This window comes from Gigantopelta aegis, chromosome 1 (genome assembly GCF_016097555.1).
Source record: "Gigantopelta aegis isolate Gae_Host chromosome 1, Gae_host_genome, whole genome shotgun sequence".
Classification (NCBI taxonomy): Eukaryota; Metazoa; Mollusca; class Gastropoda; order Neomphalida; family Peltospiridae; genus Gigantopelta; species Gigantopelta aegis.
In genome coordinates, this window is record NC_054699.1 from 28944777 (window position 1) to 29001787 (window position 57011).

At 37.2% G+C, this 57011-nt stretch overlaps 1 protein-coding gene across 2 annotated transcripts; it reads left to right on the plus strand.

The window, feature by feature from the left end:
• The first annotated feature begins 12279 nt into the window (after positions 1 to 12279).
• On the plus strand, positions 12280 to 55938 carry LOC121373392 (protein IWS1 homolog). 2 transcript variants are annotated; one of them, XM_041500032.1, is made up of 18 exons: positions 12280 to 12376; positions 16664 to 16725; positions 18067 to 18862; positions 24250 to 25102; positions 26854 to 26906; positions 28419 to 28443; positions 30034 to 30097; positions 30996 to 31050; positions 34239 to 34356; positions 36977 to 37124; positions 38533 to 38615; positions 41609 to 41660; positions 42792 to 42869; positions 45231 to 45354; positions 47172 to 47280; positions 50535 to 50594; positions 52568 to 52679; positions 54614 to 55938. In XM_041500032.1, exons 1-18 carry the CDS (start codon positions 12358 to 12360, stop codon positions 54737 to 54739), a joined length of 2937 nt encoding a protein of 978 aa, XP_041355966.1. In that variant the 5' UTR covers positions 12280 to 12357; the 3' UTR covers positions 54740 to 55938. The 2 variants fall into 2 exon arrangements, with proteins under 2 accessions (XP_041355966.1, XP_041355975.1); XM_041500041.1 differs by having other exon boundaries at positions 18067 to 18304.
• The last annotated feature ends 1073 nt before the right edge of the window (positions 55939 to 57011 follow it).

Genomic DNA, 57011 nt, shown 5'->3' on the forward strand with positions numbered 1-57011 from the left:
AAACCTTAGCCTGTAGCCATGGACTGGCGGCTTTTCACATGCTTGGGTTATAGACGTTTTACGAAAACCATGGGTTTTGCATGGGTTATCTGAGGACTTCGTGGAGTGCATTTGAAAGTGGGGGTCACTGTCAGTACAATTGCCCGGGGTGGTAGTAAAATTTTTAGTCCGCCAAAGGGCCGAAATTGTTAAGAATTTCGGGGACATGTCCCCCACCGACCCCAACCCCCACATAATTATGTTTAATGTTCAGGTGTCCAAATGCGACATTTCCAACCTTCCTAATACAAGAACCATGGAAAGGAGTGGTCCCCGCGGCTCCACTATGTTGTGGGCCCTGGTTTTCTTCGCTTGGAAGGTATATAAACCATCGTATCCACTACATGCATGTTACATGTTTTATTTAACGACGCACTCAACACATTTTATTTACGGTTATATGGCGTCAGACATATAGTAAAGGACCACACAGATTTTGAGAGGAAACCCGCTGTCGCCACTACATGGGCTACTCTTCCGATTGGCAGCAAGAGGTCTTTTATTTGCGCTTCCCACAGGCAGGATAGCACAAACCATGGCCTTTGTTGAACCAGTTATGGATCACTGGTCGGTGCAAGTGGTTTACACCTACCCATTGAGCCTTGCAGAGCACTCACTCGGGGTTTGGAGTCGGTATCTGGATTAAAAATCCCATGCCTCGACTGGGATCCGAACCCAGTACCTACCAGCCTGTAGACCGATGGCCTGCCACGACGCCACCGAGGCCGGTCCCCCACTTTCAAATGCACTCCACGAACTCTTCAGATAACCCATGCAAAACCCGTGGTTTTCGTAACACGTCTATAACCCAAGCATGTGAAAAGCCGCCAGTCCACGGCTACAGGCTAAGGTTTTTGGCGTGTTATGTAGCTCCGGGTTAACCTAAGGTTATACGATAACCCCCTCCCCCTTTAGACAAGATGCCCTTTTGCCTGTTTTTTTATTTTATTTTTTAGCACTACTGTATAATTAGATCCACTCCTTCACAATGTTCGCCCCTGCCTGTGCTGTAACCTCACCGTGGTGCAGGGGTGTAACATTCTCTTTGAGAATGGCCAATACAGCACAAATTGAAGTTTGGAGTAAAATTCGGTGTCCGTAAAATTCTGTGATATTTGTATTTGTATTTTTGCACAGTTCTTTACACTGTTTTTTGTTTAAACCTTGAATTTTTATATTGGTGTTGGTCATCACTTTATTTATTTGTTTGCATTACCATAGTTTGACACCCAATAGCCGATGTATTTTTTGTGCTGGGGTGTCGTTAAACATTCATTCATTCATTCACAATGTTCGTGGCGAATGAACAACAAAGCGCCTGAGATATATAGAGGATAATAAACGAGATACCTGTTATTATCAAAATTATGTCCCGAATCAAATCATTTTTAGTTGTCGCGAGCTTTAGCGAGTGACAAATGAAAAGTATTTCACTCGGGACATACATTGATAATACCTGGTACTGAGTTTGCTATTCTATTTATTACCCCGGCTATGTTTTCTCTAAACGCCTTTATTTTAGGCGCACATGCACGTACATGTAGGCTATGGAAACAATGTAAACCACTTTACACAGTTCTGGGTATTGCTATAACTTTGCATTTTAATCACGTTAATAGATAATTTTCAAAAACAAAAGTTATCGTCATTCTGCTAAAAATATAAATAATGAGTTGCGATAAAATGACATTTTGTTATAAATTTAATATTAAAACAGTCGTGAACGTAAACTCATTAAAGTACATGACGTCATTTTGTGTGTCTGCCAAATCGCGATGATGTTATATTTAGTACCGACAAAGTCATTAGTTTGTAAGCGTCAAATCATCGAGTAATATTGTACATCACAACACTGCATAATATTTATCATTGAGAAAATACGTAAGATATTTTCTCTGTTATAAGTGGTCTCTGGGGGTAATAAATATAGTTATTTATTAAATTAGTAAAAATAAACATTTTCTTCATGGTGTATGAACTGCACGAAAACAGGAAGTACTAGTAATGAAAGTTGATCGGTTACCACCGGTATCAAAGCAATAAACGTCTATCATAGACTGCAGTCTTATAATGACATACTTTCGTGTTTGTCTCGTCTTAATAAAGGCAGAACAAGGCGGTACAGGCCCACAGTTTTGAAATTTTGACCATACGTTATCTCGGTGCCATCAAGCGTACGCGTCCCATCTTTTGTTTTTTAATATTATGTTAGAATGAAAGGGAAATGCCAATAACAAAACGTGTATTCATATTTGCATTATTACCAACAGCTATGTAGGGTTCTGTAAGCATTTTTGCATTATTATGAACAGCTATGTAGGGTTCTGTAAGCATTTGACATGGATTATAAGTAATATTGTGAGTAAAATGATGGAAATACATGGTGAAACGTTTTCAGGGCAGCTCAATTTCTAGATTCGTGCAGTATTTGCTTTTGTTAATTAATAATGTTACCAGTTTCTGTGACGAGTTTGGTTATTATTTTGTTTATACATGTATAGTTCCCCCCCCCCCCCCCCCCCCCCCCCCCCCCCCCCCCCCCCGATTAAAAGCATATTTGGACGTTTTTTCCTCCCTCTTCTATCAATCTAACTCCACTCCTTAAAATTAGTCCCTTCATATATTCACTCCGAATTAGATCTTCTTGTATTTACTTTTCTTCCAGCCATTCTGTAAAATGTTTTGTTTCTGAATTTTTATCTACTAGTTCGGTTAAAATAACCAATACGGTTTTCTAATTCTTTTCTGTTCTCTTCCTTTCGTTTTTTATGCTTTGAACTAAACTGAATTGTCATTCCTCTAATTTCTAACAAAAGCATTTTAAAAAACATATTATCATTTATAACATCAGAATTATATATTCGGGGTCTGCATTTAGGAGATGGTTTCTGTCGTATGGAAGAGCAGCGTACTTCTCAATTACACTGGAGATCAGACACTTTACATTTTTATGTACTGTTCATTGTATAACAATGTGACCGGCCTCGGTGGCGTCGTGGTTAGGCCATCGGTCAACAGGCTGGTAGGTACTGGGTTCGGATCCCTGGGTAGGTGTAAACCACTTGCACCGACCAGTGATCCATAACTGGTTCAACAAAGGCCATGGTTTGTGCTATCCTGCCTGTGGGAAGCGCAAATAAAAGATCCCTTGCTGCTAATCGGAAAGAGTAGCACATGAAGTGGCGACAGCGGGTTTCCTCCCAAAATCTGTGTGGTCCTTAACCATATGTCTGACGCCATATAACCGTAAATAAAATGTGTTAAGTGCGTCGTTAAATAAAACATTTCTTTCTTGTATAACAATGAGGTATTAAATTTCCAGAATCCTTTTCCTTTTGAAAAATCTGTAAGTTTTATAGACATTTCTACAGCATTATGATCAGTTTTTATATCCACGAATTGTATTTATTTTTTCAATGCAAGATGATAAGTCCTCAGATATTATTTTTAAAAGATCAAGTCTAGCCCTTTTTAGTGGAGATTTCTTTGTCCATGTGTATCGTCTACCGCTAGGGTTATTTACTCTCCATGGCTCACATAAATTGCAATTGTTTATAAGATTTAAGACCTGTTTGCGAGCTCGAAGGTTATTTAAAGGAATATAATTATATGTATCCAATTCTTGATCTAATACGAGATTAAAATCTCCACAAAGGACTATGAATTTATTGTCAAACTCTATATCATTAATGTTTTTTAAATCTAGTGAATCTCTATTAGGGGCATGTATATTTACAATTGTTATTACAAATACATATTACTTAGAATATAAAAGTTAAATACAAGTGCATGACGTGTACATAATTATAGTAGTGTGGTAAGAAAAATACTAATAATAGTATTAGTAATAATAATAATAATGATAATGTAGTAGATGATCATAATAGTCATAATACTACAACGGCCAAGTAAAACAAAAATGATTCCTGTTAGTTCACATGGCTAAACTTATGCATTATGATGTGAGGATCATGAAACCACATGATGACACGTTCAAAACTGCGTGCGTTTCGCATGGTGGCAATTTTCCAAGATGGTTTCCGCCATATTAAAGAAAGCCACATCTCCGCCAATCCTTCACATATTAAAGTGATTTTGGTATCACAACATATAGGGGTGGGTAGGTGGTGAGGAATATAAACAAACATGCTTCCAGACCAATTAGATGCCTACTCAACCACTTTTTCAAGATGATTTCACAAAAATTAAGCACTCATCAATGTATTCTTGATATACTAACATCATAGTATACTAACAATATTATAAACACATTTCCTTGGAACATGTGATTGATTTCATTGCAATTTGCTATTTAGAAAATTAAATAATTCCTCCATATAATTTGAAAACAATGGGTTTACTTGAAATACGTGTTTTAAAGTGATATGATTGGGTTCAAACCCATTGACCATAATAGTACAGAATCTGGTATATGGCCATAGACCACAATTAATTACGCTATATGTTTCTATATAGCGTTAGTGACTATAACATTTTTATTAATATCAGCTGCCCCATAGATTTTGGTATGCATCTTTGCCTGCCTGGGGGAAACATCCTGAAAAGGACAACCCCTGTTGTCCAGCTCCTTCTCCCAGGATATTGGTTTGAACAAACACACCCCACTAAACCTGGCCGGAGTACATTTATTTTACACAAAAAACATTACTTTTGCATTGACCGGAATTACCACAAACAAGTCTTTTATGTCAACAAGTTACACATATTTACAAACTACATGCCTGTCAACTTCAGTCAAATAGTTGCCACTTCAAAGCTGTCTCACATGAAATAATCACAGTCAAACAGCAGACTACATGCGCGGACAAACTTCCGGACAACCAAATGGGAAGATAACTGTGATCTGTGGCCATGTAATAGAAACTAAATTCAGTCATGGTGTTTTCTGAGACTGTTCTCTCAAAACTGTTGGTATATTCCTCACACCTAATTTCGATTTTGATATTTCCTGTAGTTGATGAACCTCATTATATCAATTCTTTAGTCAGTGGAGGTGTGTATTCAGAGTAACTTTGTCCTCTGCCAGTATGATTAAGCCTTACAAAATGTGCCCCGTATAGCATCGTATCAAATCTTCGGGGGTGAGCTATGGGTCAGACATTCCAAACCCGGATAGTCTTGAGAGAGCATAGTCTGGGTAGAGTAGGTGCAACAACTCGAATCCAGTTTCGCAGAATCAGAAAAGGGGTGGTTGACAACTTATCTTGTCGTTTTCGACGAAATGACATACGCAAACGTCTAAGCAAATCAGCGAAATATTTACCCTTAATATGGACATATGAAGCATACAATCGATAAGGATTAGACTCTTGGCATCGTAAAGAATGCTGCACGTGGTCTTGCTAGCACTGGATTGGACAATGAAACATTCCGAGTCTGGAGCTCGACGCGGTAACACTGTTTGTTTCGCTTGTGCACACTGCACGTGCTTTCGACTTACGGATCTTTCACTTCGTTGTTTTTGTGTGCGAATTGAAGTTTTCTACTGGGATGTATGCGGTCATTGGAACTGATAGAACGCTGGAACGCTTCTCGTTTCGACAGTCTGCACCACCAGGTTGGATTCTTTTTTAGCGAGATTCCTTGCCTCCACGTCATTTCTCCGTCTGACTATGTTGACGTGTTTTTTTCGTGACTCGTATGACGGCCATTCTGCAGAACGCCACGGTTGTTCGCGTTTGGTCTCTACATGTCCGAGCCTGTCCTAGCAGCACTGGAAGATTGACAGCCCCACTCTAAGAAGAAATAGGAAGCGGGGTCGGCCCTTACTACTCTTTTCTAGACTTTACTTTGTTTTATTGTGATACCATCTCGTATCCTCCGGAGTCGGGCCCGTCCGCACCACTATACCAACCCATGACGACTGGACTATACCCTAGTCCGATTCTCTCTCTCGTTCAGACGAATCCGGCTTGTCAAGATCTGTATTTCAGCACAGCACAGCACTACACCTTCAACGTCTATTGACTGTCAATCTAGGGGTTTTCTTGACGGGATGCAACCCATCTCGTCCCTACAAGCTGCGCACCCTAACGGCCTTAACGAGTGGACATATAGATCGGACTTTAAACTTTTAGACCTTCGTTCAAACGTTCATGTCAAAATTACTTCTTTTTAAAAATATTATTAAATAGTCCGATCCTCTCTTCTTTCTCTTATTTATTTTTGGACGGTCCTTCTAAAATGTTCCAAATTATATAAATATTCGACCGAGCAGTCAATTCTTTTTATTTTTGGCTTCTACTTTTTTTTTATTATAATTTTTTTTAATTCTATAAACTTCAAAATTCTGTCCATTTTCAACTCTACCCCATCACGAGTCAGGCCACCGATCTTATCCAATTTCTTTTTGACCACTCGATCTAATTTAGCGACCAAATTTAATGAGTAGAATTTTCTTTATTAATTATATTAATTAGAGATGCACATCAAAATTTTAAAGGCCCACTATTTAATTTTTGGATGTAAATTTCAAAATTGTCCGCTTAATTTTTTTCTGTTCCGGGACAAACCCCTAGCTATCCAGAGACAGTCCCGGGACGGACAAGCTCGACACTCTAGTGGTATATGAGCATGTAAACATTATTCGCACTCGCATGTTTCGCAGATATATACATATATATCCTTTTTATGGATGCCTCAATAGCTCAAAAGGTATCGTGGCAAGTCAGAAAAGTTGCGGGCGATTCGGTGCCATAAGTTCGGGTCCCAGCAACAACACGGGACAATTTATGAGGTCAGAAAGGATTTAATTATCCCCTGCGCCAGTGCGTTAATATATATGTATGTAACAGTCAACCTCGACATACATACAATATATAGATATTCATCAATACATACATACATACATACATACATAGAATTTTGAAGCGAAACATGCAAATGGTGCACCAAACTTATATTATAACAGCATATTTTAAGTCGTACAAGCCTGGAAATAATTATGTGGGCCATGCTGGTAAAAATGTGTGCCTGTCATTGCTGAAGACATGACTACAAATATTGAGGTCCATGGATTCATGAAAACATATTGAGGTCCATGGGTTCACATGGCTAAAAATATTGAGGGTCCATGGATTCATAACTAAAATATTGAGGTCCATAGATTCATGACTCAAAATATCACGGTCCATGGATTCATGGCTACAATATTGAGGTCCATGGATTCACAGGACTGAAAATAGGCCTATTGATGGTTCATTGATTCATGACTAAAATATTGAGGTCCTTAGATTCATGACTAAACATATTGAGGTCCATAGATTCATGACTAAAAATATTGAGGTCCTTAGATTCATGACTAAACATATTGAGGTCCATAGATTCATGACTAAAAATATTGAGGTCCATGGATTCATGATTAAAATATTGAGGTCCACGAATTCACATGATTAAACATATTGAGGTCCGTGGATTCACATGACTAAACATACACTTTTTGGTACCTTCCTACGCTCGTGTGTGTGTGTGTGTGTGTGTGTGTGTGTGTGTATACATATATATACACACACACACACACACACACACATATATATATATATATATATATATATATATATATATATATATATAAACATTTAATCTTTCTATTAAATGAAGTTATCTGAGTAACAACGATATGATTATTTTCCAATTAAATTGTTTTATTGATAAATGTATATTCAGAGGCTTGAAATAACAAGTTATTAGGGTTTTTGTGCTGTCAATTATATTGTCAATTGTGACGGTACATCACATTGTTATAAGTGACGTCATCTTGAGGTATGACGTAAGTTAGGTATTTAGTTTTAAATGTAAAACATTTCAAGTGTTGGTCGAGTATTTACAAACAAACGTGACGTCAACAATGTTTTTACGTTTTTAATATGATTATTGATGTCAAAACGATACTACGTACGTTCTTTTTAATTGTTTAACTTCAGAAATGTGCGAACAGAATCGTTGTTTGGCATTTATAAACATATTTATTTTAAATATGAATAAATGTAAAATGTGCATGGATCTATTACTACCTAATGGCGACTATTATATAAGGTCTCACTACACAGATCACTAGCGGGTGAGAGTTCATTCATCACGGTGCACTATAGTTCCTAATTATGACACAAGTTATTGTTCACATATTCACTTCTAAAAAATGGTGAAAAATTAAAACAATATGTATGTTTAATGGAAAACCTTCTGGCTGTATTTTACCCATGTTATTTTGTAATATTGTGCATCGACCTTTTGGGACATGGGTGTACAGCGTAAGAGACAGCCGGAGTGAATCGGTTAATGAATCGCCTGTCGGACCGGTACTACAGCCAGATGCGGTCATATAGCAAAAAACTGAGACGGAAATGTTCTCAATTTAGGAGTGAAAATAAATGCTTATATAATGTATTTTCGCAATGGTGTATGTTGTTAGTGCCAATGAGAACCCGTTCTACTGGCAATCTTCGTTTGAAGTTGGGCAATTTAACATGGGTTTCAATGGCAGATCACATCTGTGTAGTGAGACCTAACTTCTGTTGTTCTGTTACAAGATTTTCTAGAAGTGTTGAGTGGATATATGAATAAAGTAGAGGCATTGATATCTGGACCACAGGTATCCCCAAACAATAACATCAGATATCTTATAGTAATAAGTTATATATATATATATATATATATATATATATATATATATATATATATATATATATGTGTGTGTGTGTGTGTGTGTGTGTGTGTGTATGTGTATATATATATATATATATATATATATATATATATATATATATATATATATATATATATATATATATATATCACATCTTTTTTCGAACAAAGTTTGGTATGAATTCCTTAAAATTAACATGGATTAGAAGAGCAATAAATGGACATGATTCGTTATGGTATCATATCCTTAGATGCCACCTCCCAAACAAAAATATTTTATTTACTAATATAGGAGATGATTACCATAAACTGTGTGGGAATTTTTTTACAAATATGTTCTGGAAACAGGTATTCACTATACTAGCATTATTCAAAAAGAAAGTGGAACTTAACGAAAATGATGTAAGTTCCGAACCACTGTGGTTCAACTCCCTAATTAAAATTGGTAACAAAAGTGTTTATTACCAGAATTGGAATATAATAGGTATAACAAACGTACATGATATGTATGACCCAGATGGCAACTTATTTAAATATGATGGATTTTGTGAATTTTATGGCTTTCATTCACCATTTACTACATTTGAAGGACTAAAGGCTGCAATATTACATACATGGCCATTTTTATCCACCAAACCACTTTCAGCTGACTTTCTATTTTGGCCTAAGTATATAAATACCATAATACAAAACAAACAGGGGTCAAAACATATATATAACACCTATATAAAGTCGTCTTTTTCTCCATCAAAAAATATATCTAAATGGGAAAGAGAATTAAATTTTGAACAAGAATACAATTGGTGGAAAAGTATCAACAGGAATGTGTTCAGTATATCTAAGGATACCAAATTAAGATGGTTCCAATATAGAATAATCCAAAGAATTCTCCCTACAAACAAGTTTCTCTATAATATTAGAGTGATAATGCGTATTCATGATATAGCGGTCTTGACCACATGTTGTAACACGCGGACGTCCACGAGGTGGAAACTCGTTGGTGCTTCCTGTCGTTCGAAATCTTACGCGAAGATTTCGTATCGCTCGACTTGAACTCCCAACATGCCTTGCAACGTCTTCTGTCGACATGCCAGCATCAAGCATGCCAATCGCCCGTTCGCGTAAATTATTGGGTATTCTTAGCATACTAAAAATGCTACACTGTAAAAAACGTTTTTTTTTTTTACAAATTTTGAAGCGTTTTCGTTCACTTGACAACAATGTCAGTAAGACAAGTAAAACAAATTGACCGAATACTACACGGGACATGTCGAACCATGCATGCACGTGCAAATTGAATTTCACGTTGTCGACGATTAACTGTGCAAAAATAATCGATAAAATTCATGAATCCTGATGATACAGCTCAAGGCTAATACTACCTATATAATTTCATTACACAATTAATTCTTTAACACAACAAATACTATATGTACAAATCGGAAGTTTCTTTTTTTTCTTCAGTATATATGCTATTTACGTCTCATTCTTAGCGCAACACTGGGCGGGATATAATCCAGTGGGAAAGCGCTCACCCCTATGGTTATCCCGAGTACTCTGACTATAAGAGAGCTAGACGGACATTTGGACAGTTATACGCTGTAATTAGAGCGTATGACTGTCCAAATGTCCGCCTAGCTCTCTTACAGTCAGAGTACTCGGGCTATCCTATGGCGTGTCCGGGTTAACCTAAGGTTATACGATAACCCCCTCCCCCTTTAGACAAGATGCCCTTTTGCCTGTTTTTTTATTTTACTTTTTTAGCACTACTGTATAATTAGATCCACTCCTTCACAATGTTCGTGGCGAATAACAACAAAGCGCCTGAGATATATAGAGGATAATAAACGAGATACCTGTTATTATCAAAATTATGTCCCGAATCAAATAATTTTTAGTTGTCGAGAGCTTTAGCGAGTGACAAATGAAAAGTATTTCACTCAGGACATACATTGATAATACCTGGTACTGAGTTTGCTATCCTCTATATATCTCAGGCGTACTACTGTCCAAATGTCCGCCTAGCTCTCTTACAGTCAGAGTACTCGGGCTATCCTATGGCGTGTCCCAAAGCAGAAAGTTCTGTGTCAAAGTTCAGTTATTTACGCGGTAAGAACAGCTGCGGCGCTTATGGGTAGTAATATGTGTAACATTATTTGTGGTAATTAATGCTATTATCCTTTGCCAATAATAATAAATAAATAAAACCTTTTATTTAGTATACGATTGTGCCTGGAACCCCCAAAAACAGAACTGCGATTTTTATAAAAAAAAATTTATAAGGGTTGCTAACAAAAACGGGTCACCCGGAATATGCCAATGGCATATTTACAATCAAAAAAAAATTTCCCATTAAAAAAACCTCACTAAGAAAATAATTCTGTCAAAATCGTATCCAATAAGTGTATTTTTTTTTTTTTTTTTTTACTTTGTTGACACTGCATGGGCGTATGGGGACTCTTTGATTTATGGGGGCTGGAGGGGTTGATTTGCCCGAAATTTTACCCAGATAAAAACTGCCCGAATTTTCACCACTGTTTTCCCACTGTTTTGCCCGAATTTGGGTCGTACGCCCATGGTTGACAGTTTATCAATATCATATGATTTATACCAAGCACCATCGAACCCCCCCCCCCCCCCCCCCCCGAAATCGCTTTTTTTACAATTTAATATATCTGACATTATTATATTTACTCAACATAGAAATATATGCCCAATATCTCTGCAATCTATTTTGGAACCCCCACTTTTCAAAATCCTATGTATTGGAACCCCCCTTTTCAAAATCCTATGTACGCCCATGAGCACAAATATAGTCGTAATAGTAATGTTGTCGGGCCTAAACACCCATCAAAACTCTTAAATGGTGCGTGACCCCTTATTTTCTTGCAGCTGAGGTAGACTAAATGTGAAGTCACCGAGTGACACACTGTTTATTGGTTCGTGGGTGTTTTGATATCTTGATACGCTGCTTGTATCAGTTCTATTATCTCGGCCTCGGTGGCGTCGTGGTTAGGCCATCGGTCTACAGGCTGGTAGGTACTGGGTTCGGATCCCAGTCGAGGCATGGGATGTTTAATCCAGATACCGACTCCAAACCCTGAGTGAGTGCTCCGCAAGGCTCAGTGGGTAGGTGTAAACCACTTGCATCGACCAGTGATCCATAACTGGTTCAACAAAGGCCATGGTTTGTGCTATCTTGCCTGTGGGAAGCGCAAATAAAAGATCCCTTGCTGCTAATTGGAAAGAGTAGCCCATGTAGTGGCAACAGCGGGTTTCCTCTCAAAATCTGTGAGGTCCATAACCATATGTCTGACGCCATATAACCGCAAATAAAATGTGTTGAGTGCGTCGTAAAATAAAACATTTCTTTCTTTCTTTCTTTCAGTTCTATTATATTAGCTAAGGTTAATATTATTGGCAATAAGAATTGATTTGGTACAGTGGATAATCCAGAACACCTTTCGGAATTGTCTTTCCTTTGGTCTGTATGGTAGATGGCGCATCTATATCATGCACCGGTTTTTCTTCTTTATCAACGCTCCTTGTTTTCATTTTAACAAGTTAAACGTAAATGTTTACGGACCAGTCAATTGTTAAAAAGAGCCATGTTTTCAGAATATTTTTAAATTGCTATTCTACGTATGTTTAATTATGGATCTTGACGAATCAGGTAAATTATTATTTCATAAATCTAAGATGCTAACGAAATTCTGGCTAAAACAGTCGAGTCTGGTGTGATGTACCGCGCTTTATGGCAGTGATGTATAAATGCGATGTTTTCGAAACTGGAGACTGCCAGACGAAGACTGCTCGCTTTCTCACTCAGATAGAGTTAACTCTATAACAAAAAACACGGAATTTCCGAAAATAGTTCGACCCGTACCCCTCTATACCAAAGGCTCTAAAGACCATAACGCTATACCTAAAACTGCCCTAACCATTGAAAGGTTGGTACAGTCCGTACACTCGTAACACTGTACAGGTCGAACTAATGCCGGATTTCCTACTCTAATACAATAATCCTCTTAATTCTTATGTTTGACGTTAAAGCTGCACGCCCTAGTTCCATCCAGCGAAAATAAATTATAATTTGGTTAATCTACAAACCTGTAACACACTTAGATCACGTTTTTATCAAATGGAGTGAAAAAGTAGCTTTTATATCGATAAATACCATGGGAATCCCCATGTCCCAATTGCTTGAAATAATTTTGAAAGTTAGTATTCTGATGTCACCGGTAGATGTCGCTCGAAGCACAACAATGCCTACGTCACGACAAATTTCACAGAGTGCTCACAGACTTGGGGTGCGTTCCTTTCACCACTCCTGGACATGTTCCAACTGTTCTGTCCTGGTTGTATCCCCTCTCCAGATATCGTAAGACTTAGCAAAATTATTGGTTTTAAGGGTTTGTAACGTTTTGTATTGAGACATTTGTCTGAACTTTATTGTTACTGAAAATGTTCACGAACTGTGAAGAAAAATCTCACAAATGAACAACAAGCAAACGACAACAAATCGGATGTTGATTGCGTGAACCGTGCACGAGAAAACAAACCGAACCAAAATGATAACGGTCACGTGGTATGCCAACGTCTGTGACGTTTACACAGGAAGATTCCCTCTAAAAATAGATTGGACCTCGCTTGCTTAAGTTTTTTTTCGAGTGTGCGTGACTTTTTAAGAAATACAAAAAATGCATTTCGTGGTTTTACAAACATCAGGATTACCAAAAAGCACTTCAGGTGAATGGAAATGTGTATTCTAAATAATAAAATGTAAGTAAAGTGCAATTTTATTTGTGAAAAAATGGGTTTAATAGCGAAAAACAACGCCGTAATGGTTAACAACTAGCCGTACCTAGGGCGTGTCCCTTTAAATACGTTACGACATCATCTTCCAGTTTACTGATAACAAATAATTAACATAATATCAACTAGGTGAAACCTAAAAGCGAGTACAAGTGAGATAAATTAAATAGTGACAAATAAATAGGCCTACATGTGTCTGCCCACAGGCATTCAATTCCTGGTGAATGGGTAATTTGTACTATTTGGAGCAATCTAATGGTAACTAAAGGTAGGTGAGTAATTTATCGTCGTTAACAATATGGTTCGGACTTTACAGCTTTAGGTAATTATTGAACTTCGGGATGGAAGGATGTGACATAATCTAACACGTCATGACATGCATTGATTATGATATCAATGCAATAGTGATGACGTCACATTAATTATGTCAAATACTTGAGAGGCTTCCACCCCTCTTGAAGAGTATTCCATAAAAAAAAAGTAAAATGTCAGTTTGGTAGAAATTACGTTTTTTGTCCTAGGACATCTCGGCGAAGTCGATATAGGTGACATAGTTACAGTCTGGTAGTGGTGACATTGTAATGTTTTTTCCACAATTTCTGTCTTGGCAAAATGTGAGGAATATATATATATATTGGTAATTAAAAGTAGTCCTGAGAGTAATTTAATATCGTAATTGCTAACAATGTGATTCAGACTTTAAAGTGTTTTGTAATTGTTGAACGGTGCCATTATATATAGAGGATAATAATCGAGTTACCAGTTATTATCAAATTTATGTCCCATGTGAAATAATTTTTAGTTGTCACGAGCTTTAGTTTTCTATTTATTACCTCAGCTATTTTTTTCTCTAAAACCCTTTATTTTGGACACACATGCACGTACATGTATAGACACGACATAAACCACTTTACGCACTGTTCTGAGTATTGCTATAGCTTTGTAATTTAATCACGTTCATAGACAATTTTCAAAAACAAAAGTCTCTTTATTCTGGTAAAAAATTTATAATGAATTGCAATAAAATACGTTTTATTATAAATTTAACACCAAATACAGACAGCCGTAAACGCTAACTCTTTAAACTACATGACGTCATTGTGTGTGTTTGCCAAATCGTGATGACATCATATTTAGTACCAACAAGGTCATTGGTTAGTAAGCGTCAAATCATCCAATAGTATTGTTCGTTAGACCAATGCGTGATAATTTTCCCCGTTATGAGTGCCTGCTGAGGTAATAATAATATATATATATATATATATATATATATATATATATATATATATATATATATATATATATATATATATATATATATATTATTATTATTTTGAAATGGCCACACCTGTATGGCTATAGTCCGTCCCACCAATCTCCGCAAATGATTTTGTAAATAATTTCAAGAAAAGTAAAAGTGTTTTAGAAATAACAAAAAAAAACACTTATATTTTGTGTGCAATTTAGACAGCAATTGGCTCTGAAATAAATAACTTGTAGTAAATTTGATAGTATGAAAAAAAGGCATTCCCTGTGGGAACGACTATAGGTGGATTACTATTAGATTAATCGATTGTTAGTGTTACTGCGTATTATGATAGTGTATGACAGGAAATAATAGTCTAGAATTGCTCAGTAATTTGAAATGTGTATCTCACAATCGGCTCTGAAATAAATAACTTGTAAATTTGATAGTATAAAAAAGGCGTTCCCTGTGGGAACGACTATAGGTGGATTGCTATTAGATTAATCCATTGTTAGTGTTACAGTGTTTTATGGTAAGTGTATGACAGGAAATAATTGTCTAGAATTGCTCAGTAATTTGAAATGTGCATCTGACAAAAATAACAAAACGCTTTACAGTTTGTAAAGTCCTTCCCACAAGGAACGTCTTTTTTTCATTATACAAGTTATTTATTTCTGAACTGATTGATTTCTAGATTGCACACAAAAATAGTTGAGCGGAAAGACTTCCAAACAAACATATAACCGTAAATAAAATGTGTTGAGTTAAAATAAAACATGTCTTTCTTTCTTTGTTTTTCTGTTGCAACGTTAGTTCAAAGTAATTTAGCGTTGTTTCAAATAAGCAACCTAGATAGCAAAATTGATTATGATTTGAATGTTAACCCATTTTAGTTGCACTAGCTGTTGGTAATTTAAAAACATCATTTAAGTACCGGCGTTAGGATACGGGACGGTCCAGAATGTAATGTTTTCATTGTGCATCCAAGGTGTAAATATCATATTTTTCAAATATTAAGTACACATGTACTTGCTAAAAAGGAAGGGAGTCGACAAGATAAAAATATTGTCAAATTGCTTAAATGTAAAAAACAAGAAACAAACATCGCCATGATTTAGGCTGTATACAATTTCATTAGTATTTATTTTAAATTATCATAAACAAAAATGTGTTACGAATTATGTCAAACCATTCCGTAAATTTTTGTTTGTTTGTCAAACATGTATTATTGTGTTTGTTCATATATTAATAGACCGCAATACATGGCAAGTATAAACCAATTTCAATATAAAATTTGCTTCAAGACGAAAAAACCCAAACCATGATGGTATAGCCATAAAATCTGTTTATACGAGTTTACAATCCAGAGTTTATTACTACACTTTTTCCCCCTGTTTTTTCAATGTTGAAATAGACCAACAAGTTCACCTATGGCATAAATAGACATTAGTCTCGCCCAATATTTTTAGAATTTACAAGTATGCTCCCGAATAACTCTATAAAAACACGAAGTGTAATTGGTTGATATTTAAATTGTTATTTATAGATGAAATGTCACCTGGACATGGGAGTTCACGCAATGCTGTTAGATCTACTGGTAGACCCAGTAGAGCAATCAGATTCTGGTTTGTGTATAGTGAGTTGTGGAAGTATTTTAATGAAATCCTTTATTGTAAATGTAAATCCTTTTGTTTGTGTACAGTGAGTTGTGGAAGTATTTTAATGAAATATTTTATTTTAAATGTAATTAATTTTTGTATGTGTATAGTGGGTTGTGGAAGTATTTTAAGGAAATGTTTAATTTTAAATGTGATTCACTTTTGTATGTGTATAGTGAGTTGTGGGAGTATTTTAATGAAATATTTTATTTTAAATGTAAATCCTTTTGTTTGTGTACAGTGAGTGGTGGAAGCACTCCGGTGCAGGATGAACCAGCCTACAGCGAAGAAGAAGGAGAACGGGTAAAACAAAAAATTAATATTGAAATCTCTGTATATAGTTAAAGGCGTAGACCCTAGTTTTTTAACTTTTAGGGGCGGGACGTAGCTCAGTAGTAAAGCGCACGCATGATGCACGGTCAGTATAGGATCGATCCCCGTTGGGTCCATTGGGCTATTTCTCGTTCCAGCCAGTGCACCATGACTGGTATATCAGCGGCCATGGTACATGTATGTGCATATTAAAAGATCCCTTGCTACTAATGGAAAAATGTAGCGGGTTTCCTCTCTATGACTGTGTAAAAATGACCATATGTTTGACATCCAATAGCCGATGTTTAATAAATCAGTGTGCTCTAGTGGTGTCGTTAAACGAAACAAACGTCAGACCCTAGTTTTAGGACTTACAACAGAGTGAAATAACAGTCTGTGATGTTGAAACGGGGGGAAATGCCATAGCTATACTGTTAGGGGCAGGATTGGTACATCAAAGGCCGTGATATGTGCTATCCTGTCTGTGGGATGGTGCATATAAAAGATCCCTTGCTGCTAACGGAAAAGAGTAGCCCATAAAGTGGCGACAGCGGGTTTCCTCTCTCAATATCTGCGTGGTTCTTAACCATACATGTCTGACGCTATATAACCATAAATAAAATGTGTTGAGTACGTCGTTAAATAAAACATTTTCTTCCTTCCTTTCATAACTGTTACTTATTAAGATAAATTTAAATGCAATTTGTGGTATTGAAAACATCGGGATGACCAGAAACACTTCGTATGTACAGAAATGGACAATAACATTTAAGTAATGTCTGATTTCAATTATTAAAAGTATATATAGCTCTAATAGAGAGTATTAAAAGTGAAATATGCCCATACATTGGGGAAAACCCCCAAAGGGTCTGTTATTTTAAAACTACAGTGCAATCTCTCTTCGCCATATTATAACTTAGTCATTTACTAATTCAAAATACAAACACACCTACAATTTTAATAAACTCACAATATGCAGTTTTAATATTGAACTCGCAATTTTGTCTCATCGTTCTATAACTCGAAATATAAACTCACCAACTCACCATATTATAAGGTTAAAATAAAACATGTACGTACATAGTATTAATTGATTTTACTTCAGCTTTTACACTGGCATAAAGACATTGAATTTGGGGATTTTTGTTTAGGATTCCTCTAGAATAGTAAAATTTATATACCGGTAGCTATTTTGGGATTCCATCTCATCATTTCACGTTTCTGACCAAAATCTGAGGTTGCTCAATTTCTAGAACTCCTGTTCATATACATGTATATGTATGTCTATCTTTTCTTTTTTGTATTTTTTATTTATAATTATTTTTTTTGAAGCCTGTTACTCCAGGAGGCAGTGATGGAGGACCACAAGAGGTCAAGGCCATGTCAGAGGAAGAGGAGGACTACCAGCCCGGTGCTGTTGCTGTGGCTAACGATGATGAAGACTATGTGAGCGATGGTGGCGAGGTTGAAAGGGAGGAGGTTCAGCAGGAGGTTGACGACGAGGAGGTGGAGCGAGAGATGGTGGAGCGGGATGTGGAGCAGGACTCGGATGCTGAGATGCTCGAATCAGGTAATGAAGTACATCGCGGGTCATTTGATTCGCCGCTCACCGGCCGAGACGTGCAGGTGTCCGAGGAGAGACGTCCCGTCTCACCCATGAGCGTCGGCAGTGACCAGCGGGGTCCCGATTCCCCAGTATCCTCACAGGAACATTCCGTGTCCCTGGTAGGCGGTAATGCTCCTGTGTCGCCCTTGGAGGAGCTGTTTCCTGAGGACGGAGATTTCGAGTCATCCCCCGTGCCCCAGTACGCGATGTCTACCCCGATTGGGGACTCCCCCCGTGGTGATGATTATGTAGGTTATGGGTCACCAGCTGGTAGTGACCTGCAGACTCACGGTCAGAGTCCGTCAGTTGCTCGGTTCACCTCGTTGGACCAGGAAAGTTTTCATGGTTCGCCTGTGAGAAGTGGTTTACAGTCGCCCACAGGAAGTGGACCACCATCCCCAGCAGGAAGTGGCCCCCAGTCCCCAACAGGAAGTGGTCCGCAGTCCCCAACAGGAAGTGGCCCACAGTCCCCAACAGGAAGTGGTCCGCAGTCACCAGACGCTCCTATGTATTCCCCAACAGGTAGTTTGTGGTAACGTCTGCTGCTGGTGTGTGTGTGGCCAAACAGATCCTGTTTCAGATTTTCAGATATGTAAAGCATTTCCTTGAAAATTGATTAAACAAAAGTGGCTGATTTAAAGAAAATTTTATTGGCCAAAGACTAAATTTTGTAGCCACTTTGTATGAAAATTAGCGAATTTAGTAAATGTCGAAAAATATATATATATATATATATATATATATATATATATATATATATATATATATTTATATATATATATATATATATACATGTATATATATATATATATATATATTTTATTATTATTTTAAAAAACAATACCTTTTGCAATATTTTTACTCCATTTTTATTTGTTTTTTCAATACCATGAAAATTCCAGTAATGTATTAACTCGCTGACATGTTTTGGTTTTGAGGTTATAAACGTAATCTCAGTCAGTTACCAGTGTAATAAGCCGTGATGACTCCTGTTTGGCCCACCGGACCAAAGCAGCAGCATGGTTTTTCACCAGCTTGCTTAGACCCACCTTACCTGTAGATTCCTCTGTAGATTCCTCTACTGATTCTTCTCTAGATTCTTCTCTAGATTAATTCTTCTATAGCTTCTCTCAAGATGCTCTCTTATAGTTGTCTTGACTAGTGTTGGGAATCGGTTGTTATAAAAATAATATTATCCATTTGGTTCAACATAACCCAGTTAATAATAATCATACGAAACACATGTAATAACAAGTGTAAGGACAACATTTTGGGAATTGGCATCATAACATGATGTAGCTTACCCAGTCCCAGCTCGGACTGTGCATTTGAAATATAACGTCATTTCGTCATCTTCTAGTTGTGGCCGAAACATTTTGAGTTGGGTCTTGTTGTTCATACAGAAACCAACAATAATAATATGGATTAATAAAGAAGTTATTACACTCACGTGTGAGTCGTACTGAGTTTACGAAACTCGTGTCAGGATTCATGCATTACCCTCTTTGGGGACCTATTATTATATGCCAGAGTGTATGAAGTGTAAAATTATGTACCCTAAAATCTTGGAAATGATGGATACATTTTTACAATGTTTTTTTTTTTATTTTTTTTTTATTTTTATATATATATATATATATATATATATATATATATATATATATATATATATATATATATATATACACACATACATACATATCAGCGGTTGCAAAACGAAGTCTTAGTGAGCATTGGAACTGACAGAGTAGGAGTTTAGGGTTTATCGAGAGCTACATAAACACTCAGTAATGGGGGAGGGGGGGGGGGCACGTGGAAGGGGGGGAGGGGATCTATGGGCCCTGAAGTGTGCAATGTAGTCCACTTGTAATGCATATAGTTGGTGAAATTGTTGGCCCAAGAATAGAACAAGTATGACTGAGTGGTTTTCCGTTTTAAATACAAGCTATTTTCTGTCTCATGTTTTTGTAAATTCCATTTCATTTCCATTTCAGACTACAATATGCAATTAACAATTGAATTAACACGAGTTGTGACAAATTAAAGTCCGAACCAAATTGTTAACAACTACAATAAATTACTCTCCTACCTTTAATTACCGATACATTGCCCCCAAATTTTGTTTAGACACAGATTCCACATACGAGACTGTAACGATGTTGCCAGTGTCAACTTTGCTGAGATAGCATAGGGCAAAATACATGCAGTTTTCTGCCGTCTGCCATTTTGTTTCTTTATGGAATACTCTTCAAGAGGGGTGAAAGCCTCCAAAGTATGTGTCATAATTAATATAAAATAAATGATCTCTAGTGGTATCATTAAAAATAATAATAATAAAATTAATATGACGTCACCGCTATTTGTCATTAAATCAAAGTAAGCCTTCATATTAATAGCGAAAAATCACATCAGGAGCAAAGGCTACAATTATAATAACTACATAAAGCATGATTGTCCAACAATTAAGTGCACTGCACTTAGGGTTCACAAAACGTAAACATTTATTTTTTCATCTCTTTGACAGTCTAAGTTAGTCTAACGTCATCTGCAAATTGAAGTATGTGCATGACACAATGGAAATAAAGTAACATTGCAACGTTCAGCCAGCCGTTTTTTGCTAAACGTTTGCAAACACATTTTGACTGGTGGTTCCAGAAATGGTCATTCGGTTTAATGTATAGCGTAAAAATCTGTCTTCCAAAACAAGCGTTATTGACAAACCGCTGGCTAAACTTACTCCTAGAAAAAAACCCTGTCCCATCTGCACAGGCACAACAGACTAAGCAGTAAACCAGCCCAAATTCAGCCAGCAAACGTTCTGCTAATGTTTGATTGGTTCCCAATGTCACCATTTGGTTTACTGTGAAGCGCATAATTCAGTCTAGTGTTTGCCAATAGTACTGTGCACGGGTCAATCCAATCTAATTAAAATTAGCTCCACTATTACATGTGGATCTAACACCAGCCAGTTGGAGCTCATGTCCACCAATCAAAACCTTACTTGCAGAATCCTGCCAGTGATTTGAAAATAATTTGAAAACATTCCGAATTATCCTGAGGGTATACGATATGTTTCATGTGAATTACGAATGCCTTATTTAGACCAGTAGAACTAATTTTAATCGGATTGCTAACAACACTGCGTAGTCCCCAATGTCCAGGTAACATTTCGTCTGTAAATAATAATTTAAATATTGACCAATCACGCTTCGCCTTTTATAACGTTATTTGGGAGCATACAAATTCTAAAAATATTGGGCGAGTCTATTTTAGTGGCCGCAGTACAGCGAACCATACCAATACATACGGGGTGGGTTATCAGTCTTCAATTTTACATTAAAAATTATTTATTTATTTATAAAAAACCCCAACTAAATCAGTCTTCAGTTTTACATTACAAATTATTTATTTTATAAAATAATTCGCACGAAACATGTCGTATACCCTCAGGATAATTCGGAATGTTTTCAAATTATTTTTAAATCACTGGCAGGATTGTGCAAGTAAGGTTTTGATTGGTTGTGGACATGAGCTCCAACTGGCTGGTGTTAGATCCACATGTAATAGTGGAGCTAATTTTAATTAGATTGAGGTCAATCGTCAGTTTACAGAGTGTGGCAATAGTAAAATAGTATTAATTTTTTGAACTTCGTGGAAAATTGTAATTCTGTTTCACAATGGGAATTCCGTCCGTTTTGCGCGATCGCGGAAAATCACTGGGTCTACTGTGCTTATGAATCAAAATAAAATATATTTTAAAAACAAAGGCAATGAGCAGTAATGGACGCTGTATTCGTAGAAAACTCAAAGTTTTCCTGAAGAAATTAACCCATAGAACCCGAGCTATACATTCAGACAAGAACCAAGAAAATATGAACTAGAGTCTGTGCAACTGTGGTGAAAATAGACGTCGGAAATGAGGGTAGTAAATGTCGCATGCGACGCCTTGTTTTGCAACCACTGCATGTATATGTATATATACATACATATATATGTATATATACATACATATATATGTATATATATGTATATACATATATATGTATATACATATATATGTATATACATGTATATATATATATATATGTATATATATATATATATATATATATATATATATATATATATATACATGTATCATTTTGTGGCAAAAAGCCTGCAAGGTACCAGGGGACACTAATTTCAAAATCTTATGTAACCGGAAGTTAGTTCTCGTGAGTTTTACTTACTGTAGGTACCAATAATAAAATTTAATTTAGTCAAACAAATGTGCAATAGTTTAAAATTTGGGCATAGTTTTCCATCAGTAGCAAGGGATCTTTTATATGCACCATCCCATAGGCAAAATAGCACATACCACAGCCTTTGATATACCAGTCATGGGTACCTATACCTAGTTGGATGATATAAGTTTACACCTTAATTATTCTGTTTCTGCTTGTTAGTGTATTTCATAGCTGATTTAAGTGTTTGTGGTTTTCTTTTTTGGTCTCTTTTGCTTGATACGTGTGTATTTGTCCTGCATGTTCTACCTGCAGCATTTGTTTCCCTTCTGAGGTGGCTAATTTTGGCCATATTCCATTTCATATCTTGTCTTTTCCACCTGGTTTTCCTTGATCCGTATGTTACAAGTGTGTGTTCTACCTCTATGTTTTGTTGTTTTTGCCAGATAAATATGCTTCAGGTCTCTGAGAATTGAAAATTTGCATAACCCATTTATGAGTTGCGCAAGAACAGATTCAGGTAACCCATATCGGTTTTACGTAACCCGTCGTGACCATGTAACTGATATCATAAGTTAAGTGTGCAAAGGAAAAATTGGTCACGCAAAACTATGCTTACGTCAGTTAAGCACGAACAACACTATCGCTCTCGCAATTTTCAGGAAGGAAGGAAATGTTTTATTTAATGATGCACTCAACACATTTATTTACAGTTATATGGCGTCGGAGCAATTTTCAGCATTTTCAGAGACCTATGCTTGGTATATTTAAAGAGCCATATAACTTACACGTCCGATTAGTGTGTTACCTCTAGCTCTGTTATTGCTACATGTAGTAGTAGACTTAAATACTGAAATTTACCTTTCTCCACCTCTGTTATTGCTTATATGTACAGTATATCTATAGTCCGTCCCACAAGAAATGCCTTTTTTCATACTATGGAAGTTACTACAAATTATTTATTTCTGAACCGATTGATTTCTAAATTGCACACACAAATAGTACTTTTTTGTTATTTCCAAAATATACTTTTACTTTTTTTTTTTTACTTCAAACCAAACTGAAATTATTTACGAATTTTTTTTTTTAAGAACAATGGGACAGGCTATAGTACACTTGTAGTTGTAACATTTTACCTAGTATATTTGCATGTAGTTTCTTCCCTTAATTTATCTACTGTACATTTGTATATATGTATATCTGCTTGTTCTTTATTGTTATTAGGCTAGATGTAAAATGTATTGGCTGTTATATGTAGTGTTAATTCATTACGTTTTTTTTTAAAATTATACATTCCTTTAAAACTTGTGTAAATTGTCTATTTTGTGAGTGCTTGTGTTTGTAGTAGCTTCAGATACATTTTATGTGATTTAACAAGACAATTTATGTACCTCAGCATTTAATGTCTTCTACTTCAATTTATTATGCAAGTAATCTGTAATAATGTAAAGTACTAAAATAGCAGTTAATTTACATGTATGTGAAATGGTATATATACACACACTGGTTTTTTAAAATAAAATAACAAATTTGTTCACATCTCTCTTTTTGTTTTGAGAATGGTGTTAATGTCAGACATTTTAACATGCTTGCTGTATAATTATGAATGAAATATGTTAAGTAATAATAATCTGTACATACTATTATTGTTTTATGATTGTAACATCCATGTTCTGTTGTTCCCAGGCAGTGTTCCTGCTTCTCCGGCCAGAAGTATTCCAGGGTTAAAGTGGGCATCTGTCTCACCTCAGAGGTCACGAAGGTCAGCTTCTGGTTTGGCTCCAGGGTCACCAACAGGAAGTGCTCCAGGGTCACCAACAGGAAGTGCCCCAAGGTCACCAAGGTCAAAGAGCAGAAGCCCTCCAGGATCTCCTAGATCAAGGTCGGGATCACCTGTACGGTCAAGGTCAGGATCGCCGTCACGGTCAAGGTCAGGATCGCCGTCACGGTCAAGGTCAGGATCGCCTGCACGGTCAAGGTCAGGATCGCCTGCACGGTCACGGTCAGGATCGCCTGCACGGTCACGGTCAGGATCGCCTGCACGGTCACGGTCAGGATCGCCTGCACGGTCACGGTCAGGATCGCCTGCACGGTCAAGGTCAGGGTCACCAGCCCGATCGAGGTCTGGTTCGAGGTCAAGGTCAGGTTCACCTGCGAGGTCAGGGTCGGGTTCACCTACACGGTCGAGGTCACAGTCAGGTTCACCTGCGAGGTCACGGTCAGGTTCACCTGCGAGGTCACGGTCAGGTTCACCTGTGAGGTCACGGTCAGGTTCGCCAGCGAGGTCACGGTCAGGTTCCCCAGGATCTGCACGGTCACGGTCAGGTTCACCAGCAGGTTCTCATAGGTCAAGGTCACGAAGTAACAGTGCCGGGTCACACAGGTCACGGTCGAGGAGTGCAAGTCCTGCCGGCACTCCGCGGTCGAGAAGTAGGAGTGGCTCTCGGTCTCCACGGTCACCGGGCAGCGGCGGAGGGGGGTCTAACAAGGAGAATGACGAGGAGAGACGGATGACTGTAGACAGTGAAGGGGAAGACGGGTGAGTGATTCACTTCATGATGCAGGGGTCGAAATACTGCCATACCAACTGATTTTTGTTAGTCAACATCACCACGGGCTGGGAGATACATGTCAAACTTGATCTGTAACTCTAGATTTATACTTCACCGCCGACTCTTGTCGGCGAGTAGTTGACTCGCCCGGTTCTGCTTCTGTTTAAACAATCCTAATTTTTCAATCAATACAGTTCATATTAAATTTTAGTGCCCATTCGTTCAAATCTTTTTAGATTACCTAAAAAGAAAAGTAATTTCATTTTTTCATGAGGTCGGCAATCAAAGTATGAATTGGCCGTTACTCTACATGATCATGTTTGGTCCACCAGGTTTTGATTAGCTCAGGCTTACTGGACCAAATGTCTGGCAGGAATTTCAGTCAAATTTCGACCCCTGTAAAATATTGTTTCCAACCAGGTGGCTATAGGTTTTATCTCCGTCTGTCTGGCAGGAATTTTCAAGTTGGACATTCATGGGATTTTTTTTTTTTTTTTACAGATATGGCCCTTGAAATTAGGAGATTTGAAGATTTGTTTTGCTTAGTAGGGGACGTATATAGCTTTAGCGGTACTCTCAGTATGCATGTTAATAGCAATGACGTATGCAGTTAATATTTGAGGCGTTTTATTCTAAGATTTTTTGTTGAGAATATTTCTATGTCTGGGTCAAAATTTGATCAGGGGAGGGGAGGGCGCAGCAAGTGTTGCCTTTAGTTTAAGAACAGAAACATCAAGACAAATTGAATAGAATCAAGGCAAACGATGAGGGGCATAATGGTAACTTGCTTTCTATCAATTTGTTTTTGGATAAAAATAATTTCACTCTGGTGTTATGGGCTTGAACCTACAGGAAGGAAGGAAATGTTTATTTAATGCCGCGCTCAACATATTTTCTCTATAATTATATGGTTAAGGATCACACAGATATTGAAAGAGGAAACCTGCTGTCACCACTTCTATTCATGGGCTACTCTTTTCGATTAGCAGCAAGGGATCTTTTATATGCACCATCCCACAGACAAGATAGTACATACCACGGCTTTTGTTACACCAGTTATGAAGCACTAGTTGGAATAAGAAATAGCCCAATGGGTCCACCGATGGGAATTGATCCTAAATTGATTGTGCGTCAGGCGAGCATTGTACCACTGAGCTACGTCCCATGCCTTGGCCTACAGAGGCAATTTGTTTGCTTATATTATATTACCAATGGTAATTTTACTATAATTTTAAATATACAACATGGAATGTATGGGAAGGGAAGGCAGCACAGCATTTAGGAGGGCAACCATTTAATTCAAACCCAGAGACATTGATTTAAGTTGTAATTGTTTAAAATATTAGGAGGGCTACTTTGGAGATGTTATTGTTAAAAAAAAAAATTGGGCAATGCTTGAAGGTATTGAGACAAAAAAAATTATATAGCTTTATCATGTACTGTTTCGTGGTTATTTACCCACTTTTCACAGAATTATGGCCCTTGAATTTAGAAGACATAAAAATGTGTTTTCCAGACTCTTTTTTTTGCAATGCTTGAAGATATTGAGATGAATTTTTTTATATAGCTTTATCATGTACTGTTACAGATTAAGTTTAACTTTCATGGTGATTTACCCACTTTTCACAGAATTATGGTCCTTGAATTTAGAAGATACAGAAAATTGTTGGGCCCCCTATAGGGGACGTGTATTACTTTAGCAGTTCACTGAGAATGCTTGTTTTACTTTGTTTCACAGTGAACAGAAGGGTGGAGAAAAGACACATGGGTCTGATGAGGAAGCTAGAAAAGGTGAGTAAATGTAGACACATTCAGGGAACATTTTGTTCAGTATCGCGTTGCGATTCGCATCGCAATTTCAGGGCACAGTATTTCACAAGAACCTTTGTTCTGTTCATGTGTCAGTTACGCAACTTTAAAATCACGAAAACCGCCAATCGGTTACGTGGTGAACAATTACATTCTAAAATTTAAAGTACCATATATCAGTAATAAAAGAGAAAATCAGTTTGTTTTTAAATACATTTGAACCACCAATGTAGCTCAGAACCGTAGTTCAAGTGTTTTAGGATTAGGTAGGCCTAACTCGTCGGTTACGAGAACTATATTCACGTAACCGAACAATTGGTTACCTAAGTTAAACTCACGTGAACTTACTTCCGGTTACTTAAGATTTTGAAATATTGTCCCCAGAAGTTTCAGAGATTGCTACACAATTTTAAAACATTAAACAGAACTTGCTGATCAATTTTCAATTGGCCAGAAGTATCTCCAATATCAAGATTTTGAAAATAAAGCGTTCCCTAACATTTCATGCACAGGACATTGTATATTAATTTCATAATTTCAAATAGCTGTTGGGTTATTTATAAAAAAACAAAACATCTCACTTCTTAAAGTTGAACAGCAGGTAAAGCATAGAACACAGAGCACCTGTCTGTTATGTTCTCTGTCTATTGATGGTACAATTTGTTTTGATATGTACTTGTGTAGCTTAATGTAATAATCAGGGATGCCATTAATAGATGATAGCCGGCAATTGTTTTGTTAAAATTTGTTTATCTCTTTTATAATAACACATGGATGAGGGTAGCGTGATGATTTTCCTTTTTACATTCACAAATTCACCATTTCAGTATTTTTGCCGTAGAAAATATTGACTTTTTTTAGTAGATTTAAACATTTGGGTCAAATTACAAACTGTTAAAATATTGTGTTACATTTGAGACATATTCAACATCACTTGAGAAAAAACATTGGTGTCCATTATTACGTTTTAGACTCTCAAACCATAATCTCCCCATTGAAACAGGTAGATGGACACGAATACCACTACATGATAGAAAATGTCCCCTCTGCAACAGTGACGACATCGGAGACGAGTTCCATTGTATACTTAAATGCCCATTTTTTAAAGAACCCAGAATTATTTACTTACCACAATACTGTCAATCAAAACCTAATATATATAAATTTTATAATATCTTCAACAGCAAGAAAACCGGTGTCCTTCGTAAATTGTAAATTTTCTGTAAATTTATTATGAATACCTTTAAGTCCCCTGGCTAAAATATCTATATGGATATGTATTTTATGTATGTATGTATATATATAAATATATGTATTTGTTTATTTATTTTTATTTATTTATTTATTTATGTGAAATACCTATACGTTTGCCATCTTGTTAAAATATATGTATAATTGTATTATGTACCTCATATGCTGTGGTTTACGGCCTGAGAGTAAATAAAGTTCTGTTCTGTTCTGTTCTGTTCTGTTAAATATTTCTTTTCTTTATAGGTGCAGAGGATGACAGTGACAAAGAGTAAGTAACTCTTTAAATATTATGCAGTTTAAAATTAATCTTTAACCAGATTTACTTCATGGCTTCTGAGAATTAACGGTAGTTATTACCCCAGCAGTCACTCATAACAGGGAAAATATTTTCCATATTTTCTCAGTGCGAAATATTCTGCATTGGTCTAACGAAGAATACTATTGGACAATTTGACTCTTACAAACCAATGACTTTGTCGGTACTAAATATGACGTCATCACGATTTGACAAACACACAAAATTACATCATGTAGTTTAAAGAGTTTGCCTTTACGGGTCTCTGTTTTTGGTGTTAAATTAATAACAAAATGTCATTTTAATGCAATTCATTATAGATTTGGAAGCAGAATAAAGAGAACTTGTGTTTTTTAAAATTATCTATGAACGTGATTAAATTACAACGTTATAGTAATTCTCAGAACAGTGCTAAAGTGGTTTACCTCGTTCCTATACAGTTTGGCCTTCGTGCATGTGCATCGAAAATAAAGGCTTTTAGAGAAAAAATAGCTGAGGTAATAAATAGAATAACAAACTCGGTACCAGTTATTATCAAATTTATGTCCCTCGTGAAATAATTTTCATTTGTCATGACAACTAAAAATTATTTCACCCGGGACATAAATTTGATATTAACTGGTAACTCGTTTATTATCCTCTAGTTCTTTAGAAAATATATTGTGGTAGGAAATAGCCCTGTGGTGAAGCGCACAGTCAGTGTGGATCAGTCCCCATCAGTGGGCCCATTGGGCTATTTCTTGCCCCAGCCAGTGCACCGCAACTGCTATATCAAAGGCCATGGTATATGCTATCCTGTCTGTGGGATTGTGCATATATAAAAGATCTGTTGCTACTAATTATGGAAAAATGTAGCAGTTTCCTTTCTAATACTGTCAAAATTACCAAATGTTTGACATCCAATACCAGATGATTAATAAATCAATGTGCTCTAGTGGTGTCATTATACAAAAACAAACTTAAAAAAGATATATATATGACTAACAAGACCTAAAAGTCATGTGACAATGCATTTGCAAGTCTTGTTTTGCGAGGGGGTAAGGTTGTTGGTTTTTTTGTATCAAACTTTACATGTACATGGGCTACCAGAAATCGTTTTGCAAGTTAGGGGAGGCCAATTTTCAATTCAGATGTGAGGAGGCCAGTTTTTAATTCAGATGTGAGGAGGCCAATTTTCAATTCAGATGTGAGGAGGCCAATTTTTAATTCAGATGTGAGGAGGCCAATTTTCAATTCAGATGTGAGGAGGCCAATTTTCAATTCAGATGTGAGGAGGCCAATTTTTAATTCTTAGATGCCTGACTGCAGCAAGAAGTGAGTCTGGACATATCCTTGCGAGTGATGGGGAAATGTAGTGGATTTAATAAATCAATGTGCATTAACGGTTTTGTTAAACAAAACAAGCTAACCTTTTGCAAAAAATAATGTTAGGTAAGTATATTGTGTTTGTTCTGAAACACTTAAAAATTACCTTTATTTTGTTAAAATTAAATAAAGGCTTATACAGCCATTCAGTCACTCACTCACTCACTCACTCACTCACTCAGTCATTCCTGTTTTCAGGTCAGTAGCAGATGAACTGATCGCCGATATCTTTGGCTCAAGTGATGAAGATGAAGAATTCGAAGTATGTCACAGTTTTAATATTTAAAATGCTACACTAAATTTCAAAACCACTCTGTTAGTGGAGCCAACAAAATGTTCGTGACCGATCTTTGCCAGTGGTATTTATACAAGAAACTTTTTAACTGTCTGGGTACCCTGAATTTTGTATTCTTCAAAATGTTAAAATATACTTACCTTGATATTTGCATTGTATTCAATTGTACATTTTCCCCAGATCTTTACACTGTGTTTTATATAATTATACAATTTTTATTTTAAATGGCATATAATAATTAAGTAATAAAACATTTCCTTCCTTTCTATTCTTATTGTGGTTATTCCTAACAGATTATCAAATATTTAGCACTAATAATCTAAATTACAAATACCACCAGCTTGAAAATTGTTAAAAGGGTGGCTAATTGAAAAATAAAATTTCTTAGTCAAATATTAAATGTTGTAGGACATTTTGTAAATCATATGGCAACTTGGGTCATAGGCAAGGTGAGTCCTGATACCATAGATTCTTAGGGGGTGGCTCGTACCCCAGTGGTAAAGCACTCGCTTGGTGCACAGTCAGTCTGGGATCGATCCCCGTCGGTGGGCCCAATGGGCTATTGCTCGTTCCAACCAGTGCACCACGACTGGTACGGCTGTGGTATGTGCTATCCTGTCTGGGATGGTGCTTATAAAAGGTCCCTTGCTACTAATCGAAAAATGTAGCAGGATTCCTCTCTATGACTAAAGTCAAAATTACCAAATACTTGATATCCAATAGCCGATGATTAATAATTAATGTGCTCTAGTGGTGTTGTTAAACAAAACAAACTTCACTCTGTAGATTCTGAATAGTCCTACAAAGGTGATACATTATGAATTGTTATTTACAAATTAAAACGTTTCATTATTATTTTTAATAGGGTTTTGGGGAAGCTGATGTGGAAGCACCATCAAGGAAAGACAAAACGAAACCCAGTGAGTAATATGTATTTATTAAGTATGGTCTGTTATATCGTTTACGTTCATCTGGCTATCCCAGTGAGTAATATGGTTAAGTGTTATATCGTTTACGTTCATCTGGCTATCCCAGTGTAGTAATATGTATTTATTAAGTATGGTCTGTTAGTATCGTTTACGTTCATCTGGCTATCCCAGTGAGTAATATGTATTTATTAAGTATGGTCTGTTATATCGTTTACGTTCATCTGGCTATCCCAGTGAGTAATATGTATTTATTAAGTATGGTCTGTTATATCGTTTACGTTCATCTGGCTATCCCAGTGAGTAATAGGTATTTATTAAGTATGGTCTGTTATATCGTTTACGTTCAGTCCCATGGTAGTAGGTATTTATTAAGTATCGTTATATCGTTTACGTTCATCTGGCTATGGAAAAAAAAAATCATCCTCAAACTCTGTCTGTGAGTTTATTCATCTGTTTGAACGTTCATCAAACTCAGCGGGTATGAAAATGAAAATAAATCATCCTCAAACTCAGCGAGTTGTATCGTTTACGTTCATCTGGGTATGAAAATAAAATCATCCTCAAACTGTGAGTTATATCGTTTACGTTTATCTGGGTATGAAAAATAAATCATCCTCAAACTCTGTGAGTTATATCGTTTACATTTATCTAGGTATAAAAAAAAATCATCCTCGAACTTTTGTGGATGATTTCTTTTCTACATTTCCAAGATGAACATAAAAGAAACAACAGACAATCCTTGTAATTAAATTTGAAATATATTTACTAATAACGACACTAAATGTGCGTACAATTGAATCCCTCAAGAAATTGTTCGACCCATCGAGTAGTTCGACCTAACCATTCGGTCAACATTGTATAAGTACAAGTCGGGACTTCGTTTTTGGTTTGTGCATGGTGGTGTATTCGACCCAACAAGATTCTGCTGTATTTTTATTTTGAATTATTTTTTTGGGGGGGGGTTCTAAACAATAACACTCAATAAAACAAAATATCAACATAAAATGATGTCATCAGATACATGTATGATGTACCCTGCAGGCCCGTAGCCAGGATTTTGTGTGTGTGTGTGTGTGGGGTGGGGGGGGGGGGTGGGGGGTCGACTGACTCCCCATTGGCTACGGGCCTGTCCTGACAACGTTATTTTTACGTTCATCGAGAAATGAACAAACTCACTTTGTTGTGGATGGACCAATGGGATGACGTTAAAATTATAATGAATGTAAAAGACATTTTATTAAAACAACATGACCCTGTGTTACTGCGACAGTAGTACGGGTAATGTTTAAAAACACAAAGTGTCAGCTGGCAGGATTCGAACCTACTGCGCCGATCCGCATGTCACGTGACAACCAGCTACCTTAACCACTCGGCCAACCAGGTCATCCACTAAAACAATGGAAGCTAGATTAACTGTAGTTAAGAATGTGTGCTGTCAAACACAGGAATGTGAGAACTACGCAGAAATGCTTAAATGCGCTTTTCCATTTCGTCTAAAAACCTCCAAAACATGATGTTCAATACTGTTGACCTAGAGGCACTGATTGTCCGCGATCGCGGAATCGCGGAAATACCTATCTGAAACGGAATTCCCTATTTTTTTCCAAAAAATTATTTAACTTTAAATAGCGCATTTGATTAATTAAAATTTATTTTTCGCACTAGAAACTGTAGACACCAACATCTGCCTGTGCTATGCTACGACACTAGTACCTTTGTATGTTATGCCAGATGTTTAATGTAGAGTATCTAGACGTTTTACCAGTCGTGTTTTCTTCGCTTATTCCCGGCGATTTAACGGGAAAAACCGAACATTGTGAGCTAAAATTGTCCAATATTTACTAAAGTGAAAGATATATTATGTTATGTTTGCTTATTAATTTTTAACATTTGCGACATTGCCATATTTCCGATCTCACAAAGGAATGCAGTAATTGCATATTGTATGCCAGGCTTTGTTCAAAATAAATTATACAAGGGAAGTGGCTTATAGTGTGATCGTTTGTAATTATTTTCCCGATCATATCGTAAAGAAAACCGAAAATGTCTGAAGTCTGTGTGAAACAAAAACAGAATTTGTTTAATACTGAAACGGGAAAACCCCGGAATTTGTAACATTATGAAACGGAAAAGGGAAAATCTGAAACGGAAAATCAGTGCCTCTATTGACCACACGAGGTTCATTTGCATGTTTTCACGGTTTCAAGTTTATGATATGTACCTTATATTATAAGTTATAACCAGTTTAGATTTGTTAGCACTGAATGCAATTTTGGCAGTTCCAGGGGTTGCAAACAACAAGTTTCCTTCAGGGGTCCTTGAGCGGCCCCTGAACCCCGGCCTCAGTATGCTTTTTTGTTCCAGCCCCTTTCACAACCCTGCAAACACTCGGTTCAGAACTATTGTAACAGTTTGGTTTTAATAGGCAGCAGGTTTTTATTTTTTATTATTGCAATGTAGTTAATGACTAACTCGGGAACTAATAGTCCACCAACAAAAACGTTGACCCAGTAAATATAATTCAAAATACAAATTTACAGTTGGCAGAATTTTTACACCATAATTTTTTGTTTTATTTGTATCGAGGGGGCAGGGTGTAGTGCAGTGGTCAAATGCTACTCTGATGCATGGTTGGTCTAGGATCGATCCCCATCGATGGGCCAGTGCACCACGACTAGTATATCATAGGCCATGGTATGTGCTATCCTGTCTATGTGATGGTGCATTTGAAAGATCCCTTGCTACTAATGGAACAATTGTAACAGGTTTCCTCGCTAAGACTATATGTTAGAATTACCAAATGTTTGACACCCGATAGCCGATGATTTTAACATGTAGTCTTAGAGAGGAAACCTGCTACATTTTGCCATTGGTAGTAAGGGATATTTTATATGCACCATCTCACAGATAGGATAGCACATACCACGGCCTTTAATTTACTAGTCGTGATGCACTGGCTAGAACGAGAAAATAGCCTGCTGTCCAAATGCTGTTTGTATCAGTTATATATTTGAGCATCACAGACTCAGACGTCACTCAATTGTAACTTCATCCAATTATATTATATTTATAAGTTGTAGATTATTTAGACTTAATGTCAATTTTCACAAGTTGAAACAGGGATTTGCGACTTTAACTTTAAGCTACAATGATGTTATTTGCAAGCTGTCTACTTTCAGCGATAGCGTCAGATGATGAGGAGGCTGGAGGGGATCACGTGAGTTCAGAGAATAAAGAAGCAGCACCCGAGCTGTCGGATGATGAAAACGAGGACGCTCTCCGGCAATCATCCAAGGAGTAAGAATCGTTTAACTTGTGGGGGGGGAGATTACAGGGCGGGACGTAGCCCAGTGGTAATGCTCTCGCCTGATGTGCTATCCGGGGATTTATCAGGGCTTCTAGATTATTGTAGACCCACTCCCATGGCTAGTGATATTCAATGTTGGGCTAGTAAATAACTACTATTGCCATGCCCGACGGCTAGTGAAAAACAATTTGTGAAATGTTGCAGTTAAGTCTTATTTTGTAAATATGAATATCCTGACCCCCACCCCAACCCCCAATGTTAGTGTTTTTGATCTCTATCTCCTTCTTTAGGTGACATACAGGTGTCTGATTATTACTATTACTTAGTAAAATTGTAATAACTTAAATTATAGTAGGGCTAGTAAATGTTTTAAATCACTGATCCCATGGCTAGTGGATTTAAAAAAAAATCTAAAAGCCCTGGATTTATCCAGCATTTTTCACCAGTATGCCATGTGTGATGGCATTGGAATAATTAGCATGAGTAAGTCATATTAAGGATATTTTTTCAGGTCATTGACTGATGCAGTATAACACTGTTAAATTAATTTATTACTACAGACAGTTAAACATACAATGTATATACTCTTCAAAAAAAGAAACAACATTATTTTTCAAAGTTTAATAAAAAAACCAAGCAACCAAAGATCAAGACGCCATGGGAAGGGGATTACTCTGTACATGTCCGAAACAGTATCTCTGGGAATCAACCTGAAACATATACACAGGCATATGTGTGACATAGGGGTGGGCAAAATGTCAGTATAAGTTACGACCACCATGAGCCCTGATGACAGCTTGACAATGGCGAAACATGGAAGCAATCAAACGTTGCACAACATGTTGTGTAATGCTCTGCCACTCATGCTGCAGTGCCGTAAGAAGTTGCGGAAGTGTCTGGGGTGGTGGATTCCTCCGGCGCACACGCTGATTCAGTGCATCCCATAGATGTTCTATTGGGTTTAAATCTGGTGAACAGGCAGGCCACGGTAATGTCTGGACGTTGTGGTGCTGCAGAAACTCCTGACTAACACGCGCAACATGTAGTCTGGCATTGTTATGCTGAAACATTCCACTGCTGATGTTCATGTGCAGAATGATGTGATGCTGCAGGATCTCATCTCGATATCTGATGCCCGTCAGTGCACCTGCCACATGCACAAGAGCCGTCCTACCACCATGATGGATTCCTGCTCACACCATGGCACTGCCACCACCAAAACGGTCGACTTGTTGCACGCAGTTTGGAGTATAACGTTCCCCTCAACGTCTATAGATACGTGTGTGTCCATCAGCATGTGACAGGAGAAAACGAGAACAAAACAGTCCTCTACCTAACACATGTCTGTCTCAACCTCTGCTGGCACCATTGTAGACGCTCCGCTAAGTGACGTGGGGAAAATTTCTGCCTCCCTCAGCCGATTACGAACGGTCTGGTCAGAAATTCTGCATAGTCCAGGGATTTGTGTCGATGTGGTTGTTGCTATTGTGGTTCGATTTCGAAGATGACTCACCTGAATGTATCGATCTTGAGGCAGTGGTGGTTACACTGGGACTGACCTTGGCCTGTCATTAACACTTTGAGTGGTGTTGTACCGTGCCCATAAAGCAGAGATGGTCTGTCTGGAGACGCCAAAGTGCCTTGCCACAGCGTGTTGAGTTGACCCTGCTTCCAGTCTCTCAATGCCATTATTGTTTTGAGCTGACTTCAACCTTGGCATTATTGCATTACCTACAGTGTTGTTACGCGGTCTGTTTGAATCACTGCTGATGTGGCCTTTTATACCCCACCAACGGAGGGTTCGGCATGCAAAGTTACAGAACTTCATGATGCACATGCTTCTCTCAGGATTGCGCTTTTTTCATTTCAGTACAAACTATGGCTACGTTTATGCAAATCGAACATGTTTTATAATGTTTTTGCATCACCATTCGCTCACTTACTTAATTGTCTTTACGATGTCTTTGATTCTTTAAAATAATCCGATAGCATTATTTTTACCATGTCATGTTTCTTTTTTTTGAAGAGTATAAATGTTGGGAATTATTGGCATTGATTTTCAGTGATTTTCAGCAACTGTTGCTGTTGCTACGTACTTTTCATGCTTATATTGCTGTACAGATCTCTGTAGATAAAGCTGCATACAGTCTCTCAGCCTCCTACTTTTAAAGAGAACAGGGCTCAAAATTAATTCTTATGTTTAAGTCCTGAGATAATGAACACCACGGTATCTGTTATTTTCAGAGATGTTTATCTTGAATTTTGAGTCAATGTTTTCTATGTAACATTTTCAAGGATTTTTTCGTGTCCGACTTTGAGATGATGTTATATTTATGTGTTATATTTTCAGGGATTTCGTATCTGACTTTGAGATGATGTTATATTTATGTGTTATATTTTCAGGGATTTCGTGTCTGACTTTCAGGTGATATTATTTATCTGTGTTATATTTTCAGGGATTTCATGTCTTGACTGAGATGATGTTATTTATCAGTTATATTTTCAGGGATTTCGTGTCTGACTTTGAGATGATGTTATATTTATATGTTATATTTTCAGGGATTTCATGTCTGACTTTGAGGTGATCTTATTGATATATTATACTTTCAGTGATTTTGTGTCTGACTTTGAGGTGATGTTGATGCGTCGTAAGGAGGAGAATCAGTCGCGGAGACGCAAGCGTAAAGACTGTGACATGATCAATGACAACGATGACCTTATTGCGGACCTCATCCAGAAGATGAAGCAGTCCGCCGAGGTTCGTATATATATATAGAGAGAGAGAATAACTAGTAGATGACATAGAATATCGGCTTTACCGTGTGACAGTAATAATTGGAAATTCCGAGAGGCTTGCTAAGATAGGGCCTACTACTTATTATTAGGGGGAATATGCCTTTTGTTGAGGTCAGTATAAGTATTCATAAAGGGAAAACATGGATGAGAAAACATGAAGTTTTCTACATTTTTTATCCTGCAGTCCATAAAAATTATGAGGAAAAGCCATTATTTTTGTTATTTGCAGGGATGTGAGTGCTACGCGGAAACGCCTAAATGCGCTTTTCCATTTCGTCTAAAAAAAACTAAAACATGTTCAATACTGTTGACCACACACGGTTCATTTGCATGTTTTCACAGTTTCAAGTGTACGATGTGTCCCTTATATTATAAATTATAACCAGTTTAGATTTGTTAGCATCGAATGCAATTTTTGGCAGTTCCAGGGGTTGCAAACAACAATTTTCCTTCAGGGGTCCCTATATTTGAGCTACACTGTACGCTGACCTAGGAGTCAAATGAGCAATTTTGTAAGGTACCTACAGTGTCATGTACATGTATGTGTGTGATGTCAATTGAGTGACTTCAAAAGTCGTAATCTGTCGGTGTACGTTTATGACTTTGCTTTAATCGGTCATCATAATCGGCCAATAGAAACAGTGGTTGCAGGATTAAAATAATGCTTTGCATGCTGTCGGCACAGACTACCAGTTTATTTTGTTTTGTTTAACGACACCACTAGAGCACATTGATTTATTAATCATCAGCTATTGGATGTCAAACGTGGTAATTTTGACATATAGTCTTAGAGAGGAACTTGGAAAAATGTTTAACATGCACATTCAGAGCAAGCTGTTGTAGCGCACACCTGTCCTGGGCACAAGTACCGGCCTCCATTAGTAGCAAAGGATCTTTTATATACATCATCCTACAGACAGGATAACACATACCATGGCCTTTGAAAAACCAGTCGTGGTGCACTGGCTGGAGCAAGAAATAGCCCATTAAGCCCACCAACGGGGATCGATCCCATCACACATCAAGTGAACGCTTTACGACTGGGCCACGCCCTGCCCGCCCCCGCACAGAATACTGCCAAATGTGTACATCTGTTTGCTGGCAGGTGGCAGCTTCTTACATCAATCCAAATTTGAACTGTTCTGATTCTAATCATTAAAATCATTAAAAACCATGTAAAATATTTCAGATTATTTGGCTAGTGGCAAATTTTATGGATGGTCTGACTTGGGTTTTTTTTAAAAGTGAAGCAGTAAACAGAAATAGAATTTCAAAATTACGACTCTTTTGTTTTTCTTTTTTTCTACGACTCCCAAGTTTTGCAATTAAAAATTTGCTTAAAAGTTGTGGGGTTCCTTTTCATGTTTCAGGACGACCGTGAATTGAACCGAACACACAAGGCTGCCACGAAAAAGATGAAATTCCTTCCGTTCATCACAGCTCAGTTAAACAAGTAAGTGTGTGTCTGTGTGTGCGCAGGTAGTCTGTGTGCATTGTATGTGTTATATGTGCATGGGTGGTGTGGCGTGGGTGGTCTGTGTGCATTGTATGAGTGGTGTGGTGTAGTGTGGTGTGGGTGTGTTAATGATTACAAGAATTAATGTTCTAATGAATCAAGATAACCACCAATTGCTTTCCTGAACCATTTAACCAATTGCATGTAAGTGCAGCGTTTTATGATCATTTCATTTCAACTTATTTTTGTGCTTGTATCCAATTAAGGTTCAAGCACACTGACATGGGCACACACGTGAGCTATCTGGGCTGTCTGTCCAGCACAGTAGGTTAGTTGTTAGTTGGTTGGTGGTTAGTGAGAGAGAAGAGGGTGTATAGGTCTTACGCCTACCCATTGAGTCATTAAAATTTGCTGTGGGTGGGAGCTGGTACCGGGCTGTGAACCCTGTACCTACCAGCCTTATGTCCGATGGCTTAACCACTACGCCACTGAGGCTGGATTCATGATCAAGTACAGCTGAGGACAATGTAGAGTTATTTCCCTTCTAACTCCATGGCCCTAGGTGTACAGATTAATGATATGAGGATGTAATTAAATTGCTATTATATTCATTCATGGAAAGAAACTAACGCTCATCAACCCCACCCCCACCCTCATCACAGGCGAGATGAAATCGCTGGGAACAAGTACAATTTAAATTGTACTCGACCGCCTGGCCAGTGATTCTCTGTAGGCATGACCCAAATATGAGTTGTTGACTGTCAAAATATTTTGCCATTGAAACCCGCAAAGAGTCATTTTATTTCACCAAAATTAATTGGACATAACAGTTTAAAGACATCCCATGAGTACATCCGTAACAAGGCAAGTTTCAATTTGGCATCCATCGGTGGGTCCATTGGGCTATTTCTTGTTGCAGCTAGTGCATTAAAGAAAGAAAGAAATGTTTTATTTAACGGTGCACTCAACACATTTTATTTACGGTTATATGGTTAAGGACCACACAGATTTTGAGAGGAAACCCGCTGTCGCCACTTCATGGGCTACTCTTTCTGATTAGCAGCAAGGGATCTTTTATTTGCACTTCCCACAGGCAGGATAGCACAAATCATGGCCTTTGTTGAACCAGTTATGGATCACTGGTCGGTGCAAGTGGTTTACACCGACCCATTGAGCCTTGCGGAGCACTCACTCAGGGTTTGGAGTCGGTATCTGGATTAAAAATCCCATGCCTCGACTGGGATCCGAACCCAGTACCTACCAGTCTGTTGAGCGATGGCCTAACCACGACGCCACCGAGGCCAGTTGCTAGTGCATCACAACTGGTGTATCAAAGGCTGTGGTTTGTGGGATGGTGCATATAAAAGATCCCATGCTACTACTGGAAAAATTTAGTGGGTGTTCTCTAAAGACCCCGAGTCAAAAACTACCAAATGTTTGATATTCAATACGAAATGGTTAATTAACCAGTGTGCTGTAGTGGTCCAAACATTTTTTTATTACTGTTTGTGGGATAGTGCATTAATAGACTCCCATCATATGTTGTCATATGGGATATAAAAAGTACACCCGGGGTGGTGGAAATTTATACCCTGGACGAGGCTTGCCGAGTGCCTGGGTCGAAATTTCAACCACCGAGGGTGTACTTTTTTTTAATCCCACATGACCACATATGATGGAGTTGTTTTCTCCCATCCATTCGATTAATAAATCATTATTTTACATGAACAAACAAAGATGGCTGAAACAGTAACTTCTTTGTTTGACCATTTTATTATAAATAAAGTATACTATCATATTTGCTGCATCTGTTTCATGTGTTAAATATAATTTAACACTACAAATTAACAAGATAGCTTTTATAATGAAGGTTTTAATAACAAAATATTGATCTAAAACTAACCCAACTCTCAGTAATATGATGTCGTATATTACCAAGGACGTAATACTCCCCAATGTTAATGCAATGACGCTATAGCCTATACAAGACAGATTTATTCCGCATGGGCTGACATCATGGAATGGGTCTGTCTTGCATAACTAGAGATGGGAGAAATAAAAAATCCCTTGCTACTAATAGAAAAATGTAGCAGGTTTCATCTCTAAGACTACGTCAAAATTACCAAATGTTTGACATCTAATAGCCGACAATGAATAAATCATTGTGCTCTAGTGGTATTGTTACACAAAACAAACATAACTCTTTTTTTTATGTTCATCTGGGTTTGACAGGTCATAGGATTTAAAATTTCATGGGAAACACTTTTTCGATTCTGTGCCTTGTGATCATGGGAACCCATCAGTAATTGTTTTTAGGTTCCGCTGAATAGTCATACTCGATATGATAATCATGGGAAATGAAATTTCGGTTCTGAAAATGATCGTTTCAGTGAAACAAAAAAGCATGGAAATGTTTTGTGTGAATGGCACTGTTTTTATTTTAATTTTAGTATTGAAAAAACAACACACCAGGGGTCGAATTTTACACTATTCCGCAAATAGTAAATTTCGAAACGGAATAGTAAAACAATTCTTCCAATATTCCGTCATGAAAGTGAAAATAAAGCACAGAATACCGAAAATCGTCTACGACTATTCCGCTTATGCTTTTTCTTCAGCTACATTTTTCTGCAGAACAAATCCTCGCGCTATTAAGACCTATCTCATGCACTTACCAGTACAAAATAAACGTGTTTTTGATCAATACTAATGTTTGGAGTGAGTTCATTTGTAATTCCAGCTAGTATGCAGTAATGCATAGACTGGTATATAAACAATTGTTTCATTACACAATATTGTACAGGGCGACGTAGCACAGTCAGGAAAACTAGTGGTACATTAATAATTGAAGGGATAGTACATTTTTAGACGAAATAGTGTTTGAAATTCACTATTCCTTTGGGATAATGGTAAAAAAATTAAATTTCAACCCCTGCACACAGTCTTAAACACCTAATTGGTAATGCGGACATTTTGTTTTGTTCTTTTAGGTCAGATCTTCACATGATCTTCCTCGATTCGGGAATTCTAAGTGCTATTACTGTAAGCTTTTATTTCCTCTTTCTTTCATATTTTTGTGTTTCCCTAGCTTTTTTCAGCATGGTGCAGCACCATGTCTCAATAGTCTAGCACCATCTTGCCTTAATCAGCGCCATGGTTGCCCTGAGATTAAACAAGCCTTTTAAAATAATTAATTATAAAATTGTCTTTTATAAAACTTTCAGAAAATGTATTATAAAATATGCCATATTTTGCCATTCATTTACTAAAGGTTACATTAGTTACATTTACCTTTATTTCAATTAATTGTTTGTCTTTAATGAAAGAAAAGCACCCTAAAAATGGTGAAAATGCTCCAAAAGTGTTTAGTCAACCATGCCTTGCCAAATGTCTCAAAAGGAGTCATTCAATTTGTGTTGATGACATTCCACTATTGTTTAATTATAATAGAAACATTCTGCTATGTTTTGCTCAAAGTGGAGACATGCTGCTGTTTTTGAAATTGAAGAACAGTAATGGTTAATTTTACATCACATATTCCTTTTGTGAAATAGAAAATTTTAATTGATATAAAAAACCCAAATTTAAATAATTTTAAAAATTAATAAATTGACATGCTTTAAAATAAATATCATTGGTGCACTTATAAATTAGAAACACCAAATCAGTTTATCGTAAGTTAGAAATTTAATTCCGCATAATTTGTGTGTGTGTGTGTGTGTTATTGTGGATGTGTTAGTCTTTAATTTATGCCTTGCATTTGTTAAAGGTTTAAAATTACAATCTTACTGCTGTTATACAATTTACAATATTCTGATTGGATGACATCACTGAATAATTGAATGTTATCCTTCGATAAACCTCAGAAGGTGACGTCAATACACGTGTACGTCAAATGGGATGTCATTACGTGAAACAGGTGATGGAAAGGACTTTAGAAACTGAGTTTTGTATATTTTTTAACTAAATAGAAATGTTGTTTGTAATAATATAAAAACAAATTGTAATTTTTTGCGAATTTATTGATGTGTAACAGTCACAAATTTTAGTATAAAATCAATTTGCTACACTACACGATGTTTTACAATTTGTGTCTGTTATACATTAATAAATTCACCAAAAAACACCCAACCCAAACAATTGTTATATAATATGAGATTTTCACTCTTCCAGGAATGGCTGGCTCCTCTACCTGACAGAAGTTTGTCACATTATTCCATTCGGAAAACTTTACTTCACGTCCTCGGAGACGTAAGATTTTAAATATTTTTTAAAAGAAAGTTTATTATCCCTTGAAAACAAGTGTCAGGATTCGTGGCACTGGTATCATTACTTCAATAAGTTGTTTGAATATTTAACCTGCACAAATGATGGGGTTTTTTGGGGTGGGGTTTAATATTTGGGGGGGGGGGGGGGGGGGGGTTTCTTTTCTTCAAAAACAGACATACCGGTACCCCAGTAATAGATAATGCATTACTTGTAGATATAAAGATAAAGTTCCTGTGCACCAAATAAAATGGTCCAAAACGAACTGTAAAGGTTTGAAAAGGTGATTTTCAGTTTCATTTCAAATTATTTTCATGCTTATATTCAATTGAAGTTCAAGCATGCTTTCCTGGACAGTGGTTTAGTTGTTAATGGTTAGTGAGAGAGAAGAGGGTGTTGTGATCTTACACCTACCCACTGAGGTGTTAAAACCCGCTCCGGGTGGAAACAGGTATCAGGCTGCGAACCATGTATCAACCAGCCTTATGTCCGATGGCATAACCACAACACCACCGAGGCTGGTGAAAAGATGATGACATACTCTCAGTCAGAATTTTTGTTCTCTGATATTTTTAGTCACCTACCAGTAAAACCGGTGGGGATTACATGTATAGGTTTCATCTCCAACCATCTGTCTGTCTGTCTGTCTGTCAATCTGTCAATCTGTCTGTCAGTATTACTTTCCGTGGACGGTTACAGATCAAGTTTGACTTTCATGGCTATTTATAATTTTTTGATAGAGTTGTGGCTCTTGAAGTTACAAGATATCTAAAAATCCAGACTTTTTTTTTGGGGGGGGGGGGGGGGAAATGCCTCAAGATATTGGGATGAAATTTTTTCCATAGCTTTATCGTGTCCTGTAGACAAATAAACTTTAAACAGGGCTCTGATTCGATGTTTTTTCACTCTTCCAGGACAAGGGCTTTTGGGTGTAGAATAAGTAAATTGTTATAGGGTGTATACCATCAAATGAAATCCCAGACAACAATAGTAGCATACTGTGTTACATGTATGTGGCTAAAACTCCTACCTACAGTGTATCAATCGACATTACACCACGGATATAAATACTACCACCTCTCACCCATAAAGTGAATCAGAAAAACTTAGGGGTTAAGCTGCTCATTTCACAGATAACAGGTAGTGTCTATGACTACCCTATTTGAATAAAAAAAAATTACAGGTACCCCATACATGTTTCATGCACAAGGCTACTTGACCCAGAAATACTAGATGAAATACAGTTGCATACATTTTTGGCCCAGATGAAACTTAATTGTTTTTTTTCTTTACAACAAACACACTCATTGATCACCAATGACAGGACGTGTGGTGTTAACTGCTCTATCAAAATTTGGGTGCACCTATCAGACAAGTCAACTGAAACTGTCAATATATTGACAGATATTTGATATATACTAAAACTACCAATATATTGACAGATATTTGATCTATACTAAAACTAGCAATATATTGACAGATATTTGATATATGCTAAAACTAGCAATATATTTACAGATATTATTGACCAAATATTTGGTTATAATACTTAGTGATGTTCTGATGATTGATTAAATAGAGAATAATACTTGAGTGGCTGTTAGATACCATTTATCTCACAGGTTGTTCAATACGTTTTTAAACAACGAGTTGTAAGATAAATGGTATCTAACAGACACGAATGTATTATTCTATTTCTTACATATCCTCAAAACCAGGTGTTAAGTACATTTTAACATCTGGTTTTTTTTACTAAAAGATATTTACAACCCTTTGCACTTGTAGCTGACTTAGGTGTCACAGACACATGATTGTCAGGTTAACTATATGTCACAGTGTAATCGATTTCCATTGTGTTGTTTTTCATTGGATATATGGCATTGGTGTCCTGGGGCCTAATTCACAAAGCTCTCTTAGGCTCTGCTAGACAACAAAGCATCCTCTTTGCAAGTATTTTAGCATTGCACTTTCCGTGGACGGTTACAGATCAAGTTTGACTTTCATGGCTATTTAAAAAAAATTGATAGAGTTGTGGCTCTTGAACTTACAAGATAAAAAAAAATATCTAAAAATCCAGACTTTTTTTTTTTTTTGGGGGGGGGGGGGGGGGGGGAATGCCTCAAGATATTGGGATGAAATTTTGTCCATAGCTTTATCGTGTCCTGTTATAGATCAAGTTAGACTTTCATGGCGATTTACTCATTTGTGACTGGAGTTATGGCTCTTGAAAATATGTTTTTCACAATTCCTTGAGACATTGAGTTGAAATTTTGTTGAGTGTGGTTGGAGATATGTATTGCTTTAGCTGTACTCTCATATTTGTCTTATTCACATGTTTGGTTTCAGTTTCCACCAGGAGCGATCAATGCCGACAACCTGCGTAACAGTGGGATTGGGAAAGCCGTCATGTATCTGTACAAACACCCGAAGGAGACTCGTGAGAACAAGGAAAAGGCCGGGAAATTGATCAGTGAGTCGGAGGTTTTATTCATGTATTACAGCGGCCGCTGTTTTACAACACTACACTATTTTCTGGTGGTAACTCAGGGTGTAACTAACTGAAAATATTGGAGCGGGACGTAGTCCAGTGGTAAAGTGCTTGCTTGATGCGAGATCAGTCTAGGTTCGATCCCAGTCGGTGGGCCCATTGGGCTATTTCTCGTTCCAGTCAGTGCACCACGACTGGTATATCAAAGGCCATGGTATGTGCTATCCTGCCTGGGATGGTGCATATAAAAGATCCCTTGCTACCAATAGACTATATGTCAAATTACCAAATGTTTGACATCCAGTAGCCGATGATTAATAAATCAATGTGGTCTAGTGCTGTCATTAAACAAAACAATTTTTTTTTATTAATTGGAAATAGCACATTATTTCTTACAATGAAATAAAATCATTATTATTAAAAAAAAATTAGAGCCATTTATGATCACTTAAATCAAACATTACTTATATTTTATTCTTTAGGTTATCCATTTCTGCAGAACCTAAATGTTTCTGGTCATCCTAGTATTTCTAATACCAAACAATGCAAATGCATATTTAAAAAAAACCCACATACGTCTGAGAAGTAGTGGTTTATTGATTCGAGTTCTAATCTATTTTTAAGGATATTTCCTGTTTTAACATCACAGACTCTACTTTCACTCTATTGTAACTTGATCCAAAAGAGTTACAGGTTTGTAAATTAATTAAACTCCTTTTTTTTTACGGGTTAAAACTAGGGTCTTTACAATTAAAATCCTTTTATGATCAGATAATTCTGACCGATGTGTAATCTAAAGTTGATTGGTGGGTGTCGACTGATTATAACCGATGATCGGTGATGACATTCCAACCGATTCCCATGACTAGCGCAACTGAATACAGTGGTTTAGGATTGGCCGACAGGCTAATGTCTATATTAAAGCCTTTCGCTACATTTAATACTTAAACATATTTGATAAATCAAGATCTTGGAAACGAAAGAATAAAATTATTTCCAGTCTGGTTGTCAGGAAGAATAGACGGAAAGATAGAAAAGTAAATAAGAAAGAAGGAAAGGAAACAATAGACCGTTTAGACGATGAATGGTTAATTATTCTCGAAACACTTGCTATTTATAAGGACCTTCTGAACTGACTTAAATATTGAAATGTCAGGCCATAGGATTTCAAATTTTATGGCACACACTTTTTCAGTTCCATGCTTTGTGATCATGGGAACCCTTCACAAACTGTTTTTAGGTTCCATTGAATTGTCGCGGGACGGGATGTAGCCCAGTGGTGAAGCATTCGTTTGATGCACGGTCGGTCTGGGATCGATCACCGTCGGTGGACCCATTGGGCTATTTCTCGTTACAGCCAGTGTTCAACAACTGGTGTAACAAAGGCCGTGGTATGTACTATCCTGCCTGTGGTATGATGCATATAAAAGATCCCTTGCTGCTAATCGAAAAAGAGTAGCCCATGAAATGGCGACAGCAGGTTTCCTCTCAATATCTGTGTGGTCCTTAACCATATGTCTGACGCCATATAACCATAAATAAAATCGTGTTGAGTGCGTCGTTAAATAAAACATTTCCTTCCTTCCATCCATTGAATAGTTGTATTTGATATAATAATCATGGGAAACGAACTTTCAGTTCCGTGATTTTACAGACCCGCTGTCGGAAACTTATAATTTCCGTGAAATCCGAAGCCATGAATATTTTCTTGAAAGCTAAGAATTTGAAGTTGCATAATTGAGAGTAGAACATTGTGACGGCTGAATTTTACTCATAATTTTTAATTTTCTTTCTTCCAGACGAGTGGTCTCGGCCGATTTTCAACCTGACATCCAACTACAGCTTACTGTCGAAAGAGGAGAGAGAACAGCGAGACTACGAACAGCTGCCGAAGAAACGCAGAATCACGTAAGGATTGTGATATATCGGACTAATAGACTCCATCGTATGTGGTCATGTGGGATAGAAAAAGTACACATGAGGTGGTGGAAATTTCAACCCAGGATGTATTTGCTGTGTTTGTTTCATGTTTTAAATATAATTTAACACTAAACATGAACAAGATAGCTTTTATAATGAAGGTTTTAATAACAAAATATTAATCTAAAACTAACCAACTCACATTCATGTAACATATATTACCAACAACATAAGACTTCCCATGTTAAATGCAATGATGTCATAGCCTATACAAGGCAGATTTATTCCGTATGGGCTGACATCATGGAATGGGTCTGTCTTGTATAGCTAGGGCTGGGAGACAGTGTTTCTCTAGTCCAGCAGACTTCTATATCTCTAAATCTACTTGTGTGCCAGGGTTCCCACTATGTATGTGGCTAAAACTCCTACCTGCAGTGTATCAATCGACATTACACCATGGATATAAATACTACCACCCCTCACCCTTAACCTTCTGACTACTGCATGCAAGATATTTTGCCCGACGTCATACCAGTCAGCATACTGTACACTGTATACAGTGCATTCCCCAATTCATATTTCCCATCGTTTTGCACACGACACTCACCGGAAAGACTTGCATAACAGGAAACAGAAGTCAGTCGAGCTTCCTGTATCTTTAGTTGGTGTTTTTCTAAGGAAAATAACTTGTAATTTTGAGTTGAAAAAGTGGTTTTTAGCAAGTATTTTTGCTTGACAACAATGGCGACATGTCGCAGTCCTTTTCAGGGATCGATAGCTGATTGTGACAGCTAATTTGATAATAAATTTGATCGTTTTACGAACAACGAAAATCACCAAATATTGGGATATGAATTGTAGTTCATTTTAAAAAACATATTCTGGCCAGAAAACCACAGTTATTGGGAATAATAGACATAAATCCTGGACAGCTGGCCACAAATGCCAGTAAGTAAATGCGAATATATAAAATATCATAATAATTATAAAAACCCACGAAAATAATACTTACTGATTCATATATGAACTTTCTACATTTTTTGCGGGTCCCCTATACATGTTTGAAGCACAAGGCTACTTGACACAGTAGTACAGGTCCCCTATACATGTTCTAAGCACAAGGCTACTTGACACAGTAGTACAGGTCCCCTATACATGTTCTAAGCACAAGGCTACTTGACACAGTAGTACAGGTCCCCTATACATGTTCTAAGCACAAGGCTACTTGACACAGTAGTACAGGTCCCCTATACATGTTCTAAGCACAAGGCTACTTGACACAGTAGTACTAGATGAAATAAAACTGCATACATTTTTTGCCCAGATGAAACTTAATTATTTTTTTTACAACAAACACGCATTGATCACCAATGACAGGACTTGTGGTATTAACTGCTCTATCAAAAGTTGGGTGCACCTCGAACTTTGACCCAGCCGGATGTTATTTGGTTTGTACTACCTATAACAGCTTATCCTACCAGACAAGTCAACTGAAACTAGCAATATATAGACAGATATTTGATATATACTAAAATTAGCAGTATATTGACAGATATTTGATATATATACAAAAACTCTCAATATATTGACAGATATTTGATATATACTAAAACTTGCAATATATTGACAGATATTTGATATACATGTATACTGAAACTCACAATATATTGACAGATATTTGATATATACTGAAACTCGCAATATATTGACAGATATTTGATATACCGTATATCTTCGCCTATAAGTCAAATTTTTTCACCCAAAAATTATTTTATAACTTGGGGGGTCGACTTATAAGAGGGTAAAAAAATTTCACCCAAAAATATTACCGTTTTGGGGATTATTTTACAAGTTTTATTGTTGAAGTATGCCCTGTATTTATACTCAAATATGTTAATTTGACAAATTAATTTTTTATAACCTTTTTTGGGGGGGCATTAGAACGGTTTTGGTTATGCAAAAAGGCATGCGATCTCACTCACATGCCAAGAGAATAGTCCACTTAGTTAAAATAACAGTCATCACTAATAGCAAAAATGTAAACAATACTAACTACCTGTTGCCTGAGTTTATTTTGAAATCTGGTCACTGGCATTAATGGTTGTTCAAACAATGTTTTGTCGGTGATTAACTTCATGAATATTAGCCTACTGAGCTTTCCCTTAAAATAACTTAGACTGATCTCTGCAGTTCACTAGAGCAATAGGGACATACATAAAAACCAGTGTACTTTCCAGAGTTATCCTCCTTACATGTATTAATATGGCGGCAAAACATGTGATTAACTGATACTTTCAGTTTTATTGTAGTGATCTGTTGTCAGTGTTTATAAATAAAGTTGTTGTCTGTGCACAAAACCATGCTGTACAGTGCCATACGGTAACAGCCAAACAGCTTTCACTATCTACTAAGGGAATATTTTGTTTTGATGCTATGTTACTTGTTTGCGATGTACAAAACGTGAAAACCGAAGTTTGTAAAATAATTTCAAATATTTTACATTATTGTTCTCATGTACTGAAAATAAGAAATACTTCAATATCTATAAGTTGTTTTTCATGGGTCGACTTATAAACGGGTCAATAAAAAAAAAACGTTTTCAGGGCTTGAAATTAGGGACTCGACTTATATTCGAGATCGACTTACAGGCGAAGATATACGGTATACTAAAACTCGCAATGTATTGACAGATATTTGATATATACCTAAACTCACAATATATTTGATATATACTGAAACTCGCAATATATTGACAGATATTTGATATATACTATACAAAAATATTTGGTTATAATACTTAGTGATGTTCCGGTGATTGATTTTAATAGGTAAAATATGAGATGATAAACTATAAAATTTTGTAATCGATTGTTGGTGGAAATTACAACTAATTGATGCGCGGTCGGTTTAGGATTGATCCCCGTCGGTGGGTCCATTGGGCTATTTCTCGTTCCAGCCAGTGCACCATGACTGGTCTATCAAAGGTGATGGTATGTGCTGTTGTCTGTGAGATGGTGCATATAAAAGACAAACTTTAACAAACATTTTTGTTGCTATAATTTAGGTAAATGAATTGATGCATGTATCGGGTCTTTGATGAATATGTGTCAGAATTACCTAATGTTTGACATCCAATATCCGATGGTTAATTAATCAATGTGCTGTACTGGCCTTTAATTAATTATGTTTAATGGATATTTTAATGTTTAATACAAAGTGAAAGTTGATGTTTCTACTTTTAGTTTGGAGGGTGGACAGACACCAAGACGAGACATTGACAAGGCTCTTGCTGGAGACCAGAAGTGAGTACACTGATGTGATGATATTTTACCGCCCCCACTAGCCTTCCAAACCTGGTATATCAAAGGCTGTGGTGTGTGCTGTCCTGTCTGTAGAAACGTATATTTAATAGGGACATGGCCAGTGGTAAAGCACTCGTCTGATGATATTTTACCGCCCCCACTAGCCTTCCAAACCTGGTATATCAAAGGCTGTGGTGTGTGCTGTCCTGTCTGTAGAAACGTATATTTAATAGGGACATGGCCAGTGGTAAAGCACTCGTCTGATGATATTTTACCGCCCCCACTAGCCTTCCAAACCTGGTATATCAAAGGCTGTGGTGTGTGCTGTCCTGTCTGTAGAAACGTATATTTAATAGTGACATGGCCAGTGGTAAAGCACTCGTCTGATATTTTACCGCCCCCACTAGCCTTCCAAACCTGGTATATCAAAGGCTGTGGTGTGTGATGTCCTGTCTGTAGAAACGTATATTTAATAGTGACATGGCCAGTGGTAAAGCACTCGTCTGATATTTTACCGCCCCCACTAGCCTTCCAAACCTGGTATATCAAAGGCTGTGGTGTGTGATGTCCTGTCTGTAGAAACGTATATTTAATAGGGACATGGCCAGTGGTAAAGCACTCGTCTGATGATATTTTACCGATATTTTACCGCCCCCACTAGCCCCACTAGCCTTCCAAACCTGGTATATCAAAGGCTGTGGTGTGTGCTGTCCTGTCTGTAGAAACATATATTTAATAGGGACATGGCCAGTGGTAAAGCACTCGTCTGATGATATTTTACCGGCTCCACTAGCCTTCCAAACCTGGTATATCAAAGGCTGTGGTGTGTGCTGTCCTGTCTGTAGAAACGTATATTTAATAGGGACATGGCCAGTGGTAAAGCACTCGTCTGATGATATTTTACCGCCCCCACTAGCCTTCCAAACCTGGTATATCAAAGGCTGTGGTGTGTGCTGTCCTGTCTGTAGAAACGTATAATTAATAGGGACATGGCCAGTGGTAAAGCACTCGTCTGATGATATTTTACCGCCCCCACTAGCCTTCCAAACCTGGTATATCAAAGGCTGTGGTGTGTGCTGTCCTGTCTGTAGAAACGTATATATAATAGGGACGTGGCCAGTGGTAAAGCACTCGTCTGATGATATTTTACCGCCCCCACTAGCCTTCCAAACCTGGTATATCAAAGGCTGTGGTGTGTGCTGTCCTGTCTGTAGAAACGTATATATAATAGGGACGTGGCCAGTGGTAAAGCACTCGTCTGATGCATGGTCCGTCTATGATCGATTCTCAGTGGTGGGCTTGTTGGCCTATTTCTTGTTCCAACCAGTGCACCACGACTGGTATATCAATGGCCGTGTATGTACCATTCTGTCTGGGATGGTGCATATAAAAGATCCTTTGCTACTAATGGAAAAATGTTAAGCATTTCCTCTGTAAGACTATATATCAAAAATTATAAATGTTTGACATCAAATAGCCGATTAATAAATCAGTGTGCTCTAGTGGTGTCGTTTACTGAAACAAACTTTAATTTTGATATATTGTGTACCAATGAATGATGCACAACTTTGCGGTTTGCTTAAATTAAAAGTTGAGTGAAGAGAACGATAGTTCATGTGAGATATTGTGTCCTGTTGCTGATGTAATGCATGGTCGATCTAAGATCGATCCCTGTCCGTGGGCCCATTGTGCTATTTCTCGTTCCAGCCTGTGCACCACGACTGGTATATCGAAGGCTGTGTTATGTGCTATCCTGTCTATGGTATGGCATATAAATGATCCATTGCTACTAATGGAAAAATGTAGCAGGTTTTTTCTCTAAGACTATATGTCAAATTACCAAATGTTTGACATCCAATAGCCGATGATTAGTAAGTCATTGTGGTGGTGTTTAACAAAACAGACGTTTTGTTAATGCTCAAGACTCATTTATCTTGTGTTGCATTGTAAAACCTTCCTTTCATCTGTTTCAGGGCTCTGAGACCCGGTGACCCTGGGTGGGTGTACAGAGCGCGGGTCCCGGCCCCGTCAAACAGAGACTACGTCGTGAGACCCAAATCCAGCATGGAGTACGTCGAGAGAAAGGTTCGTTAGCACAGCTGTAGTCATTAATGAAGGGGGCGGGATTTAGCTCAGTCAGTTGAGTGTTTCGCTTGCGTTGCTGGATCGAATCACCTCAGTGGATCCATTCAACTGATTGTGTTTTTTCTCTCCTTCCAACTAGTGCACCACAACTGGTCAAAGGCTGTGGTATGTGCTTTCCTGTCTGTGGAAAAGTGCATATAACATATTGCTTGCTGCATTAAGAAAAATGTAGCGGGTTTCCTCTGATGACTAAGAGTCAGATATACCAAATGATTAATTAATGAATGTGCTCTTGTGGTGTCGTTAAACAAAACAAACTTTATTAATGAAAGACACAGTCGGTCCTTACATTTCAGTGCAGGAGATATATATATAGAACACTACACTTGTTTTCCCTAGATGTCATATTTATGAAACGAGTAACAAAACAAACTTCATTAATGAAAGACACCGTCGGTCCTTACATTTCAGTGCAGGAGATATATATATATAGAACACTACACTTGTTTTCCCTAGATGTCATATTTATGAAACGAGTAACAAAACAAACTTCATTAATGAAAGACACAGTCGGTCCTTACATTTCAGTGCAGGAGATATATATATAGAACACTACACTTGTTTTCCCTAGATGTCATATTTATGAAACAAGTAACAAAACAAAAATGAGGGGAACTACCTTGGGAAGTTCATGAGTGTAGTCAAAATTTTATCTGGTGAAAACGAGAGTAGTTTTTTAATTTTTTACCCTGGCAATTACTTCCGACATTACTCAATGAGACATGGAAAAGCACACAACTTATTATACACCACCAGGTTCATACGGAATTTATGCGACACACCCAGACGTCAACCAGGTGGGTAATAAAACTTGGTGGTATGGTGCTATGGAATTGAATGCAAACACAGAATACAGTCAACAGGGGTTTTGGGGGACCTTCCCGTAGAAAGAAAATGTTTAAGTTTAGGGTATGGGTTAAAGGGACATTCCTGAGTTTGTTGCGCTAATATTGTATGCAGAAAAATATATTTGATATGTAATTACAATCGTTAAAAAGTCTGTTAGTCGATAATATCTTAAAAAGTGCAGCAAACTCAGGAATGTCCCTTTAAGAAAATCATACAGTAATAATAAGAGTAATTAATTTCTTAAAATCTGCAAATAAATTTTGGTATGTCGCCATATCTGTTTTACCCTCTGGTAGAAACCCTGCAGTGGTAGAGTCCTAACCAGATATACAATGAATTGGATGGATTGATCTCCTCAAATGGACTCCTTATCACTGGCCTGATGCGCGGACGGTCTAGGATCGTTTCCCGTCGGTGAGCCCATTTGGCTTTTTAATGTTCTAGCCAGTGCACCATACTTGTGTCTGTGGGATGGTGCATATAAAAGATCCCGTGCTGCTAATGAAAAAATTCAGTGGGTCACCTCTGATGACTACGACTCAGAATTAACAAATGTTTAACATCCAATAGCCAATGATTAATTAGTGTGCTCTAGTGGTGTCATTAAACAAAACAAACTAACTTTTAAACTTTTCAGTCCTGTTTTTTTGACTAAATAACCATATGTTAGACAGTTGACATCATATAACCGTAGGGGCGAGACGTAGCCCAGTAGTAAAGTGCTCGCTTGATGTGCAGTCGGTGTGGGATCGAGTCCCATCAGTGGGCCCATTGGTCTATTTCTCCACCCAGTGCACCACGATTGGTACATCAATGGACGTGGTATGTGCTATTATGTCTATGGGATGATGCATATAAAAGATCCCTTGCTGCTAATCGAAAAGAGTAGCCCATGAAGTGGCGACAGCGGGTTTCCTCTCTCAATATCTCTGTGGTCCTTAACCATATGTCTGATGCCATATAACCATAAATAAAATGTGTTGAGTGCATCGTTAAATAAAACATTCCTTTCCTTTTTATTTCAGGGTGGAGGAAAGAAGGAGAAGACGAGATACGAGAAGCATGCGCTGGCCTTCAAAGAGAAGAAGAAAAACAACAAAGTGCAGAGAGCCGTGGCCATCAGCATTGAGGGAAGGAAGATGGCACTGTGAGAAGTCAGGTGGTAAAACCGAACTGGAAATCATCGGTCACTCAAAAAGAATAAAACGAGTATAATAATCAATAATCGCGCTGTGTGAAAACCGTGTGTTATTGGTTAAAATAGCACTGTCAAAATAACCTTTAACAGCACCGAACAAAACAGAAACAGTGTTATTGGTTAAATGAGAAAGACTGGGGAAAAAACATGATACTTGTTTTAAAAAAACCCATTGAAAATCATTTTGGAAGTGTTTCTGGTTAAAGAAAAACATTTTGAAAAAAAAAAAAATGTTACTAGATGCTAGAATTATTTGGCAGTATGTAAAACCATGTGTTTTTGTTAAAATTATTTAACATTGCAAAAATGTTACTGGTTGAAATAGAACTAGAAATGTTTGGCAGTATGTAAAACCATGTGGGTTTTTGTTTTTGTTAAAATAACTGCTTGAAATAGAACTGGAAAACATCACCCAGTGCCACACTGTGTGTGTGTTTTGGTTGAAAAAAGCTTTGTGAAACAACTGTTACTGTTCCAGTAGTTTTGTAAAAAAAATAACAAAAAAGCATATGGCATTGTGTAAAAAAAACCCTCAGATCATGTGTTACAAAAAGCACCATAAAATATATAGCAACGCCAAGACTTCAAAGTATATGGTATGACAACACCATTAGTGTCATGGCAATCGCATACTGCATCAAAGGTATTGTGACCCATGTGGCATAGTGAAAACCAAATTAGAGTTACTGTGAAAGCCAAACAGAACTGTGAAAGCCAAACAGAACTGTGAAAGCGAAATAGCAGGGTGGAAGCAACACAGTATGGTAAATCTATTGAGAACTGAAGCCACACGACACTAAAAAGCATGGGGGACCACACTACAGCACCGTGAAATCAAATAGACTTGAGTACTGAACATTTTTGTTTAAAAGAAAGGGTTGAATTTATGAAGCCAGATTTTCTGAAACACCTGTGTTTAAGCATTGTGAATGTACGTTGTTATATGCATGTAAGACATAATCAGGCTTTGTATATTCGGACCAAAAGGACTGAAAACTCTGTGTTTTGTGAATTATTCATACCAGCGTTAGCTGAGTGGTGCAGTCTGTCCTTACTGATTTCAATGAAATTGAAGAGGAATGTATTATTATTGTTCTTGAAAGATGACTGTTTGTGTATATGCTAGATATACATGTACCAATCCCTTGTAAAGTAACTGTTGTTGTTTTTGTTGGTTTTTTGTGTGTGTGCATGGGTGCGTGTGTATGTGTGTGAATACAGGACTGGTTTGAGGTCTGTTTGCCATTAATGCAGTTTTGCACATAGTTTATCATGTACAGTTCCTCATATGGAAATGTGCATTTCTATATATCTATGATTTTTGCAAGCAGATTACTGTTTTAAATTTATCATAGTCAAAGTTCTCTTAAAGTCACATACCCATAGTCAAAGGTCTCTTAAAGTCACAGACCCATAGTCAAAGTTCTCTTAAAGTCACAGACCCATAGTCAAAGTTCTCTTAAAGTCACAGACCCATAGTCAAAGTTCTCTTAAAGTCACAGACCCATAGTCAAAGTTCTCTTAAAGTCAAGTACCCATAGTCAAAGTTCTCTTAAAGTCACAGACCCATAGTCAAGTTCTCTTAAAGTCACAGACCCATAGTCAAAGTTCTCTTAAAGTCAAGTACCCAAGTTGGAACCCATGGAAACAAGACACTAAGTTTGGTTAACCTACAGACCTGTAACACGTCTGAATAAGGATGCAACAGAGTGAAACAAGAGTCTTGTGACGTTGAAATGGGGAAATCCCGTCTTAAAAATAGACCAGAGCTCGTCTCCACAACCGTTACTTTCTCAAACGCATATGCGTTTTTAGAATTATTAAAACATGTTTTTTTGTGGCATTACAAAAACCAAGATGATCATAAACACTTCGGTTGTAGGAAAACGGATATTTTAAACAATGAAATATAAGTAAGGTTACTCTGATTTCAATTATTGAAAACGGCTATAACTGTGAAAAAATATGCTGTAGTGTTTAAAAACTAGATTCTGTCAGGTTAAGCCACTAGTGAAACTTCGCACTGTGCTGTCACCGCGCCTAGAAAACACTCATTTATCACCTTTGTTTTAGGGCCTCCACGAGTCCAAAATATTGGACTCGAGCACTCGAGGGTCAAACTCGACCCGAACCGAGTACTCATCACTTACACTAGATGATGATGTGATTAAGGAATTAAGTAAAATACCATTATGCATCGTAATTCCAGTGCTGAACATGAATTC

Excerpts from the sequence above, each read along its gene's own strand:
- LOC121373392 (XM_041500032.1), top strand. Across the intron at positions 18,863-24,249 it reads TCCTATGTATTCCCCAACAG|GCAGTGTTCCTGCTTCTCCG; the intron begins GTAGTTTGTGGT and ends TGTTGTTCCCAG. Across the intron at positions 38,616-41,608 it reads ATCACAGCTCAGTTAAACAA|GTCAGATCTTCACATGATCT; the intron begins GTAAGTGTGTGT and ends TTGTTCTTTTAG.